General features: G+C 33.8%; 5 protein-coding genes across 5 annotated transcripts; 4 read left to right on the plus strand and 1 right to left on the minus strand.

Annotated features, from left to right (window-relative positions):
• The first annotated feature begins 1,045 nt into the window (after nt 1–1,045).
• Nucleotides 1,046–3,886, plus strand: LOC115957976 (ubiquitin-conjugating enzyme E2 11-like). Its single transcript, XM_031076335.1, has 3 exons — nt 1,046–1,296; nt 1,868–2,127; nt 3,333–3,886. The coding sequence occupies exons 1-3, from the start codon at nt 1,170–1,172 to the stop codon at nt 3,618–3,620; spliced, it is 675 nt and encodes a 224-aa protein (XP_030932195.1). The 5' UTR covers nt 1,046–1,169; the 3' UTR covers nt 3,621–3,886.
• A 1,480-nt stretch (nt 3,887–5,366) lies between these two features.
• Nucleotides 5,367–8,307, plus strand: LOC115956245 (ubiquitin-conjugating enzyme E2 11-like). The gene is made up of 3 exons (XM_031074678.1): nt 5,367–5,493; nt 6,727–6,986; nt 7,810–8,307. Exons 1-3 carry the CDS (start codon nt 5,367–5,369, stop codon nt 8,104–8,106), a joined length of 684 nt encoding a protein of 227 aa, XP_030930538.1. The 3' UTR covers nt 8,107–8,307.
• Nucleotides 8,308–24,759: 16,452 nt separating this feature from the next.
• Nucleotides 24,760–29,293, minus strand: LOC115955085 (small ubiquitin-related modifier 1). The gene is made up of 3 exons (XM_031073136.1): nt 29,067–29,293; nt 25,405–25,554; nt 24,760–25,319 (listed from the first exon to the last, which is right to left on the minus strand). Exons 1-3 carry the CDS (start codon nt 29,145–29,147, stop codon nt 25,254–25,256), a joined length of 297 nt encoding a protein of 98 aa, XP_030928996.1. The 5' UTR covers nt 29,148–29,293; the 3' UTR covers nt 24,760–25,253.
• Nucleotides 29,294–42,925: 13,632 nt separating this feature from the next.
• On the plus strand, nt 42,926–46,310 carry LOC115955084 (glucan endo-1,3-beta-glucosidase 12-like). The gene is made up of 3 exons (XM_031073135.1): nt 42,926–43,049; nt 43,146–44,462; nt 46,045–46,310. The coding sequence occupies exons 1-3, from the start codon at nt 42,959–42,961 to the stop codon at nt 46,077–46,079; spliced, it is 1,443 nt and encodes a 480-aa protein (XP_030928995.1). The 5' UTR covers nt 42,926–42,958; the 3' UTR covers nt 46,080–46,310.
• Nucleotides 46,311–64,844: 18,534 nt separating this feature from the next.
• LOC115958630 (ethylene-responsive transcription factor 3) lies at nt 64,845–67,649 on the plus strand. The gene is made up of 2 exons (XM_031077058.1): nt 64,845–65,936; nt 67,223–67,649. The coding sequence occupies exons 1-2, from the start codon at nt 65,165–65,167 to the stop codon at nt 67,228–67,230; spliced, it is 780 nt and encodes a 259-aa protein (XP_030932918.1). The 5' UTR covers nt 64,845–65,164; the 3' UTR covers nt 67,231–67,649.
• The last annotated feature ends 4,440 nt before the right edge of the window (nt 67,650–72,089 follow it).

The raw sequence follows: 72,089 nt of genomic DNA on the forward strand, positions 1-72,089 counted from the left end.
GTCTCCAATATTTTTATAACAAATTCTAAGTGACAAGTTATTATTATTATTATTATTTTTTTAGAAACCGGAAGTGACAAGTTATTATTAATTGTTATAAGTTGGTAGAAAAATAATTTAAATTACAGATTCAAATTAAAACTAATAATTACTTACCACTTATAATTTATTGTGAAAATATTATAAATATAAATTAATTACCTCATCTCACTCTCCTTACTTCACGACGATGAGTCATATTCCTTCATAAAAGTTTCTCAAAAAAAAAAAAAAAAAAAAAAAAAAAGCCTTCATGCCCTAAATTTGTCTTTACCGTCCCCTTGAGCCAATGAAGCCCTGAGCCTACTGGCACACTCAATACTCCTACGTGAATTATCACCCCCTATAGAGTCTAAGACGTCTCTTCCTATCAATTATGTTTTTTGTCAGTTTTTGGAGAGTACATAAATATGATCTAAATCAATTAAGTAGTATCCCACATGTATATTAATTTTCTTCGAACTTAAAAAAAAAAAAATAAAAAATCAATTGTATTTTTACCAAATAGGTTAATGTAAAATAGATTTTTTTTTTTTATAAAAAAAATTCTTGTAAAATAAAATTGGCCCCCTTTGCCCTTTCCAAACAAGATTGCAAGGACGGTACAAAATTAACTACAACTCTTAACTACGAATATTCAAATAAAAAAAGTGAATTTAAAAAAAATTTATTTTTAAAAATTTATATTTTAATTATTTAAAATTTTTTAGACTACAAAAATAACACAACATAATAAAAATTATATAACATTATTTTATTGGACCAAATAAACACACGATGTTCCACCATAATTTATTTGTCTTTCAAGTTGATTTAGTTAGAGTTTCCTAATAAAAATTCAGTCTTTTTTTTTTTAAGTAAAATTTTAATTCTAAAATTTTTATCCCTAGACTTTAGGGAGCAGTTAGCCTTAAAAATAATACATTTAATTATTTCATCTTTATTATGAAATTAAGATTTTAATATATATATATATATATATATATATAAAGTTCTGATATGATCTGAAACTCTCTTTTTGACTCAAAAGTCAGTCAGTTCGTAAATGCCCACGCCATAAAAACCACCCAATGGTACCAAACGTGCGTGTTCACGAACAAACTTGAGTCCTGAGCTTCTTCTTTCTTCCAATGGCGCCATGTTCATCATGGTCCAATCTACCAAGAGAACTCATCGACCGAATATTCAGAAGGCCAATGGACTCCAAGGATCTTGCAAGATGCACTCTTGTCTGTACTAATTGGCGAAACATTATTGGTATATATATGTTTGTTTCTCGATCTCTAGCCTTTGTGCATGCATGTTTGATTACATTTGATTATTTAGAGAATTACTTGAAGAAAAAATTTCTTTGAATTTTTTTGTGACAGAATTATTATTGATCAACTTAATATCATCTGAGAGTTCTATTTCATTAGTAGTGAAGAGAAATATGTCTGTATTTTTTTTTTTTTAGGTAGTGAAACTCAAATCAATTGAGGTGCTTTAACTCTTCAATCTGTTAATGTTTTCATTTTGATATAATATAGTAGCTTTTCATAAAGGTTTTTCTACATGGGTTTGGCAAGGAACAGTGAAACTTGGTCAAATTTTGCCATTTCCTTAATGATCAATTGGTAGTATCAATTATCTGAGAGTTCAATTGGTACTGCAGATTGAATTGCACTTTTCAAAGTAACAATTTTATTTTAATCTCACCTTTATTTTTTGTATAACTTTTTCATGCAACCTATTTTAAAATAAGAGAATTTAAGAATCTCATCCGTTGTTATTTCCTTTTTTCATTGTTCAATTACTCACCTAGACTGCAAATTTGGTGATATAACAGTTGATATTTGGGGGAAGAAACTATCTTTGTTGAGACCTGCATTTAAAAATCCTAGTAGGAGAATTCTGAGGGAGTATGAGAAGTTCCAGATGGACCCTCCAAAAGGTTGCAAAGCTAGGCTTGTTGAGAGCCTCTTCCATTGGGGGGCAATCATGATTGGACCCCAAAATAGCCTTTATGCTGGTGGAGTTTTCCTCTTAAACATTCATTTCTCTAAGAAATACCCGTTTGAGCCTCCTGAAATCACATTCCAAACCAAGGTAATATTGACAGCCTTCCCTTCTTAAATTATGATTGTTTGATGCATGGAACAAATTTGTAGTTGTATTGATAAAACTGAAAGCCAATATGAATGGCGAAATATGAAAGACAATTGGAGTAATAATAAGCCTAGAATTAAATTTAGAAGAATTTAAGCTAAATAAAAATAAAAGCCGCTTTTGGAGGATCAGTTATGGTTTATGTTATTCCTGATACAGATTATATTTTTTATATTGCAATGAAAGGTGATCCTCCAAAAAGGGCTTTCGTTTTAGTTCCTATGCCTTAATAGAAGGCAGTTGAATTTCATTTCAATATAACAAATATAATCTGTATCGTGAAAAACATTGAACTGCTCTGTGCCTTTCTCTTTTTTATTTCCAAAGGGAAACCAGGGGAGTTTCCATGTCTTTAATCAAATTCTACTGGAATCTTAGCCCTTAGGTATTCAAGTCCATTTATCTGATGGTAAAACATGAACATAATAGGCTCTCTCCTTTCTAGCAGTTAGTGTTCTTTTCATTTTCACTTTCTTGACTGATAAGTAGCATGGGTATTTGATCAAGTAACCATTTTTCTGATTGTTTTTCCTTTGATTTCTGACACGTTCTTGTTTTGCCCGTACCTAGATATCCCATTTTCTATTTTTTCATCTTCCCTCGCTTCTAAAATTTGGTTTCTATTGGAGTGTAAATTGGCAAACTTAAGAAACTGACATGTTTTTCTGTTTTCCTTATTTTCTAATTTTTCATTTCTTATGTATTACCATTGCATATTTAAGATCCCCCCATGGAGTAAGGAATTTTTCAACTGCTAGTTTCAGATCCTTCTATGGAGTGTGTTTTCAAATTGTGACTCATGATGCTTTTTCAAATACGCAATTTTTAATGCAAAATTGTGTTTCTGCAACATAGTTTTTTACAGCAGTAATACTTTTCACAAATTTTTGTGTTTTTAGAAATCTCATTTTCAACATGTCTTTTGAAATAGCTATTTTTTCAAAATGCATATTTTCAAATTGCTAACCCAAACAAACACTAAACGAATTTAGCCCTGTGCCATGTACACAATCTTTTCATTAATATTGATAGTCATGCCACTTCCTAGCCATTTTTGCTTCTTTAAATAATCATTGATAAGTTGATTGACTAGGCTTTGTTTTGATTCAATGATATATCAGTGAGCATGTATGTATGAAATGCAGGTGTATCACCCAAACATTGGCCAAGATGGCTGCTTATGTCTTGAGAGATCATGGTGTGCAGCAATGTCCATTTCAAACATTATCCGAGTAATCTACGCTCTCTTCTCCAACCCTGATCATGAGGACCCCCTTGATTTTGAGATTGCTCACATCTATAGGACTCAGAGAATCCGATATGAACAAAAGGCAAGAACCTGGACCAAGAAATACGCTACTGCAAGACAGAATAGTGCAATAGACTGGTCACAGTTTCTCATGGACCATAAGATTTTGGAACCACAAGAATAGATGGAAAAGAAGAATGAATCAAATTGGTGCCTCTATGGTATGCTGTTTTGGTTTTTGATTGCAGGACATTAAAAAGCTAAACAAAGTCAAGTAGCAGTAGTTCATGTATATATAGAGAAGCCAACAGATGTGTAGGCAAACTAGCAGGACTGTGGGGAACTCATTTGAATCGCGGTTGTTTATTTGACAATGTCCTAGCTTTTGATCTTGTATTTTGATTTCCTTTGGTACTCCTTGTTTTGTTATGATTCCAATTTTAATATAAACTGTGCACTTACATATATTTATATATAATATATATTCCCTTAAAAAAAGTCCAAAAATAACTTGCAAATTAACTCTTTGAAGATTGCAGGGTGCTTTTTAACTGATTAGTCTGCTTAGCAATTATTACCCAATCAATTTGGTGCTTTATACTTTTTTTTTTTTTTTTTTTTTATAGAGAAAGAGAATTTCAACCTATAGTGTCCGCTCTTAATGATAACGTTTTATCATCAAATCAAAACATTAATCAGTTTTTTATGTAGGTGGAGATTAAACCCCATATCTCTAAATTAACTATTAGAGACTTTATCAGTTAGCGCAGTTGAACTAACTGAAACCTATTGGTGCTTTATATTTGTGTCAGATAATTTGATATTAAATATGCTTTCTCTATCTATGTCTTTTCAATTTTATCATAGGGTTAAAAAAGAGCTAAATGAGTTCTTCATATTTAGTTTTAACTTTTTGTTCTTTCTAAAAAAAAAAATTAACTTTTTGTTTTACTTGACTTGTTTATTAATTTATGTTGACGTTGGGCCGTGGCTTGTATTTCCAACCCAAGTTGACCGAAGGCTTGTATTTCCAACCCAAGTTGACCGAATACAAAAGGGAATAGAATTCCCTATATATATATATATATATATAAATCAAGCCTATTGGCTTTTGTAGTAATTTTAGGTTAGTGTTGCGGCAGATCAAGTTTGATTGGTGAGTGCTCCAATAACCTAGCCGCAAGCCATATAGAAAAGAGAAGAATTCCCAAAAAAAAAAAAAAAAAAAAAAAAAAAAAGCAGTGCAGCTGATTTTTGTCGTGAAGATAGGCAGTTGGCTAAACCATGTAAATTCTTGCGTTCTTTGTGCTTACTTGTTATTTAATTTCTGCTTAATTATTGTTATTAATTTGAGTCCTAAGGTACTATTTGCAGAACAATTTATTTGGAGAGAATAGTTGCATGCCAAGTGCCTTAATTTTGCAAAATATTGATGTGTCAAAATTCAAAAGCCTACTTAACATTAATCTATATGAAAAGTACAAATTAGAACACCTTTTAATGTAAGACCAAATTATTTTTTAAGATGAGAATAATATCCCGTCAAAAAAAAAAAAAAAAAAGGATGAGAATAATAGAGTAAGAATTGGGTCTGGTGTCCAATATGATATTGATGTAAAATGTGCTTCCAGCTCATGTCATTTTGGACCTTTCAGCAATATCATGTTACTGCTCTTAGCAATATTCTTCATTATCTATTTAATCAAAATCTTGGTCCAAAAATATTTATAAATAAATCAACATAAAAAGTAACTTCATGGGAATATGCCTCATTGTTATTCACATCACTACTGGACTTTTTGGTAGGAGCTCTGCACTTTCCTAACTTCTCAAAAGTCAGTTTGTAAACAACAACATTGATTATTGATAACTAAAACTTGCCCCCACCAGATTTTGAGTTTGAGAGTTGAGCTTTCTCTATCTTGCTCTAATGGATACCTGTTCATGGTCCAACCTACCCCGAGAACTCACTGATCACATATTTAGACGCAACAATATTAATTCAAAGGATTTTGCGAGATGTAGTCTTGTTTATACCACTTGGAGATTAGTTATTGGTAAATCTTCTCTAACCATTTGTCTACGTTTAGTTGAAGGGTTTTAGGTTTTCTCATTTTGTCACAGATTATTAAAAAAAAAAAAAAAAAACTTTGTTACAGAATTAATGATCAATTATGTTGTTATGTAAGAGTTATATTTTTTAGTAGTATAAAAAAATATTAAAATAAATAAAATAAAAAATAAAGTTCTTTCATGCCCATTCGTAGTTAAACTCTAATAATTTCATTGAAATATGCCTTGACTGACGTCACAACTTAGACTTTAGATGGTAAAGTAATGGGAATGCCTTGAAAATTGAAACTGAAAACTGAAAAATATTGTAGCAAAATAATTTTTAAAAGTGTGAATAGTACCGTAAGACTAATTTTTAATAAAAAAGTGGCTGAAAAGTGAAATTTGTGGGTCCATAAACAATACACGATGTGCACTGATAGACCGAAAAACTTTGAAAAGTCAAAATTTGTGGTTACTGTTCATTAAACAGTACATGAACAGTAACCACAAATCTAAAAAACGCGTGAAATGAAAAAAAAAAAAAAAAAAAAAAAAAAAAAAAAAAAAAAAAAAAAAGCTGAAAAACGCAAACGCGCTGGTTTTCAGCGCAATCCAAACGCAGCTTAAATTGGAGCTCTGCACTTTACTAATTTCCTTCGTACAGAAGTTAATAGTAGCTATCCCTATCCCATTTCTTTAATTCTCTAAAGTCAGTTTCAATGCCACAGAAACTAGCCAATCATATTGAAACCAAATTTTGAGTTGAGATTTGAGCTTCTTCTTCTTTTTCCATGGATTCAAGTTCATGGTCCAAGCTACCACGAGAACTTATGGAACTTATATTTAGACGCTCCATGAACACGAAGGATCTTGGGAGATGTAGTCTTGTTTGTACCACTTGGCGATTACTTATTGGTAAATCTTCTCTAGCCAGTATGTATATCTCTGGTACAGAATTAATGGTCAATTATACTGTTATGTAAGAGTTCTATTTTTTAGTTTCTTAATGGATAGGATGTTAGATTAAAAGCTTGAACACGGCACAGTGAAACACTGAAACTTGGGTCACATTTTTTCATTTTGTTTTATTCTGTTCATTTGTGAGTACAGTATCATAATTCATATTAATAATATCATGTGTAAACTCTTGAAAAAGACACGATCTTTGCAGTTAAAATAATTGTGAAAATGAATCCACTTCTCTCACACCAGTTGTTATTTCCTTGATCTAACAGCTGACATTTGGGGGAAGAATTTCTCTTTGTTGAGAACTGCAAATACAGGAGCTACTAAGAGAATTGTGTGGGACTACAAGAATTTTCAGATAGAGACTTTTAAAGGTTGCAAAGCTGAGCTTGTTGACAGCCTCTTCCACTGGGAGGCCATCATGATTGGTCCCAAAGATACCCCTTATGCTGATGGGGTCTTCCTCTTAAAAATCTATTTGTCTCCTGGTCATTCATTTCAGCACCCAAAGGTCAAATTCCTAACCAAGGTAATATTGACAGCGTTCTCTTTGTTAAATTTTGATTATTTATGATTGAAGCTTGTGAATTAAGCCTTAATCCTAAAATTTTTTGGATCGGCTATGGAAATAACAGATTAGTCATGGTGAATCGAATGTATTCTTTTTTGCCATTAAAACTTGTTCTGCATCTAAACTAAAAAAAAAATAATGGTAAAACTGAAAACCAATGTGGATAACAAAACGTAGAAGACTTGTCTTTGATCAAATTCTACTATAGCCTTTGGTATGCAACTATGCATGTCCATTTATCTGATGGTATATCATAGAAGACATGTTTTTGCTTGTTTTGCCTGGACCTTGATATCCGATGTTATGTTCTTGTCTTCCCTCTCTTCTAAAATTTGAGACTGCTATTCGAGAGTAATATATTGGCATACTATTGAAAAATCCTACACGTTTTTCGTTACTTTTTATAATTTTGTATCGTATCTGTAACCTGTGCTTATTTCAGATCATCCTGTGGAATTCTTAAGCTGGTAGTTTTAGAGATCTCTATGCATGTAGCATAGATCCAAAACCAATACACAATCTTTTCATTAATTGTGAGTAATGTCAGTTCCTAACAATTTTGTGCTTCTTATAGTAATCATTGATAAGTTGATTAACCATGCTTTGGTTTTTTTGTTAAGGATCAAACTTTATTACAGTTTTTTCTTAGGTGTGAAATATTTAAGTTTTCTAATTAAATTCACCCATGTAAGTGTATTGGCCAACACACTAAAATTTGTGTTTTTTTTTTTTTTTTGACAATTAAATTTAACTATATACTCTATTGGCTTGCAAAATGCAGGTTTACCACCCAAACATTGGCCGAGATGGCAGGGTATGTGTTGAGAAATCATGGTGCCCATCACTTACCATCTTCCAACTTCTCCTAGTTATCTATGCTCGCTTCTCCAACCCTGAACCTGATGACCCAATTGATTGTGAGATTGCTCAAATGTATAAGACTCAGAGAATTCAATATGATGAAAATGCAAGAGACTGGACCAAGAAATATGCTACGGCAAGCCAGGAAAGCGCAATAGATTGGTCGCGATTTCTCAAGAACAATAAAATTTTGGAACCAACAAAATTGGTGGACTAACAATCTTGGATGTCTTTATTAAAAACACTAGGAGGTGTTAGTTGAGCTAGAAGACCCTTGGCAAATTGCAAATGAACTCAGTTATGTGGTTGTGTTGCATTTTAATTGGTTTTGCAATTATTACCTAATATGTTTGGTGTTTCAAACAATAGGATGTTCTGACATTAAATGATTAAATATTTATTAGAAGATATTATCCTTTCAATTTTGTTATGGGACTCAGAAGAGACAGCATTGCATCTTCATACCCGAAAATCATTTGTAATCATAATTCTTATATGGATGTATCATGTATGTACTATAATTTACTGCTAAGGAAGATCTTAGGATGGAAGAATGTATCTTGTGCCTCCAATATATACTCTCACAACATATAGAATTCACACAATTGTGAGGTTTATATATTGATTGTCTTTGATGATTCACTCCAATTTTAGGTGCCAATGGACGATAGTTTTTATTGGGTCAGTACGTAGTATCAAAATAAACTACATCACCATACAAATCATAATTTAAAAATTATTTTAGAATCTGTCCAAAATATACTAGTTATTTGAATATCAACATGCAACTGTATTTCATAAAAAATGATGCATTTTCAAATCCTCTCATCTCAAAATAATAATAAAAAGGGTGTATGTTTCTCCCTCTTTCATTTTTCTCATTTGTTTAGATTGTAAATAATTATTGTTGCATTTGTGAGTAAAGTCAAGATTTTTCCGACCTCGAACTTGTTTACTCGTGAACTGAAAAACTAATTTTGAAATTGCTCACATCAACAAGACTCACAGAATTCAATATGAAGAAAAATAAAGATTCTGGACCATGAAATATGCTACCGTAAGCTACATAAGCGCAACTGATTGGTCACAATTTCTTGAGGAGCATAAAATGATAAAATTACGGACCCACAAATGTAAGTGTACAAACCAAAAATTAGAAGAACGAAAATTTGTGCCTAAATGATAAGTTGCAAATTAACTCAATTATATGGTTGCTGTAAGGACACGATTCGTAACGATCCAACACGATACTGGGTTCGCACGTAAATAGGCCCAAACAATATGATTTGTAGAGCGTGGGTGTAAAGAACTAGGTTAACTTTTGTATAAAAAGATTCACTCTCACGTATATTGAAGGCCCAAAGTTGGCATAACGATCGTTTTCTTTGGTGATCGATACAGTTCTTTTTCTCTCTTTTTGTTCTTCTTCCTTTTCTGTGTCTTTCTTTCTTTTTCTTTCTGTTTCCATCCCCCCCTTGCATGTTCTTCTTTCAGTTTATATAACACCCTTTGTGTTCCATCCTCACCGCACACGTATAGGTTGGGTTCGGAGGATTTCTTTCTGTCCCATCTAGCACCTCCTGGAACTTCCTATGGGCAGCTGTAAGGCTGCCTCCTTACTGTTTAGGTATCACCTCCACATTAATGCGGCCAAAGAGTTGGTTGAGAGGTCATTAATGCGGAGGCAGCTGTAGTTATAGATATTTGTTTGCCTTATCTCTTTTACCCTTAGTCAGTTATTCTATCTTTAGTGGTGACATAGTTCTGAGGTCTGGTTGCGACAAAACCACGTCCTGATCGTCCTCGGACGCATACTGCCGAGGAGTATGGCGTCCTCGGACGGATACAGAACTCTACCCTTGTGATATTGATTACCACCCCCCTTCAACAATTGCCTTGTGACCTGACATGGCCTCCTCGGACGGATATGCATCCTCGGATGGGCCACAGGCCCAACAAACCTGACCTTAATGGGTCTGTTGGTTGACAGGCCCCCACAGTTGCGGTGCTTTCTAATTGATTAATCTGCTTGGTAATTATTTACCTAATTAGTTTGGGGTTTTATACAATTAGGCAATTTCACATTAAATATGATTTTTTTTATAGAAGAATTAAATATGTTTTCTATGTGTATGTTGTGGGGATCGTTCGATTAATAGGCCCATAAGATTCAGAATGGGATCAAGATTGTTGGGCCAGAGGCCCATCAGAGACCATATACCCGTCCGAGGACACCATGGTCCTCGGCAGAACTCGTCCAAGGACGATCTCGTCCGAGGACGATCAGGACGTGGCCTCATTGCGATCAGATCTCCGAATTCAGTCATCTCAAAGGGTAGAGTAGCCGACTAAAAATGAAAGAGATAAGGCAAACAAATATCTGAAACTACAGCTACCTCCGCATTAATGACCTCTCAACCAACTCTCTGGCCGCATTAATGTGGAAGTGATACCTGAACAGTGAGGAAGCAGCCTTACAGCTGCCCATAGGAAGTTCCAGGAGGTACCAGATGGGACAGAAAGAAATCCTCCGAACCCAATCTACACGTGTGTGGCGAGGATGGAACGCAAAGGGAAGTATATAAGCTAAAAGAGGAACATGAAAAGGGGAGAGATCGGAAAGAGAAAAGAAAAAAGAAAGAAGACGAAGAAAAGAAAAGAAACGAGAGAGAAAAAAAAAAACAAAGAGGGGAGAGTCATACTAGTCACTGAGGAAAAACGCTCAGGAGACCGATCTAAAACCTAAAACAGACTTGAGGGGAAATCTTGGAGGGGAATACCACAGTTAACCTAGTTCTTTACACCCACACTCTACAAATCATATTGTTTGGGCCTTTTACGTGTGAACCCAATACCGTTAGGTTCGTTACTAAATCGTGTCCTTACATATGTCATTTGAGAATTTTATCATATGCTCAACAGAGCCAATGTGGGGTTTTCATACTAACTCATTTGTAATCATGTTACTCTTTCTTTTGATGTCTCTTAGAATTTTTATAACTTTTACTCTATTTTATTTGGAGAGAGTGGATGCTAAATGCCCCAATTTGGTAAATTTTGATAAACTTGAATTCACAATTATTATTTTTTTTCTCCTTGTAAATTGTAATAAGTAGGAGAAGAAAAATTGAACTCAAGTTCTCCTTGATAAGTGGATAGTCTCATTGAGCCACAAGTGGATAGTCTCATTGAGCCACAAGGCTCTTGATTAAATTACCAACCCTTGATCTTTTTTTCTTTTTTTTTTTTTTTTTTGAGAGACACCAATACTTGATCTTGATGATAGTATGTGCTATGGATGTAGCTCAATCTTGAATGTTCTCCATACCTTTAATTTTGAGCCACTATTTAATTGAGTTCACTTGACTCAAGAGATATCAATGTTTTAATGAAATGGAAGGCTTGACTCATATACGTATATGGTTTGTTAAAAGCTTTCTTACTATTATGATCTTTGTGAATAATACCATCTAACTATTACAAAACTAACTTCTTTTTAAAGAATTACAAAACTAACTTCATTCTAAAGATTGAAAATAGGGAAATTGATGAGAATGGGCTCAAACCCATGCCCTTTTCTTTCTAAGGGGGCCTAGTGTAGCCTTATGATCTTTGCTTTGTTTTATAAGCTAATCTTCATATTCTAATCATACTTTTGATCCAAAAATTTTCAAATAAATTATACCCAAAGAAAAGTAACTTCATGCCTTAAAGTGGTATTTCCAAAAACTATCAAATTGCCACTGGTGTGGCCAATTCGTTTCATGGCCCAAGATTTGGTTAGTTTTCTAGTGGAAACTTGATTTCTAATGGAAACTATGGATTGTCTACATTCTAATACAAATTTTGTGAACGTTGTGCATTTCTCATACGTCATACCCCTATAGTTAGTGCCCTAGAGATGGTTCCTCACGATGCTCTACCTCCATAGCGCCTGCACAAGTTCTACATGCACAAAAGAAATGTGGGCCTAAGATGGATTTGAGTCCAGTAATATTTTGAGCAATACAAGCATCTGAAAAAAATAATAATAATAATAGTCCTTTTTATATAATTTTGTACCTTAGATAAAATGTTTTTATTTATTTGAAATACTTCTGTAAGAACTCAAAAAATTAAGGATATCTTGCAGCTTTATGCCTCGGCATCAGGTCAATGTATCAATTTCATGAAGTCATCCATCTATTTTAGCAGCAATACAGGGGAAGACCAGAAGGTGTGGATAAAAGATTGCTTGGGAGTTAGGGAGGTGGACAAGTTTGAGACTTATTTGGGTTTGCCCACTTTACTTGGTCGTTCTAAATATCAAGCCTTTTCTTTTCTCAAAGATAGGGTTTGGAAAAAATTGCAAGGGTGGAAAGGATCAATGCTATCAAGAGCGGGGAAGGAGGTACTAATTAAAGCAGTGGCCCAATCAATCCCAACCTATACAATGGGTGTGTTCCAATTACCGGTAAAGCTATGTGATGAGCTAAATTCGATGTGTGCAAAATTTTGGTGGGGGCAGGTGGGAAATGAAAGGAAAATACATTGGAAGAGTTGGAGTTTTTTGACTAGACCAAAGAAACAAGGAGGAATGGGCTTTCGTGATATCCGGAGTTTTAATCTTGTAATGTTGGCAAAACAGGGCTGGCGGTTGCTACAATATGAAGATTCCTTGGCTCATAAATGTCTTAAAGCCAAATATTTCCCAAGGTGCAATTTTTTGGATGCAAAGGAGGTTCCTAATAGCTCATATGTGTGGAAAAGTATTTTGGCGGCTCAACCGATACTAAAACAGGGCTGCTGCTGGAGGGTGGGTACCGGGTCAGCTATCCGGGTATTGGAGGACAAATGGATTCCCAACCATCCAACCAACGGAGTACTTCATCCACCATTAGAGGAGGAGTGGGAATGGAGAGTCAATGAGTTGATTGATTGGACTTGTAAAGCTTGGGATCGCCAACTTATTGCTAGAAGTTTTCACAGGGAAGATGCGGAGGCCATTATGCGCATCCCTTTGAGTCATGGCCAATCGACGGATACTTTGTTTTTGTTAGAGATATATATTATTCATATTAGCCCAATGTAATAGGCCCAAACCCATTCCTACTTGTACTAGTAGTCTAGGGTTTAGTCGCCTATATATACTCATGTTAGGGTTCATTGTAACACAGGAAGTTATTGTACTACACTCTCATACAATAAAGATGTAGCCCTTAAGGGATTCCTCCGTGGATGTAGGCCGTCAAGGCTGAACCACGTAACCCTCGTGTTCTCAGTGTTCCTCTGCTATGCTTCCTCTTCCGCATCCATTCTAGCATACACAACATGGTATAACACATCTCAATGCTAATATATTTAACATGGTATCAGAGCCAAACTCCGTTCTTGGCATCAAACAAAACATCTCTAGCAAGCAAAGAAGATTCTCACGTGCATACCACCATCTGAAGTCACACATGTTTCTCTGCTGGATCTAGAATCCATGGCATCTCGCAGCCACCGTAGCGCAGTGCTGTGTCCAAGATCCACAAACTCAAGCAAAGCCGTGACTTAACTTTTCAGATCTGTGCACATCAAGCCTTCGCCTGTCGAAACCGACACCACAGACGTGCTCCTCGGCCTCCCGTGAGGAAAACCTAGAAATCCGGTCACCAGAATCCCTGCCACGCGCCTCCACGCGCCACAGTTGTCTTCGGAAAATCATCCACGCGCCGCCTCAGATTCTGACTTCCGGATCGTGTTCTTGGTACACGCGCCGCCATAACGGCCTCCTCGTCCACCGATCTACAGAACCTGAAATTCTGGGCCTCAATCGAGCTCACACGCGCCGTCACGCGCCTCCCTAGTTTCCGGCTTCTCCTCCACGCGCCGGTATAACACCCACGTGCCTGACACGCGCCGAAGACTTCTGCTGTTGTCATCTGACGTCACCCGATGACGTCACCTATCCACGTCAGCAGCCACGCAAGCATGTCCACGTCAGCCGTAGTCCACGTCAGCGACACGTCATCAGCCACGTCAGCAGTGTCGTCTCGTCAGCACCACGACCCGGACCGACCCGACCCGGACCACCCGGATCTGACCCGTGAGCACTTTGACTGTTGACTTGACTCTGGACCAGTTGACTTTGACTTTGACTTTGACTTTTGCGTTGACTTTTGACCAAAAGTCAAAATTTCCAAAAGGGCCTATCTTGCTCAGTTTTTTGCGTAGATTCCGATTTTGGCCTCCGTTTCTTCATTTGAAGCTCCGAAATTGGACATTTGGCACATTCTTCATTGTGGTTTCTTCAAAGGCATTCTTCAAGGCATCTCCAAGTGATCTTCTCATGCTTATCCAACCTCAAGCCTTCATCGAGCTTCCACCTTGAGTTTGAGGGAGGGTGTTAGAGATATATATTATTCATATTAGCCCAATGTAATAGGCCCAAACCCATTCCTACTTGTACTAGTAGTCTAGGGTTTAGTCGCCTATATATACTCATGTTAGGGTTCATTGTAACACAGGAAGTTATTGTACTACACTCTCATACAATAAAGATGTAGCCCTTAAGGGATTCCTCCGTGGATGTAGGCCGTCAAGGCTGAACCACGTAACCCTCGTGTTCTCAGTGTTCCTCTGCTATGCTTCCTCTTCCGCATCCATTCTAGCATACACAACATGGTATAACACATCTCAATGCTAATATATTTAACAGTTTTGGTTATACAGCAAAAATGGGGAGTACTCTGTTAAGTCAGGCTACCAGACAGCAAGAAAAATTCGAAGTGCAGAGGAGGAGCGTGGGGAATGTTCTATGGCAAGAAGTGATGATGTCCTGTGGAAGTTGTTGTGGAAATTACATATTCCTTCCAAAATAAAAGTCTTTGCTTGGCGTGCTCTGCATGATATCCTTCCTACTCGTGTGAACCTGATGCGCAGGAAAATAATTGATGATGGGACTTGCCAGCTTTGTCAAAGAGAGAATGAAACGGTTCTCCATGTGCTATGGGAGTGTAGTGTGGCAAAGGATGTGTGGGCTGGGTGCTCGAGGGAGTTACAGAAGCATGTGAGTGGCCAGAACGATCTCACTTCCTTGTTCGATGAGTTGCGGCAGAAGCTATCAGTGGAGGTCTTTGAACTTTTTGTGGTGCAATTGTGGTTGATTTGGTCACAACGCAATGCAATCATTCATGGAGGTGTTATGCAGGATCCAACAAAGCTGGGACAAAGAGCCAGAGAGTTTGTGGAGGAATATCGTCAAGCTCAAATCCACTTATCCATTCCAACAACAACGCCAAGCAGCAGCCATACGTGGAACCCACCACCTTGCAGACTTTTCAAACTTAATTTTGATGCCGCGGTTTTTAACGATATTAAGGCATCAGGTATTGGAGCGGTAATTCGAAATGACTTGGGAGAGATTATGGTGTCAATGTCTGCTAAAGGTCCTCAAGTTGCTGACAGTGAAGAAGCCGAAATTCTGGCGTGTCGCAGAGCATTAGAGATGGCTGTCGACTCGGGGTTCTCAGATTTAATAGTTGAAGGAGACAACGCCTCTGTCATGAAGAACATTGCTGGTCCGTGTCCAAGATTTTCTCGCTTTGGCCATTTGTATGAGGATATTCATTGTCTTGTTTCTGGTCTTCACTCCAATTCTATTCAATTTGTACACCGTGAGGCAAATAGGGTGGCACATTCCTTAGCCAGATATGCTAGGAATATAGATGATGACTTAATATGGATGGAGGACATCCCTCCATCTGTATTAGAAGCCTTGTACGTGGACTCTTCTTAATTTAGTCAATATATGAGCAGTTTCATTTTCAAAAAAAAAACAGAAAGCTCCCTTATTACATTTGGCCTATGAAAATTTGACAAGTGTCCCTAATTACATCAGATAAATATAAGTACTGCACTAAGCTACTTGTAATTTTAATAACTGAAATACAATACAGCAAGTCGTATAGCAGAACGAGCACAGTAGATAAACCACAGATTCTAGCTGCAAAGTTGCTCCACTTGATGATCTTGATCAAATCTTCAACATGTCTCAGTTTATCATTATTAATATATTTTTACCCTCTAGGACCATTGGAGTAATGTGGGTATATCGTTTTTCGTTACTTTTTATAATTTTGTATCTTATCTGTAACCTGTGCTTATTTCAGATCATCCTATGGAATTCTTAAGCTGGTAGTTTTAGAGATCTTTATGCATGTAGCATAGATCCAAAACCAATACACAATCTTTTCATTAATTGTGAGTAATGTCAGTTCCTAACAATTTTGTGCTTCTTATAGTAATCATAGATAAGGTATATACATATAATCATTGATAAGTTGATTAACCGTGCTTTGGTTTTTTTGTTAGGGATCAAACTTTATTACAGTTTTTTCTTAGGTGTGAAATATTTAAGTTTTCTAATTAAATTCACCCATGTAAAGTGTATTGGCCAACACACTAAAATTTGTGTGTGTGTGTGTGTTTTTTTTTTTTTTTTTTTCTCGACAATTAAATTTAACTATATACTCTATTGGCATCCAAAATGCAGGTTTACCACCCAAACATTGGCCGAGATGGCAGGGTATGTTTTGAGAAATCAGAGTGCTTACCACTTGACATCTTCCAACTTCTCCTAGTTATCTATGCTCGCTTCTCCAACCCTGAACCTGATGAACCAATTGATTGTGAGATTGCTCAAATGTATAAGACTCAGAGAATTCAATATGATGAAAATGCAAGAGATTGGACCAAGAAATATGCTACTGCAAGCCAGGAAAGCGCAATAGATTGGTCACAATTTCTCAAGAACAATAAAATTTTGGAACCAACAAAATTGGTGGACTAACAATCCTGGATGTCTTTATTGGAAACACTAGGAGGTGTTAGTTGAGCTACAAAACCCTTGGCAAATTGCAAATGAACTCAAGTAAGTGGCTTTGGTGTATTTTAATTGGTTTTGCAATTATTACCTAATATGTTTGGTATTTTAAACTATAGGATGGTTTGACATTAAATGATTAAATATTTATTAGAAGATTGTATCCTTTCAATTTTGTTATGGGACTTAGAAGAGACAGCATTGCATCTTCATATCCGAAAATCATTTGTAATCATAAATCTTATGTGGATGTATTTACTATAATTTACTGCTAAGAAAGATCTTGGGACGGAAGAATGTATCTTGTGCCTCAATATATACTCTCACAATATATAGAATTCACACAATTGTGAGGTTTATATATTGTTTGTCTATGATGATTCACTTCAATTTTAGGTGCCAATGGACAATAGTTTTTATTAGGTTAGTACGTAGTATCAAAATAAACTACATCACCATACAAATCATAATTCAAAAACTATTTTAGGATCTGTCCAAAATATACTAGTTATTTGATCATCAACATGCAACTGTATTTCATAAAAAATGATGCATCTTCAAATCTTCTCATCTCAAAATAATAAAAAAGGGTGTATGTTTCTCCCTCTTTCATTTTTCTCATTTGTTTAGATTGTAAATAATTATTGTTGCATTTGTGAGTAAAGTCAAGATTTTTCCTACCTCGAACTTTTTTACTCGTGAACTGAAAAACTAATTTTGAAATTGCTCACATCTACGAGACTCAAAGAATTCAATATGAAGAAAAAGAAAGAGTCTGGACCAAGAAATATGCTACCGTAAGCTACATAAGCGCAACTGATTAGTCACAATTTCTCGAGGAACATAAAATGATAAAATTAGGGACCCACAAATGTAAGTGTACAAACCAAAAATTAGAAGAACGAAAATTTGTGCCCAAATGGTAAGTTGCAAATTAACTCAGTTATATGGTTGCGGTGCTTTCTAATTGATTAATCCACTTGGCAATTATTTACCTAATTAGTTTGGGGTTTTATATAATCAAGCAATTTCACATTAAATATGATTTTTTTATAGAAGAATTAAATATGTTTTCTGTGTGTATGTCATTTGAGAATTTTATCATATGCTCAACAAAGCCAATGTGGGGTTTTCATACTAACTCATTTGTAATCATGTTACTCTTTCTTTTGATGTCTCTTAGAATTTTTATAACTTTTACTTTATTTTATTTGGAGAGAGTGGATGCTAAATGCCCCAATTTGGTAAATTTTGATAAACTTGAATTCACAATTTTTTTTTCTCCTTGTAAATTGTAATAAGTAGGAGAAGAGAAATTGAACTCAAGTTCTCCTTGATAAGTGGATAGTCTCATTGATCCATAAGGCTCTTGATTAAATTACCAACCCTTGATCTTTTTTTTTTTTGTTCTTTTTTCTTTTTCTTTTTTTTTAAGAAACACCAACACTTGACCTTGATGATAGTATGTGCTATGGATGTAGCTCAATCTTGAATGTTCTCCATACCTTTAATTTTGAACCACTATTTAATTGAGTTCACTCGACTCAAGAGATATCAATGTTTTAATGAAATGGAAGACTTAACTCATATACGTATATGGTTTGTTAAAAGCTTTTTTACTATTATGATCTTTGTGAATAATACCATCTACCTATTACAAAACTAACTTTTTTTTAGAAGAATTACAAAACTAAATTCATTTTGAAGATTGAAAATAGGGAAATTGATGAGAATGGGCTCAAACCCATGCCCTTTTCTTTCTAAGGGGGCCTAGTGTAGCCTTATGATCTTTGCTTTGTTTTATAAGTTAATCTTCATATTCTAATCATACTTTTGATCCAAAAATTTTCTAAATAAATTATACCCAAAGAAAAGTAACTTCATGCCTTAAAGTGGTATTTCCAAAAACTATCAAATTGCCACTAGTGTGGCCAATTCGTTTCATGGCCCAAGATTTGGTTAGTTTTCTAGTGGAAACTTGATTTCTAATGGAAACTATGGATTGTCTACATTCTTATACAAATTTTGTGAACGTTGTGCATTACTCATAAGTCATACCCCTATAGTTAGTGCCCTAGAGAAGGTTCCTCACGATGCTCTACCTCCATAACGCCTGCACAAGTTCTACATGCACAAAAGAAATGTGGGCCTAAGATGGATTTGAGTCCAGTAATATTTTGTGAGCAATACAAGCATTTGAAAATAATAATAATAATAATTTTGTACGTTAGATAAAATGTTTTTATCTATTTGAAATACTTCTGTAAGGACTCAAAAAATAAAGGTCCAAGCCCACTTAGATCAGTAATGCATTGTCATCTTAATCAAGCCCAAACAATAGAATTTGTAGAGAGGGGGAGAATCAAGTCCAAGTGCAATTCTAAACTAAGCCCAAACTTAAGGTCATGGAGCCTAAGTAACAGATTGTTATGAATGAATCAGCAATTGGGAATAAAGTCTACCTCAAGCAAGTCCGAGGGTCAATTATTTGTATTAAATATCATTCAAGTCTACATTAGAATACTCTTAGTTTTTTTTTTCTTCTCTAAGGGTTTTTCAAGATTCATTCCCCTATCTTCTGGGGGGGTTCCCTTTCTTTTATATCCCCTTTCAAGGCATCCCAACTCTCCACTTGTACGTCAAGAGGCATTTCCGTGGATACTTGTCCCATCAATACTCTGTTAAAGGTGTAAAAAGGGCTGCTAGCTGTGAAATTACCGTTCAGAGTTCATTTCCACATTAATGCAGCTGATAAGGTTTATGTAGGGCATTTAATGCAGAGGTGGGACATATATCTTTCAGGAAACTTCCTCCCTCCATCCTTATTCCCATTATTGTCATTTCTCTTCTCCCTGGGCCTTCACAAGATACTAATTATCCTAATTCTATTTCCATCCCAGGGTGGGCGAAATTCTCAAAGCTTATTTACCCCTTCGCGCCTAGGCTATGCAAGTTATTCCTCAGTCTAATCCTCCTCGGTCCTCAGACCCCCTACAACTTCTGTTAGAACTTTTAATTTTAAAAATAAATCTAAGTCATCAACATCATAATAAATACTCTATTTGAAAACAAAAATCAAGATTAAAACAATATTTATATCAAAATTATGATTGAAATTTAAAATAAAATAAAAACTATATATGTGATATATCAAAATTTATTTAATAGAGCTGTACATTTATTTGATTTCGTTTATCACAAAAAATAATTTTTTGGTTAACAATTGAAAAATTATAAACCGAGAAAAAAAAAAAAATATATATATATATATATATTTTTTTTTTGTTGAGAAAGTGGACCACCTCTCTCTATATATAAATAAAGATCGCTAGAAATTAAAAGCGGTACGTGGTACTTGTACCCCATGATAACTTCTTCAAGTCATTTTTTTATTGTAATTCTTATTTTATTTTAACTGAAAACGTAATTTTACTGAAACCCACAATACAACTGTAACTTATATACAAGAAAGAAACAGAATAACAAAATACTAAACTTTAACAGAAAGCTCCCTTATTACATTTGGCTTATGAAAATTTGACAAGTGTCCCTAATTACATCAGATAAATATAAGTACTGCACTAAGCTACTTGTAATTTTAATAACTGAAATACAATACAGCAAGTCGTATAGCAGAACGAGCACAGTAGATAAACCACAGATTCTAGCTGCAAAGTTGCTCCACTTGATCAAATCTTCAACATGTCTCAGTTTATCATTATTAATATATTTTTACCCTCTAGGACCATTGGAGTAATGTGGGTAAATAAACGAAGGAATGTGAACCCTTCAAGACATATCTAGTTTATCGTATGTAATTCCAAATCTTATATAAATGTCTACCATAACTTACTACTAAGAAACATCTTAACATGGGAGAAGGTATATTATGCATCTAATATATCATTTCTTACAACATATGAATCTCATGCAATTGTAAAATTAACATATTGCAAAAGAGATGATACAAATGTTAGATGCAAAATATTAACATAAAGCCTGGATCAAGGTAGAATAATTAATGGGGTCAAAGTTCATCAGACCTTCAAGCATTTAGAAAATCATTTGAAATCTTGGATGAAATCTAGGTGTTAAAGAAAAGTAGCTCCTAAGTCCTATCACATATCAATTCATTCTTTAATTTTGAAGAGGTCATCACAATCCATACTTTCTATCAAAATGACCCTTCAGACTTGTCACTTTATTTTGGCACCTTAACAGCAAAGTGCTAACCTTCATAAGGTTCATGCCTTCATGGACTGAAGGGCTTATCAAGTAATCTAAGTTAAAGTTACTAATTAATTCTAATATTATGTCCAGCATTTCAAAATAAGATTTCAAATCCACTTGAATTTTGTGCCAAATATCCTTCTAATTTTAAACTAATCCAATCATCTTATCAAAATTTATCATTAATTTAAATAAAAACATAAAATGAAATTTGTCTTGTTCTAAGAGACTAGATATGTATTATCAAAATATTTTCATAAAGATAAGAAAATTTTATCATTTTTTCAAGAAAGTAATTGTATCTTTTCAATTAAGTTTCGTAACAATTGAATTTTTAAACTTTTCTGAAACTTTTGATAAATATTAGCATAATTCATGTATTATAATAACAAAATAGAGTATTTTGCATATTATATGGTTATATCAATTGATATTCTAGAAGGTTGTTCTCATAAGTTACAAAAAATTTTAAAAATAAAATGAATAATTGTCATATTAAACTTAAGAAGAGTGCTTCGTCTGTGTGTGTGTGATTTCCTTTTGGTCTTGAGAATCCTTCACAAATTATCTAAAAAAAATGAAGACACGTTTATGGAATCGTCATCCATTTCTCTGACAAAAGCAATAGAGTAAAGCTGAGAACTAACAAGTAACAAATCCAAACAGCATTCGACAAAAATCCAAAATACAAAATATTGTGGACATTCACCTCCAACAAAAGCAAAGAGCATCAAAGTTAATTCTTTTTCTTTTTCTTTTCTTTTTTTGATTGAATTCATTTTCGTTCTCAAGAAAAAAGGTAAAAGAAATCCAGTAAAGTTAAAAATGCAAGGCGTGACATTCACCGACAAAAAATCAAGCTTTCATCCAAAATGGTTCAAAGACCAACAAATGCATCAAAGAGCACAAGCATAATACAAAGAGTTAAACCAACGCCTAAAGGCATTGGTTATGGTTGAATTTTTTTTATTATCATAATCAATCAATTTTTTGGGTGTAGTCACACATTAGTTAGTTAAAGAAGTATATATTTATTTATTTTTATTTCTTTCCAATGTAGTGGGGTTTATTAAATTCCTCCTTAACAAATGCCCGAATGCACCTGTTAACAAAAACCATACAAAAAAGTGCATTTCTCTATCAACATCCAACTTTAAAAGTGATTCAAAAAGCCAATAATGGCTCTCAAGACAATGGAGACCTAAGAGAGAGTTCCAAGAAATAGACTTCTATAAGAAGTGCATTTCTCCAAGAAAGAAGACACTACCATATTTCATGTAGTATCACTATCATCTCTTGCAGCCTTTCTTCTTTCTTTCTCTAAGAGTGGTTTGGACACCACCATATTTCATATAGTATCATCCCCTGTAGCCTTTCTTCTTTCTTTCTCTAAGAGTGGTGCTAGCGGATCTACCGTAGGGTAGGGGCTCTACGGAACTCCTGATCTTGTAATCATAAATTCTCAATCTTCCCATTCCCACTTATATCAAATATCAATAAGATTTACAATTCCAAATTCATTATATGGTCTATTCTAAATTTTAAGCTTTACTTCTTTACATTTTTATAGTTCTATTGTTACTCATTCTTAAATATATAATGCCTATGCAAACTATGCAAAGATTTACAAGCCAGTTTATAGGGATTGATTTTACACACGCAGAAACTAAGCAAGTTACCATACAATTACAACTTACAAGTGAAATTAGTACTTAGTAATAGTATCACTCGAAAATTGTGGTTTCTATCCGAGACTTAGTGGCATACCATCAAAAGTGATTGTCATATTTATCCTTATTTTGAAATAGATCCTCATAAAAGGTCTTCATCCATTCCGCTTAGAGCCAAAGGTAGCTATCACACTCTTGATGCTGAAGAGTGATTGACCACCTTGACAAGATTGCCCACATGACCGATTATGAAAAACAAGCCAGTAATTTTACTCTATTTTTTTAAGAAACGCGTTCCTGTAAAAATAAGCATGTAACTAACTAATTTCGTCAGTTCTGCACACTTCAATTTTTTGATAGTTGTTACTCCTTGAGAAATTGTAACCAGTTTGTAAAGTTTTTATGGCTTAGAATTGTGTTGCTTGAGAAATCTGCTACATAATAATAGTTCGAAAAGAGAAACATTTGCAAAGTTTTGAATGTATTGTGTTCTCAGTAAGATTTTAAGCAGTGCCTTGTTTTTTTTTTTTTTTTTTTTTTGAGAATGAAATACTTCCTTAATATTAAACCGAAGAGGCTAAATCAGCCTGAACTATATGAAGGATGTCTGGTGGTACATTATCCATCCAGACATTTTGATTGGGCGAGTTAATTGCCCTTCTAGCCAAAGCGTGGGCGACACCATTTCCTTGTCTACGGATATGAGAAAAGAGAATACAGGAAAAATAAGAAGCTAACAGTTTAACATCATGTAAAAAATATGACCGAGAAGCGCGAGGGATGGTTCTGTGCTAGACAAATCCTTATACACGATGTCACAGTCTCCTTCCAAAAGTGCAGCGGTGATGCCAAGCTCTACTTAAGCAGTGCCCTTGTTGGATCTTATATAAGAGCATTTGCAGCAGTGGAGCTAAAAAGCTATAATGTTATTTTAACTCCACTAATATACCAAAAAAGGCTTGCAGCAGTGGAGGCAAACTTATAAATTTTAGTTGATTTGCTATAGTGCACATCTATCTATAGATGTGCATTGTAGCAGACATCTAAAAAATAATAATAATTTTTTATTCCAACACCAATTAAAATAATGCAACTCACTATATTTTTTTTCATTTCTTTTATTCTATCTCACCATTCACTCTCATCATCACTCTCCATGCCGTCGCCGTCCCAGCCCACGCCGTCGCCGACCCACGCCATCCCAACCCACGCCGTCGCCGTCTGTCAAGCTCTCATCTCTCTCATCTCCCAACCCACGCCATCGCCGTCCTAGCCCACGCCACCCAATCCTCCCCACTCCGCCGATCCATGCCTCCACCCAGTCCCCCGATCAAACCTATACCATCTCTCTATTCTCTTTGCTATGATTGAGTTTGTTTTTTTTTTTATTTTTTTTTTTTATATTGTGTTTTCATATGGGTTTGGTGGCTGTGGTGGTGGTGGTTGATTTTGACTATGGTAGTGGTGGTGAATGATTTTGACAGTAGGTTTGTGGATTTTGGTTGTGATGACCGGTGACAATGGGGTTGTGATTGTGGTTGTGGTTTTTTTTTTTTTTTTTTTCCTCTTGTGGTTGCCAGTAGAGTGGTGGTTGTGGCCGGTGGTGATGGTGGCAAAGACTGTGACTGATGGTATAAGTGGTTGGTGCTATGTATGTATTTTTTTGTTAGTGAAATATATTATTTTATTGTAGTTTATATATTATTTTATTGTAATATTTATATTATTTTATTGCGTTGATAACTAAAATAGATCTACTGCTGCAGTATGTGTTTTAAGTATAATAGATAAAGTAACTTTTGATGGAGCTAAAAAGCTAAATTTTTAACCCCACTGCTGTGAATGCTCTAAGTGCTGCAACAGAGGCTACATAAAAAGTCTATAAAATAAACAAGATTCCGAGCAATTTACTCTACTCTCCAGGTGGTATGAGCTTTGTAAAGGATAGTAGTCGTTCTCTTTACTAAAGAAACCAATTTCGTTCACCATCTTTGCAATTCTGCATCTGGCAACTTCAATAGACCGACTAATATTTCAACCTCACCCGAGGTTGAATATGGATCCCCATCTGGTTCATGCTATGCAATTCAGGTTTTAAATGTTGAAGGAAAAAAAAAGTATGTCTTTTAACCACCACTTATTTAGTAAGACTATAAATAGGGTTGACAACAGAGTCAAAGATACATGCAAGCATAAAACCAAATGTACATGGAAAAGCCATGAGAAATACCATATTCTAGCATGTTTCACCAACTTCTGATTTCACCATTAGCAGCATCGTCTGATTTGATGATCTCTTTAGGGGGAGAGATGCAGCGTACTTGGTTGACTAAATGCGTTAGCATCTCCCTTTCTTGGATTTCAATCTATAAACTGAATCCTTCTGAACCCCATGAAGCCATTAAAATTCAATCTAAAATAAAACAACACATAATGCCATGGAAATAACAGAATACCAAACTCTTTCGAAATTATCGAGGCATATATCCCAGAATCATTCAGAAAAGGCTAATCTTTTAGTAGATAACATCGAAACAGTTCCAAACATTGTCTTTTAGATATTCACCAATCTATTTATAGATCTCTCCTGCCAGAGAAACAACCTGCAAAACCCATTTATGCAGTGGCACCTCCCGTTTGGTGCAGCATGGCGTCAATCTCATCTCCATCCTCCATTTCCAGCTGCAGCAACGAATATTAAAAGTAAGAAACTAAGCTCAAACAATGGCATTCACACACATGCACACAATGTCAGTGGGGGAGATACCTCATCTGGAGTCTGCTCTGCTCGGAGACGACGGCCATCAAACAAGAATGCAATTGAGCTGATATCCACTGACTGCCGATCACAATAAGCATTCATAAGTTTCTTCAGTTGAGTGCTCCTCTTAATCCTGAAAAATACTTCATTTCCATCCTAAAAGAACAAAGCCAAATTAGTATTTAGAACTTCACACTGATTGCATGTCTCCATGCCCTACCATTGAACCATAGATGCAATGTAAATAAACAAAAAGTGCACAAAACAGAAATTTGCATAGTAAAGATAATAAATAGTTTAACCCTTTCTAGAGCACATTGATTGCCTTGCCAATCCATTAAAATTTACATCATCTAAGAATATTAAAGTATTTTCAGGGGCAGTATTGAAAATATATATATAGAGAGAGAGAGAGAGATACCCTGTGCTTTCATTGAACGTCTTATGGTGCTTATATCAAATATTGAAGACCATAACTGTAAAAATGCACATGCAAGCTGCCAAGAGCCTTGTAGGACAACTAGCATCTCTTGATGTTTCCAATAAAGACATCCATGGTCCAAATCCCCCTCTCCCCCAACTATCAAATTATCAAAAAAATGCATATGCAAGCTTATGTGATACGTCCTAGCTGACAAGGTGTTAGGAGCATAATGTGTTGCTGATGATGGCATGAGGAATGAGGGGGCTTGGACAGCATTGGGTCAATCACTTGGCTTCATGTTTTCTCAACACACTCATGACTCCTCATGCCTAACTAGTGATGCTCCTCAGGGCTCTTTGAGGGGGACCTGCCAATCTCCCTACTCGAGTTGGATCAATGAGCAATGATAAGGGGCAGCATATGGAGGCACCTTGCTCCACATGATGCCCCAAGGCCATGGCAGAAGAGGGTCATGGTGGGCAGAGATGGTTGTGATGATGAGCAGCAGCAGCAGGTGGTGCTGACTCTATGTGATAGTGCATGGCATTGGTGGCTTAGTTGTTGGTTCCTTATGTGTGAGCTTGGTGGCTTGAGTGCAAGGTAGGGCTGGGCTGCTGTGATGATTAAATGTTGTGTGCAAGGCATTGGGCTAGTGGGGGCTGGCTGAATGCATGGACAAGTGCCAGTGGGCTGATGGCAGTTACTTTGTGTGCTGCAAGTGAGCATGCTGTGTGGGCTGTAGTGCTAATGGGAGGCATTGAGCATGGGCCAAGCCTCTCCAAAACGTGTGGGAACATGTTGTGTGGATTGCTAGAGAATGAGCAAAGGCCCCATGGTCTACTGAGACATGGGCAATGCATGTGCAATGGTAGTTATTAAGTAGTTACCAAGCAATTCCTAGCATTCCTGATGATCAGACTTGCTGTGTAGGAGCTGAAAACGTGAAGAGCAAGCCAAGGCAGCATCGGTTGAAGGTGCCCTAAGTCAGAAAACAAGTGGCAGATTGTCCAAGACCCAAGCAGTTACTAGGCAGTAACTGCCATAGCAGTTAATTTTGTGTATTTAACCCTAAGACTGTTGGGGTGTCAATAGCAGAGTGTATTTGGACTTGGGAAAATTCTGTGTAATTCTCTAGGATTGTAAAAGGGTTTCCTTTGTACTTGAGATTAAGTAATAAAGGTTGGGTGGGGTGTGGGGTGGGTTCCCTGTAAATATTGTGTGTGCTGCGTGTTTAAACGTCCCTATATAATCTGTTCTAAGTGTTATTGCAATAAGTGTGTGGTGTTGGCTGAGACTAAGTCAGGGACTTAGGGTCATCACAGGCAGAAAATTTGAGTGAAAAATTGACCTGGTGACAAAAAGCTACCATAGGTTTGCTCAATATGTACAAAGCCAAACATGGAATGGTCTGCAATACTAATGTCTCACTAACTTCTCACTTCCGAGCAATTATAGTGCAGTATGCATATGATAAAGATCTACAATGTCCAAGACATACTTCCAACAACCATCCTCTACTAAATAATTGGATTTAAAAAAAATAAAACAAATGCATGAAACAAAGTTCATAAACTTATTGAACTAGCAAGAGCATCAAGATCAACCATTATACAAGCATATTTAATTCACACAAGTAAGAAATATAAGACCTCAATGCATGTTTCCTATTTTTTAAAAGTTTCTACATGAGGAAGAAAACAACTTTTACTGAAAACATTGAGATTATTTCAACGAATTTATTACCAACATAAATAAACATACAAAAGCAAACAGTAACATGCAAAAATGTGCATTTTTATAGGAGTGCAGCGCACAATAATGTACTTTGATTTATTAATCTAAAAGAGGAGTACATTATGGCTCAATTAATTGTTTAAGATGCATGAAGACAAATATGGTAGACCAACTAAAAGAAAATTAAGCCCTTGTGAAGAGAAACTCATCAAATCACAAGTTCACAAATAGTAGTTCCAGTAACTTGTAAGACAAATATAACAAGAACCAAAATATACTAACATCATAAATTAAGCAACAATAAATCAGTAAGAAAGCAGAACAAAACAAATTAGAATAGTCAAGTCATAGCACGACAAGCTTCCAAGACACTATGTGCCCATTTGGGAAGGTAACGTAAAACTGCATTTTTTTCAAAGTATATACTTTTTAACACCCCACTTTCTAGGTAAAGCTTTTCAAATGGCCCATTTCCGAAAAAGACTGAAAATAAGTTGTACCAAACGGGCAATAAGTACACACTCAGCTAAAGTACTTTAAATGAATGTTTCTGGAAATAAATGTGTAGTTTATACCCAAGCATGTTTGATTGAAGTAATGATTACCAAATCACGACAATAGAAAGTTTATCTTCCACTTTCTGGCATTAACTTGGAACCACGTGCATTTAAAGCACCTTCCCGGAGTTAATTTTCCAGTCCACTTGAGAAATTACCCATTCCTAAAAGTACGGATTACTATATACCGAACAAACCAATGATTATTCATGAGTCCATAATGGAATCAAATAAAATACATTGAGAATTCATATTCGTCATTTGTCTGTTAAAACAGTTACGAAGCTACATATCAATCAATTTCAATGCTGCCATACATTCTCTAAACAAATGAACATTACCCATTAACTTTGAAGGCACATAACAAAGGTCCAAAAGGCAAACATGCATTCATAATGAGCTCTAGCTTAAATGACACCTCCGAAAATCAACAACAATCAACTACGAATGCAATAAAATGTTAATGTGACAAAAATTTAACTAAACCAACAAATTTTACATCAAGAAAAAACTGTTATTGCTGTTACAATTAAAAACCCCAAAATATGATTACACAAACTATGATATAAAACAGCAACACTACCAAAACCCCATGTCACAAGCATAAGTTTATTGGGTTCTATGGCATTGAAACCTCCGTAATATGGGACCCACTATGATCAGAATAGTTTAATTCAAGCACAAAAATATACACAGTGACGATCATATCCCATTACCCTAAAAATAGCACAAATATTCAAAAACATAAAACTAAAAATATTTTTTCAAAAAAAAATAAAAACCCTTTTTAAGTTCACAGATGACAAACCCTATAAACTAAAAAAATAATAATAATAAATGTAACATACAGATCTAAAACTCCATAATAAATTGCAATAATACCTAATTATCAACAAAAAAAAAAACACAGAGAAATGAAAAATAGAGAGAGAGAGAGAGAGAGAGAGAGAGACCTGGCCCTTGACTTTGAGATTGATGTGTGCCGATTGATCAGTGGGCTTCTTGTCTTCTTCCTGGTTCGTCACTCCCGACATTCTTCTTCGCTGTTTCGGGTTTCGGATCTTCCGATTTCTCTCTCTACAGACCGAGTTGAGAGCGTGTGTGTGTGTGTCCTAGAGAAAGAGAGAGAGAGAGAGTGAAGGGTTTTCTACTTTCCTTTTTTCTCTCTGCCGACTACTTTTTATCGAAAAGTTAAGAGAGTGGGTTTTTTTGGGACGAAATTGACGGCTCAGATGTGTTAGGTGGGATTCATCCGACGGACTCACGTTATTCACCGAGTCGCTTTTGTTTCTGGGCCTGGGTAGTGTTTCAACTTTTTACGTTGTTAGGATTTAGGACCAAGATTTTGAGCCCAAGCTTAGTTAGCCCAAATGAAGCATGGGTTAGTACTTAGTGGTACTTGTACCTCTAATTTTTCAAGGATGAGCTTGAGCTAGCCCAAGCTAATATTTTCGGACCTTATCCATGATACACTAATGGGCTGGCCCAAATTAATACCTTATACTGGGTATAGTATAAAATTTTTGAAGGTGAGTGAACACTGATTAGTGTTTTTTTTTTTTTTTTTTTACGTGTGTGGGAAATTTACACTTAAGTACCTTGAGTTATAAGGAAATCATAGTGATCCTAAAGTTTCACAAAAATGACAATTCCTTCCTTGAGTTCGTGATGAAGTTAATAAATATAATGAAGTCCTATTTTAAACTTGAGTTACCATATTTTGTGGACTAAGTGTGCGTTTGTTTCAACTTTAGAGAGCGCTTTTAGCACTTTTTGCTACTGAAAATCCAAACTGCGTGTTTGGTGTAGTTTTGGAAACGTGCTTTAATAAAAAGTCCAATATTGCAAAAAGCTGAGGAAGCCACCAATTGCAAAAAGTTATGAAGCGCATTTCATATGTTACCATTGGAAGTTCAGGGAATTTCCCAAATTGCCCATAGTTTTTCCTAAAAATCCAATTTTATCCCTTTGTTTAAAACACAAATTTACACAATGAGAAGTGAGAACTGATGGTGTTACAAAAAACACCAACTCTTGAGCTCGTCCATATGGCTTGTCCAATGAAAGACCAACTAGGGCGAACCAAGCGCATGTAGTGATCGTCCTAGGCGTCCTTAATGACCTCGTTCATCCATAAAAGCGTTTAGACGGACGAGCTTCCTTAAAAAGCTCATCCATCCTTAGAAACGTTTGGACGGACGAGCTCTACACTTAATAAAGGAAATTAGGCCTCTGTGTGATGAATCGTTTCCAACGACAGTTATAGAAACGATAGTCAAAGAAACATAACTCTCACGGCAGTTACAGGAGTTGACTCCAAATCCTACGGACTCCTTAATAATAGGGGGAGTTATGAGATGAATAACCACTTACATCGACCTATATAAACACTTCTACTCCTATGAAGAAGGGTAAGTTCATTCTAGACAATATTCCTAGAATCTTGAAATTTGAGATCTCCTGAAGAAAGAAACTAACTTCATCATCGGAGGATTTGTGGCCGGTTACCCCGATCTCCTCTGACTTTTGTCAATTCTTTTTTAGGTCCGACACATTATCTTAATATGCATCATCCAACCTACTGATTTTCCGAGAACCATCAAGAACAATGGATCACAGATTCACAAATCTTAGAGGTGGCAATTCGTGTTCGCGGGTCAGGTTCGTGTCGTGTTGAGTCATGAGTATTCAGCTATATGAGTTGACTCGAACCCGACTTGTTTACTAAACATGTCAGGAATCCTCAACCTATACACGACCTGTTTATTAAACAAGTCAACCCGACCCGACATATTTAACTTGTTTAATTAACAAGTTATGTAAAAGTCAATACAAATTACTCATTTTATAATCTATTTAATTAATAAGTCATACTTAACCAATATAATCTTTATCAATTCTCATGCATATAAAATTAAAATACAATTACAACTATAAATATAGTAATAAACATATAAAAACAACCATAAATTAAGTAATAATATCAAAATAACTAATAACTTTATAAGCTAAACAGGTTAGACAGGTTCGCATGTTGAACACGAACTCGTCCCGTTTATTAGACGGGTTAGCCATGTCAACCCGAATATGACCCGAACCCGTTTAGCCTCAATCCATAACTTATTTATAAATGGGTTAGTCGTGTCGGGTTCGCGGATCATGTCAGATTTTGCCACCTCTAACAAATCTAAAGTGCAACAACAGCCTCAAATTCACAAATAATTATGACACTAAAAAAAACTAAACACAAACATTATTAAAATAATACCAATAATATGTTTTATTATTATTATTAGTAAGTAGTTTTTTTTTTTTTAGTAAGTATTATTAAGAAGTTGATTTAAGTATGAACTAAACTCCCTTATATATACATTGTCCATTTTGGTAATTTATAACTCAAACTGTCAATTTTATAAGTGATAGCTAAATACTCATTTTTTTCAAAAAGTACTTTTTAACATAGTTTTCAGAACCAGACCAGACCGGGAGGTTGGACTGTGAAAACCGGTTTTTTAAGCTTAAAGAACCGGATTTTTTGTTAATTCCGTGAACCGCTAAAACCGGGGTTGGACCGCACGAACCGGTGAGAACCGTGCGGTCCAACCCCTTAGCAATTTTTTTTTTTTTTTTTACAATTTTATTCTACTTAATTAAATTATCCATCTCTTACAAGGAATAAAAAAAATTATAATTAAAATCCTTCAAAGATATTCAAATTTACTTCAAAAATTAATCATAAATTTTAATGTTTTCATGGTTATTATTTTATTTTATTAACTTTCTTATTTAATTATTAAATATATGCTTGAAAATCATTAAATTTCCCTCACATATATAGATATATTGTCAATTTTGCTAGTTTTATAAATTTAATATCTATATTTAGGCTTTAATTAATTATTAAATTAATTATGATGTCATCACGGTTCGACTCCGGTTCAACCTCGGTTCGACCTCAAAAATCTTGAACCTCTCCCTTTTACGGTTCAATGAACGGTCCGGGTCTGAAAACCTTACTTTTTAACAGCTTTTCAAAAAAACTCAATTTCATACCGTACTTTTTAAAACCCCCACTTTTTCAAAAAGCACAGCATCAAAAAGCTGAACTAAACTCACCCTAACTTGCCTTTGGTTAACTGATAATTTCCCTAATTTGTCATTAGTTTATCGATTAGATCCTTATTTGGCCTTCAGTTGTCTCATTAGCGCTTGCAAAGGGTTGTCTCAGACTACATTAAATCCAAAAGAAAGTAGAAATTATTTTTATCCCAAAAACAAATTCCAATAAGACGTAATCCAAATATAAAAATTTCTATTAAAAAATATGTTGGCAACGGCATTCTCAGTTAAGATAACATGATTAAGGCTTGCTTATGTGTACATTCTTGTTATAAGTAGCTGGAGATATGAAGGTGAGTGAGGAACCGCCTAACCCTTGAGTAGATGTAGATGTAGATGTGAGGGTGACTAAGTTAAGGTATTATTGGCTGAACTAATAAGCATGTTATTTTGTAAAAGAATAATGATAGCATTGAAACATTGGGAACTTAACTAACAACAAAAACAATGACCCAACCCAAGAGCATAGCATGATATAGCATGATCCCTTTTACACAAAATGTCTTTGGCAAAATCAATGTCCCTTTTGACTATTTAATAAGTTGTGCAATGTCTTCCATTCCCACAGAAAATAATTATAGCAAGGCCGAAATTGATATATATTGGTCTTCCATTCCCATCTGAAAATGTGTAAATCAATAAGAAGTCCCAACATGTTGCCGCATATGTTGAAAAAACAGAACAAATGAGAGCGATATATATCATATATGATAGTATATAGTCCATCATCGTCAAAGTTCATCAGTTACAACTTACAATCCCATTTTCACCTACTTCTTTAACTCTGTTTGCCTATTTTTTTAAAATTAGACCTTTGCTTAGCTAAAATTAACAACCCCATGAGCCTACAACAAACTATTAGACTAATAAAGGAACCAAAAAACAAAATGGCCAGTGAACTACGCCCCCTCTACCACCTAAATGCCCACAAATTTCTTAGTGGAGAAGGTAAGAAAGGCCCAAAGGAAGTTTCCTACACCAAAATGTCTCAGCTTCTCATTACAACAAATCTGTACCAAATTGCCACAGTGCATGACATATTACTACACGTGCATGCAGTGTTATATATAAATCCTTGACAGTGAAATGTCGACGTGAGCAACAATCTCTTCCTACTTATAATACTTTTTTGGTGAGCAGAACTGTGCCGACCTGGTTACACAATGATGTAGTATTGATCATTATTACGCATCCTGAAGCCGAATATGTTTGGACCAGATATTCCTTCATTCAAATTTGCTTCTTTAAAGTTTCAAAAAAAAAAAAAAAAAAAAAAATTGCTTCTTTAACTTTATTCCGCAACTACCCAATAAAGTATATATCTACTATATTATGATAATTAAAGTAAAAGGGTAAGATCACAAGGTTTTGTTGGTTGTATCCCACGTGAATTTGTCACATGCACGCTTCATAAAACAAGTCAAAGAATTGGGCTTATCTTCCTTGAAAAGAATCCATGGTACATTTCTACACAGCATCATAAAATTCCCAACTGAACTTACCGACTTCTGAAGTATAATATTGGATCAATAATAACAAAGAGTTTTGAGTTTGGACATTCTTATTATAGATTGAATAATTTTACGCGTTTTGAGTGAAGTTTAAGTCTCTCTAAGGGTGGGTTCAAGTGGGTGACCCTAATGAGAACTCTCATCATGATGCACTATAGAAAAGAAAATGAACTTACATAAAACGCAAAGTAGAAGTTTCTACTGAACGTGCCTTTGCAATTAATGTCATTTATCATGCTTAACTACAAAAGGATTAATGGAAGCATCAACGTTTTTTTTTTTTTTTTTTTTGAGAATGGAAGCATCAATGTTTTTTTTTTTTGGGGGGGAAGCATCAATGTTGATTGCATGAGAAAAACAAAAATTGCATTTTCATTATGATCTTATAGAGACAATTACTTATATTGCTACAAAAGTCAACATGTCTAACTTTTATTACAATTAGTTTAAATGTGTTTGGATAACATCCTTTATTAATTAATTGGATATAGCCTCAATTATTCCCCTGGCCGGCTAATTTATTAACTATAGAAATATTTTAGTTGATGATCATATAGTATCAATTTTAAATTAAATAGATATATCAAGCTTGGTGTATCAATGTTTCTATTTCAATTATTTTATATTCACTACTTTCTTTAGACAATTAACAATCAAAACCATTTGCCGAACACCTTATAGTTCAAATCAATTAACATTTTTTTGGTGTTTGTAACGGGAACATTTGCTATTCAAATTCCTCCGCCTCTACCTCAATTATTAATGCATTAAAAAAACAATCAAAACCATTTGAATCCATGCAATTTTGTGACTTAGCACATTCAAGCTTGGCAGTCAAAAATATCCATACACTGTATATTTGGACTCGTCTTTTTATTTTTTCTCTTATTTTTTTAAAGTAAATTTGCTCTCGTCTTTTGGGAGTATTGGTGCTCAATTATTTTTGATCAAGTTGACACTGCCGCGGTAGCCAAGATATTAATGTGAAATGCAGAGTAAGTAATACAATGACTATGAAATATGAATAAGACCAAACGTAACACAAAACTGAAAGCTCCAAATTATTTAATTCTTAAAAGTAATTTTTATTCTTTAATTTTTATTTTTATTTTTCCAAATCAGCGGTTGAAATTGATGACCTCATTGATTCCTCCATTCCTTGTCTCTATCCATAGCCGCTATCTAAATGGTGCAGACTGGTGATAGTCGTGGGGATTGTCAGTTTTCATCTAAAATAGTATAAGATGACTCGGAAGAGTAACCACAAAAAAAAAATTGATAAAATAAATAATATTTTAATAAAATATAGTGTAAAATAGATAACTTAATGTTGGTATTTTTAAAAAGTAGTTATGTAAAATATAAAGGGTCATGCTAACGAGTGCCCGGTCACTCGTTAACAATCCATTTTAAGAAAGTTTTGACATTATTTTTATGGAAAATAAAAAAAGCTGTCAAAACATTAATTTTTTTTTCTTTTCCCATAAAAACTTTCTTTAACTAGATTTTTAACCAGTGCCCTAAGGACACTCGTTAGCATTTTCCAAATATAAAAGGTATAAATGTACTTTCAGTTCTTATATTTTAAACTTTTTTCATTTTGGTCCCTACATTTTGTTTTTACACTTTTTAGTTCTTAAATCAATTAACGCCGGACATATAGATCATTTCCATCACCCAACTAACAGCAAAAGTTGACGTGGCTGATGGTGGAATAAAAAAATAATATAATCACACAAAATATAATGCCACGTCAGCATATAAATTTAAAAAATTAATTTATTAATTTTAACTAAATAAAAAAATAGAATTAAAACCAAAAATCACTAAAATTAAGATCTAAAAAGTATCTTGATTCAATGATCACTTCTGGGAAGAAATCACAAAAATGGGTTCAAATTATTTTCTCTTCCTTCTCACTTTATTAAATTAGTTTCTCTCTCTCTCTCTCTCTCTCTCTCTCTCTCTCTCTCTCTCTCTCTCTCGTGGTAACTAGTGATGCAGTGGCTCGTGGTGGCTATGGTGGGTGGTGGTTGGGGTGGATGGGTTGAGATCGGGGTGGGGTGGGTTGAGGTTGGTCTGGGGTGAGTGGGTTAAGACCGACTGTGGTAGCTGGGGTTGAGTTTGGGGTGGCTGGCTTTGAGGTTAGGTTGGGGTGGGTGGGTTGTGAACTAGATGGGGTGGGTAGAGGTCGGGTTGGGTTTAGGTCAGGCTGGGGTGGGTGGGTTGAAATCGACTGGGGTGGCTTGAGTTAGGGTGGCTAGGGTTGAGGTTGGGTTAGGGTGGGTGGGTTATGAGCCGACTGGGGTGGATAGAGATCGGGGTGGCTAGGGTTGAGACCGAGTTGGGTTTGGTTGTGGCAATTAGGATGGTGGGTTGTGGCAGCTATGATGGTGGGTAGTGGTTGTTTGATCAGTGGAGGTAGTGGCTAGATTTTTCTATGTTTGGGTAGAAAGAAAATTTATGGGTTTGGGTTTGAGTGGAAAGAAAATTTATGGGTTTGTGTTTATGTTTGTTGGTTGGGTTTGAATATTCTATGTTTAGGTTTATGTTCTTAAGTTCTTTGTTTTGGGTTTGAGTTTTTGTTTTCTTCATATTCTTCCCAAAAACTAATGAGTTTTTTTTTTTTTTCAATATTTGTTTTTAATTTAATTAATTAAGGTGTGATTATTTTTTTTTTCCATCGTCAACCACGTCAATTTTTGCTGTTAGTTAGGTGACAGAAAGGACCTAAATGTCATACATTAATAGGGTTAGGAACTAAAAGTGGTAAAAACAAAATGTAAGGACCAAAATGGAAAAAGTGCAAAATGTAGGGACTAAAAGTGCATTTATGCCAAATATAAAAAATATGTTCTTATACTAAAATAAACAAACAAAAATTTGCACAAACTAATGTGAAATATGGATACCATACATATTGATTCATTTGAGATTTGGGACAGATGCAAAATTTTGTTTATTCCACGTCATGGTTTTCTCTTTTATAAATAAGTAGATTTGGCAAACGGATTAAGTTAAATTGGGTATTTAGGTTCAAGATGAGTTGTCTTAAATGGTATGTGAGCAAATTGGGTTAATCAGGTTATGGATTAAACTGTATTTTCTCACATGAAAAGTAAATAATAATAATAATAATAATAATAATAATAATAATAATTGTGGGGGCCAGTTAATCAATAGTTATTATTAAAGCAGTGTTAACTGGGCCTGTGGCCCTATCCGAGGATATTAGACCATTCGAGAAGGCCCACATAAGGTTATAAGGGGAATCGAATGAAAAGAGGAGTAGATACCACTTAAGATGGGCCCAATATTCGTCCAAGGACAAAATCCTTCTCGGCAACATGTGTCCGAGGCCGACCTGAACGCCGTATCATCACAGACTTACTTCGAAGCTACATTACCACTAAGGTGGGGACATTAGGCCAAGGGTAAGAAAGGAAAGATAAACAAATATCTTCAACAGCTACTGCCTCCGCATTAATTACCTCTCAACCAACTCTCTGACCGCATTAATGTGGAGGTGATGCCTGAACAATGATGAAGCAGCATTACAGCTACTGGTTGAAAGTTTTAGGAAGTGTTGGATGAGACAGGAAGGAATCCCCCGAATCCAATCTACATGTGTGTGGTGAGGATGACACCAGGATGACAATATATAACACGGAAGAATGCATTGAGAGAAAGGATTGGAACTCCTGTACAATATTACTTTTAAGGAAAATCAGATGAAACAAAGAATGGAAGCTTTAGCAAAGGGAGATTGTTGATAGTACTTGCATCAAACCGTCTTAGAACGTTAAACTTAATCATTTTTCTTCTAAGATAAATCTAGTTCTTCCGCCCACTCTCTAAAAATTTATTATTCAGGCCATTAACGTTTGAGCCCAAAAACGTTTTGGGTCCAAAACATTTTCAGTCCTTACAATAATAATAATAATAATATTATTATTATTATTATTATATTGTTTTGCTTCCTTACAAAACAAGTAAGAGAACATATAACAAAATACTTAAAAATAAAATTTAAATAATATATAAACAATTAAGTTTGCAAAATCCATAATTCACATATGATATAATCACCAATGTCATGGACCTTGTCAAATTATCAATATCCTTAAGTGCACATATTCCTATTACTTTTAAAATAATAATAAAATTAAATGACCTAGTCCTTAGCATTAGAAATATTCATACATGAGAATCAAACTTCAAGTTAGTAAATAATTTCATCAATATTTTCAACTAAGACTACAAAAAAAAAAAAAAAAATTAATATAACTTAAGCATACAATGAAAGCGAGTTAATAAAGAATTAAAATTTTATAACTATGACTATTCTATAAATAAATCAAATTACTTTCAAATTCATATAACCAACTAAAAAAAAATTTACATGAAAGTTAAACTTTTTTTTTTTTTTGAAAAGGAAATTTAAACATATTGGATATAGATCAACTTGCGTTTGCTCGAAATCAAAAAATATCGAATGGGGTTGGTGGATTTTGATCGGGTTAACAGGTCCAAATCCAATTTTCCCATGTCCATAAATATGTTTAATTACACAACAAATTTGTCTTTTTACAAAAAAATTTAACTCTTTTTTTTAAGTGTTAAAATGGCATGTTGTTTGTTGCATGATAATAAATATATGTCGTAAAAGTAAATGAATGCATTGTTACTCTACCATTGCCACGTTAACAAGTTGTGGCAAAAAGTTTCCCCAAAAATTACATTTTATTTATAAAAACTAAAGAAACTTAAGTCTAACTAAATGAATGAATTTGGATCCAACTATATTATATTTATCACATACTTACTCTTATCATTATTATACAATGTATGACTTCACTCACACATTTATCCCAAACTTAAATTTCACCACACCTAATAAAAACTAAAGAAACTGAAGTCCAACTATATTATATTTATCACTTAAGTCCTTCTCAAAAAAAAAAAAAAGTGAATGAGTTTGGATTTAGCTATATTACATTCTTTCTTTAAAAAAAAAAAAAAAGAACTATATTATATTTATCACTTACTCTTATCATTATTATACAATGTATGACTTCATTCACACATGTATCCTAAGCTCAAATCTTGGCACACCTAACTCGTTCGTTCCCTTAGATTAGTTCATCAGCTCAACAAATAAAGTCTCTTGTCGTAGAATGACTTAAATAAGAGATCTAACGCTCAAACCCCACCTATACAAAAAACAAATTAGTGTCTTAACTTGATAATAATAAAAAAATCAACATGAAGTGAACACTGTAAGTTTAAATTCTACTATATCTATAAAAAAATAAATAAATAAAAAAGATTGGTTCATTAGTGATGTTGTGGAAGCCTGAAGAAAGCACACACGATACTCTCTTTGATGGACGGAAACTAAACTATTAGTTCCTAGATAGTAAACCTCAAATCCATTAGGAATTCCTTGAATCCACAAGGTAATAAAATTGGAATTCACCAGAGAAGAAAATTGACAAAAATCTGTGTTTATTGATAATAGTCTAATTTGCCTCTGACGGTTACAAAACATACAAATACTGAGAAAAACGTCTAAGGTCTTAATTCATACTAATTACGCGATTAGATGACAAAATATCGAAATTTACCAAAAGTGGCAAAATTGAGTTAAATGCAGAATTATAAACTACTAACCTTAAGTGTCGTCCCAAAACAAGTGGGGCCTTACTCTGACTTTTGAGTAAAAAGTTATTAAGAAAAGAAAAAAAAAAAAAAAAAAACAGCAAAATCACAATTTTCAGAGCCTAAATGGAGGAATTCGCCGTTTTCAAAAGTACCATGTGGCTTAAGCCACGATTATTGCTTAGAAGGCCATTTTTCTTCAACTAACCAAATTTCATGTGATTTCGACTCTATCACCCAAATGATTTCTGCTAGTGTCTTTTTTGCCTTGCACGATTTTAGGCGCACTTGGGACTCCAAAAAGGCCATGACGGTCTGTTCTACATCAATTAGTGAGTAAGTATTATTATAATCACATTAAGCTTTTTATGACTAACCACTCCTTCCTATTAATTTTTTTTTTTTTTTTGATAATTTGATAGTTACAGTGGGATTAGGATTGTGGAAGATTGGAACTCTAAATATCTCTGTTAAAAAAACTAGAAAGTTTCAATTGAGTTATAAAACTTTTAGCACTATTAATCTTAATAACTAAGTGCACGTTTGGTAGACTATAAAAAAACACTGTAATGTAATAGTTATTCTTATGGTTTAGCTATTCAATAGTTTGATTATGTTTTCATTACAAGGAATAGCCATTCCTTATGAATAGCTATTCTTTAAAATGAGGAATAACTATTCCTCCCCTAAAAGGGTTGTAATAATTTCTAACATTAATACATTTCCAAATAAATAAACTTTCTATATCCATCTAACAATTATAGAAATAAAAAATCATCAAAAAATAACTTATCTTTCTAAAATTTTAAATATATTATTTTATAGAAAATATAATTGTATGAATAAGATATTTCCTAAAATAGATAATAAGTTTTATTCTAATGTGTTGTAATTGAATAAGTTTAGTTATTAAATTACAACACATTTTATTCCCGGTAATTAAGTCGGCTTATTGCATGATATAATAAATAAGTAAAATTCCTAGTTAATCTAAACTGGCCGAAAGGACCCAACTAATATGTATGGATTGTCTTCTCAAAAAAAAATGTGTGGATTGAATTGATCCAAATATTGAAAAAGTAATATGGTTATTCCCTTGCCTTTTAACCGTACGAAAACGCCATGCTAACTACACAATAGAAAAACAGTAAAAAATTATTCTCGCCCAGCTTTTGGATGCCAGAAAAGCCACGAAGACTACACGGTAGAACTAAAAAATTAGTTAGAACGTTGCATCATTACCCTTTGAGTCTCTCAAACCATGCCAAATTGTTTGAATAATTAGCATATATCAGTATCAGACTTTTCTTTAATAATTTTTACCTCACCATTTTAATATTTACTAGCAGTCAGCATCTGTTGTTTATCAAATTATTTTTTACCACATTCATTCAGCTAAATTTTTTATTATTATGTCAAAATACTCACAAACAATATATATATATATATATATATATGTGAAGATACAGCAGTCGAAAATCATCGATAGGTTTAAATATTTTATTATCAACATTTATGTCATATATAGAACTGACTAAACAAAACAATGTGGGCAGTTTTGTAACATCAAAATTCAAAACATGCACTGATTATGTTTGATGAAATTACACAATCACACACATCATATCATGAATCTTCAATTATTACTATCAATCCAGCTCAGCTGGCAATCCAACGTTCGAATTTAGGTGAAAAAACACTGCAACATTATTTTTACCTTCTCCTTAACAATGATTGCAAAGTAAAAAGACAAACTCAACAACGTTATGCACCAACGAGCTTACTTTCACCATCAACAAATTCCTTTATTGGCCAGTTCATATTAGGCCACCAACTGATCACTTATCAAATCTAACTCAATTTGATCTTTATCAAATTAGAGACGTGTAAGACCAAAAAAATGGGACAGATATATGAAAAATAAATTGAGATAATGAATTAATAAAGAGAATAAATTATGTTTACATTGCAAAAAAAAAATGTACAATATTTATCACCTTTTGTAAATGTGTACACATTTGTCACTTTTTGTGTCTATAATGTAATTTTATATTGCAAATACACTGTAAATATAAAGTTTTAGAGAACTGTAATTTTATTTTATTTTTTGGGTAAACATAGTAAAATTTTCAAAATCTAACATCAACTAAACATTTCAACAACAGTATATATACTATGGAGTAACGGTCAAGTTATGTGGGTTCCGCAGTTTCAGACCGTTGCCCAATGTGGTGGCATGCATGAACTGTTGTCTTTGGTAAATACCAAATAGAGAGATTCTTTCTTATCAAAAAAAAAACAAAAACAAAAAATAGAGAGATTCTCATTTTCAAAATATTACAATATTTTTAACTTTTTTTTAAGAATAATATTTTTAATGTATTAATTTATATATTTTAAACATTTTTTAAGAATAATTATTTTTAATTTATTGATTTGCATTGGGTTTATCGACACACGCTACTATCTTTGTAATAATGAGTGTCTGAGTCATCCCCTGAATTAGTCACGAGTGCCACTCTTAATAATAACCTCCCTCAACCCTTTTGAAAGGCTTTTCAAACCCGTCGTAGGTTTCTCTCCACCCTCAAAAGTACTCTTCAATGTCTTTATAGTGAGTATCGTGTCGACACAAATTTAACTCGGATTAATCCAAATCTGATTTCCTTTAGCGTTTACCATTAGATCTTAGGAATGGGTTGTCAAAACCAATTGTCTCCTCCTGGCATACTACTTGGTTTCCCCTAATTGATTTTGGAGTCTTGGAGATGGGTTAGATTGTATTACTCTTCTTGGAGATTCAAGGAATTGTTGGTCAGCTTGAATTTTCTTTTCTTGTCAGATCTTTATTTAGGTTTGGTTATATTTTTTCTGAAAAGGGTTCTCCCATAATATACTTTTGTGTATATATATATACTATTTCTTTTGTATTAAGTAATGTTGCAATAAAATTGTTGATTTATCTCCAAAAAAATTTAAAAGAGAGAGAGAGAGATTTGTATCGGTTTAAAAAAAAAAAAAAAAAAAACCCTTCACAACTATTTTAAAAATAGTAGTAATAATAGTAATAACAATAGTAAAAACTTTCGCAATTTTTCTTGATGACTTGTTAGGGTTGTAAATTGTTCTCTTTTTTTTCCTTTTTTTTTTTTTTTTTTTTCCGAGAATCAATAAATTGTTCTTCTTTATTACTGTAAAAGATAGAAAGATTGCTATTAATTCACTTTTATTTTCAATTATCTATATTTTTTTAAAAAAAATATAGATTTATTCTGACATATTTTTATTGTTGTCTTGTAACTTATCCAATTATTTATCAGTTATCACGTTTTTTTTTTTTTTTTTTTTTGATAAACAATTATTTATCATGTTAATAAATTTTAAAAATAAATAAAAAATCGTGTTTAGATCTCACTTCGAAACCCTACCACTCCACCTCTCTCGTTCCCACTAAGCCCATTCCCACTAAGCCCAGTCTGTTTTTCTTCTATAAATAAGTTCACAACTGCTCCGACCTTTAACCAAATCTCTCTCTCTCTCTCTCTCTCTCTCTCATGTTCTGGTTCTCTAGTAAGAATCAGACCATGGCAACCCACATCAGCTTCGCATGCTTTCTTTTACTCCTCACAATCTCAACTGTTGCAGGTCTTTCTCTCATCAATCACTCTCTTATTTCCTTCAAAAACTATACGTGTTTGTAACATTCTAACTTTTTTATGCTTTTTTTGTTTGTGATTGCAGAGTCCGGTTCAATAGGAATCAACTATGGCCGACTCGCCAACAACCTGCCCACACCAACCCAAGTGGTGCGGCTTCTCAAAACACAAGGACTCAACCGAGTCAAGCTCTATGACACCAACTCGGACGTTCTCACTGCCCTAGCCAACTCGAACATATCAGTAGTTGTTGCTCTCCCAAACGAACTCCTCTCTTCCACAGCGAAAGACCAATCATTCGCTGACAATTGGGTTCAAGCCAATATCTCAAAATTCTACCCCGCCACAAAAATCGAAGCCATTGCCGTAGGCAACGAGGTCTTCGTAGACCCAAACAACACCACACAATTCCTCGTAGCCGCCATGAAAAACATTCACTCCTCGTTAGTCAAGTACAAACTCGACTCCGCCGTTAAAGTCTCGTCCCCTATAGCCCTCACTGCCCTCCAAAGCTCGTACCCATCTTCATCCGGGTCGTTCAAACCCGAACTGATCGAACCCGTTATCAAACCCATGTTGGATCTCATTCGCTCAACTGGGTCCTACTTCATGGTTAACGTGTACCCATTCTTCGCTTACAAAGACAACTCGGATCAAATCTCTTTGGACTACACGCTGTTCAAGACAAACCCGGGTGTCGTGGATTCGGGTAACGGGTTGCGTTATAACAACTTGTTTGACGCTCAACTCGACGCCGTTTTCGCCGCCATGTCAGCAATCAAATACGACGACGTTAAGGTCGTCGTCACCGAAACTGGCTGGCCCTCACTGGGTGACAGTAACGAAGTCGGTGCGAGCCAAGCCAATGCGGCGTCGTATAATGGGAACTTAGTGCGTAGAGTACTCACTGGTGGTGGGACCCCACTGAGACCCAAGGACACGCTCGACGTTTTCGTGTTCGCTTTGTTCAACGAGAATCAGAAAACGGGTCCCACATCGGAGAGGAATTATGGGCTGTTTTATCCCAGCGAGGCGAAAGTGTACGATATTCCGCTGACAGTGGCTGAGCTTGCGACTGTGCAGACAAAGCCGCCGGCCAACGAGAGCAAGGCCCAAGCTCCGACGACTGGAGATATGTCCACGTCGGCTGTCGGGTCGGGTCAGACCTGGTGTGTGGCCAATGGGAATGTCGGTTCGGAGAAGTTGCAAGCTGGGCTTGATTATGCTTGTGGTGAAGGTGGGGCTGATTGCCGTCCGATTCAAGGTGGTGCCACGTGTTTCGATCCTGACACCCTCGTGGCCCACGCCTCGTACGCTTTTAATAGTTACTATCAGAAGAAAAGTCGTGGGGCTGGCACGTGTGACTTTGGTGGTGCGGCTTATGTGGTCACTCAAGCTCCTAGTAAGTATTCAATCACAAATAATTATCTTTTTTTTTTCTGCATAATTATTTTTATAGTGATATTAGGTTTAAGTTACAACCTTACTCAATCAAATAAACATTATTATATATTTTGAAAATATAATTATTGAATTGTATGTTTTTTATACTCTTAACACACATGTCAAATTTTATGTTAATCGGATATTATTTACTATATATTATAAGCTTATATTTTATGCATAATTTTAAATTACAAAAACTTGCAATTTAAACAATTTATTGATGACATAATTATTAATCTTTAATTTTCTTGAAATTTTGCAAGTATAGAATAAGATGTAATCTAATGGTGAATTTGTCAAAATTCATCTTCAATAAAAAGATATTGAATAATAGTGTAGTGTAAGGCTACAATCAATCTTATAACTAAATTTTGTCCTACAAAAATTGAAGATTTGATTAATATTATTATAAAAAACTAATAATAAATACTTGTTTTTTTTTCAAAAGTTGTACTCATTCGTATATAGTAAAATATTACTGTATTTAGTATCACTTTATATGTAGGTTTCAAAATCAATAATGATATATATTCAAATAACTTTTTTTATTACAAAATGTCATACTGATACATTGTTACATAATTCTAAATGAAAGGGACCTAATGATTATACTAATGACTTAATGCTTTATTAAGACAAGATTTTTGTTTTAATAGTTGACGCGGTTTACCTGACAATGTTGACAATGAAGTGATGGAGAATATTATATTTTTTCAATGTTGCAAAAATTAAAAGTATATGTTCTAATGCATCTTCTTATATTGAATACTACAATTACAAATTTTTTTATAATATTTTTACAAATTATTAATGTAGCAAATTCTTATTGATTCTCATTTGAGTTCATTACTTACATCATTTTTTTATTATTAATAATCTTTCATTAGTTAATAATATATAAATAAGTTTATAACTCTAATATTTTCATGATATTTATCTCCTGGCAGTTATATCCTCGTATCGGTCTCATATGAATCCAAAATTATTAATAACCTGTGGTTTACACCACAGCCAAGAAATTATTGAAGTCACTTAGATTGAGAGTATAATCATATCTAAAGTTGAACAAAGTTTGGCTAAAGTTCTAGTCCTATTGATCCCAATATGCTTTTCGATGTTGTGACAAACGTGCGGTGCCTATTCATGTATTTTAGTTCACTCTTACTTGATACATTATGCTCATAATTTTGATCTCTTTTACAATTAATGGAATCATCATCAGAAACTGTCCATTTAGACTTGGTGAAAGTTAATGAATTTTGCAGAATACTGGCCATGATAATTCAAAAACAGTAATAATGTAATATGTCAATTCAATGGGCCATATCTAGGGCTGAAAATTGATGTAAATTTTGGAACTTTGTCCTCCCATTTATACATGATCAAGTAACAGGTTCGTTGTAACAAAATTTCTAAGTTTTCATTGACAACAAAAAGTGACCAAAACCACAAAATTTCTCTGATTTTGTCTTCATTTCAAACCTATAGTCATTACTGCATTTGACTTTCGGCTAAAAAGTGTGTTTCTTGTGTTGCAGAGTTTGGAACCTGTACGTTCCCTACAGGGTACTGAAGACATTGCAAAAAAGACCTGGGGAGTTTGGTGAAGTTTAGCTATGCATTTGTTGGGCTTAGCTTATTTTTTTCTAGCTAGCTTTGGGGACCGAATAGGAGATTTATTTTATTTTTCCTATGTATTTATTGCTTATTATATGATGTGTTGGTGTAGTGGTTATCAAATTCCTTGACTATTTTGTCTATCATCATCTTCCTATTAATATATACATTTTAATTTTTGAATGGAGGATTACGTACGTCTCAGGTATGTGTTTATTTTTATTTTTATTTTCTTTGTGGTTATATAGGTTAAGATTATGAGGTGGAAGAAAAAGACTTTTGTGTCTTCTAATTGATTACAACGGTCCTTGGTCCTTTCTTGTTTGTCTCTTTTCCTGATGGATCCTCTGGATAATATTTTGTATTCTTTTTCTTTCAAAAGTATTACCTCTGATACACGAATAATTCGTTTAGTTTCTCACTTTAGCAGCCCCTAAACAAGTTGAGGCTTTAATAATTCTTCATGAACTTAGTAGATTCTGCAAGAAAAGGCCTTTATATAAGTATAACTGATAGTACAAGAAACAAATATACAAGAGTGCACAGAATTGGACAGCATATAAGCCAAAAATCTTGTATCTTAATTAACTCTTTCGATTTTTGCAAACAAACTTTCTTCCAAATGTGGATTAAGACACACCTATTTAAGACTGGGGAAGTAATGGCCATTGGCCAATGATTTTACTGGTCTAATGTTTGAACACAAAACAAATTTCAAAGCTTCTTGTGAGAAATGAGGGCCAAAATGGCCAAATACCACTGATTTTCAAAATTTTCAGTAAAATAGCATTATTTGTGAACTATGTAACATAATATTATCATCCTTTTGGAACTTGATTTTTTGGCTTTTTGAGTTCCAGGCATAAAAAATGCCACATGATGTGGCTTTTCTCAAAAAATATACCACGTGGAACTTGATATTTATAAAATCGAGTTCTCTGTAATTTTTTTTTGGAACTGAGTTCTCAGTGAAATTGAGTTCTATACAAAATTTGATTTTCATAAAATTGAGTTCCAAAAGGATGGTATTTTCCTACATAGTTTGTGAACAGTACTATTTTGCCGTAAATTTTGGCCATTTTGGCCAAGTAATGAGCATTGGTAGCAACTTTGTAAACTATGAATTATCAAAAGATTCTAAAGTAGGAATAAGTTGCTTCTCTAACCAAACAGAGCAGATTGGTTCGGTAATGACTCCCCAAATTGCTGCCTCTGGCTGATTATTTTTCAAATTCTAGTTCTCTTTTTGAAAGAAGAACAAAAGAGAAAGAGGAAAGTCAAACTATTAATCAAGATGTGCACAACATTATTGATTTATTATATACAACAAACAAACTCTCCCATCGTCATGTCTTTGATTATGCTAGTGAAGGCTGTTATGGAATAATTTCCCTTGGTCCCGTAGAGGCCTGTTGATCAAATAGGTTATATATGGGAAGGTAATCTCTCTTCCCTACAATGTCTAATTTTTTTGGTTATAGATGATGGAAGCCAAAATCAAATCTTTTGCAGAATAATGTAATTCTTACTAATTCAACAGGCTTTAACTAACATCTAAGAATCACACTTTATAGACATTCCAAAATCTTCAACATGTCCATGTCAAACATGGAAGCATTTAGGACACTCTATATGCGTGTACTTAGCGTGTTAGAAGGGAATGAAATAAAAAGGAATTTTAATTTTTCATTTAAAACAAATTACTTTAATTTTAGATATATTTTTAAAGATTGTGATTTTTATTTATTTTGAAAAACTAAAACAAACCTAAAATATGTCTAAAACTGAATAAAATATACGCATGTATATTAATTAATTATTGGTGTTGTGTCTTAATTTTTCAAGAATTTTAATATCGTCTTGTCTTGTAACATATCTCACTGGACTTGCAAAACCACAGTCCATAAGAACGAGTTAAGCCTCATAATCACACAAAAATGTAAGCTCATTGGGCCGAAAAAGAAAGTAAGAAACTTTCTGTGATCCCAAAAGGCCGAAACTAGCACGGACTTCTTTCTTTCTACGAATAGGTTGTGGATTGGTAACCAAAGTGATCTTTGGTAGCTCCAGTATGTGGGTGCTATTGCCGAAACCCATTAAAACTTTGCAGAAAATGTCAAGCCCAAGCAAGGGAGCAATTAATTTTGTGTTCAATTTCATGGCTTCGGCCCTATACAAGTGAATCGGGCAACACAAGCTCGTTTGCACGCCTTAAGACCAGTCCAGGGGCCCAAAAAATAAAAGAAGAAAAAACCAGTAGCTTAATTCTAACGTGTTTTTTTTTTTTTTTTTTTTTTTGGAAGGCCTTACAAGCTTCATTAAAAAAAAAAAAAAAACCCCATTACAAAATACGGTTCAAAGCATCCTTCCTGATCACATTCACAAGCTAATCAAGTAAGGATGATTCATTAAGTGCACATTTGGCATAATTAATTTTGCTTGTTTATTTTACTATTCAGCTTATTTTTGCTATTATTCATGAGTCTTACTGCACTTTTTGGTACTGTTCATGAGTCACACTATACTATTTTAGTTAACTTTTACATTTATCTACAGTACTTTCAACAAAAAATTTTCAGTTTCAGTAAAATAAGCGGATCCCAAACAAACTTTAATAAGACCCCATTTGGCACAGTCCATACACACTCATTTTTTAAATTATGTTTTTAAGACATTATTTCAGTTAAAATCGTGAATATCGTGAAATTGGAGCTTGTTAAGCACATTTAACATAGTTGGTTCAAAGCAACTTTCTTATTGGCAACAAGGCCCACAACAAAGTAGCAATAGTTCAATAAGCAGAGCGAGATATGTGTATAAAGGACCTTAACACATTAGCAAAAACATTTTAATTGTTGAACAACCACATTAAAACAGCAACCCATGGAAGAGCTAAAGCTAGTTGCAATATTATGAAAAATTGATTAAAAGTACTCAACATTCACAGATCACAAACTCTTTTCTCTTAACAGAATTTTACAAAAAAAAAGCAAAAACTTGAGTCTCTCCCTCTTGATCTAGAGTTGTTGGATTTCAGCTTTCTTCTTCTAACAGAGACAGTCCAGCCCACTGTCTGCATCTCCCTGGAAAGGGAAAAAAAAAATTAGAACAAGTATAAACAACCAAATCTATTGTAATACCCCGATTTTATCCTCATTATTAATTATTATTTTAGCTTTGAGAGGTGATGTGGATAAGCACGTGGGGTCATGATAGGATTGTTTATATAATTAGTTTGGATATGCTACTTCAACTGGTGTGAGGTGTAATTATGTGGCCAAACAAAGAATGCTACCCAAAGTTAAGAGATGAAACAATAACCTACACAAATAGGATACTGTATACATTCCATGCATATGTATAAAACGTGTAGTCCTCGTTTATTTTTGTTTCAGTTATAGAAAGATAAGGAAATTAAAACTTTTAGTATCCTTATCATTTAAGGAAAAAGATTAGAGAATAAAAACCTATTTGGATAAGAAGTCTAAGAGTTATTGAAATCTCTTGGAGTTCCATCTTATCTAAATAGGTCAGTAGTTAATAACATTTTAAATTGAGGTTAATTGGAATTAAATTCTCGGAAAGCATATTTAAGCTATTGGATCTCTTCTTTATATGAGTGATTACAAAAAAAGAAAAGGTTAGAGAAAGAGAAAGAGAAAGACGTTGGATGCTAGAGGCTACGGCAAAAGGATTAGAGGCAAATTTTGTTTATAGCAAGGTAATTTGTATCTCACTCAGAATTCTCTACGGGTTTTTATTTAATATTAAGCGTTGATCACCACTTGTGGCCGGGATTATATATACAACTAGGCCTGTTCATAGTATATATGTTGAAGTAACATGGATTACTGGTAGCGTACAATTTAAAAGTATTGATGTTGGGTTTTAAACTATTATGAATCTGGCTATTACTTATGTATACCTATTAATTGGTGAACTTGGATCAATTATAGATTCTAAACCGCAACATGTATGAGCAACTTAATTATTCTATGATTGGTTGAACACCTAAATATCAAGTGGTGGCCTAGAATATCAATTGTGGTTATAGAAGTTCGTTTGAACTCTAGTGTTACAGATTAGTTTTTGGGGAAATATGTTGCGGTGGGGACTTTGATAAGGAATATTAAATTGCTTAATTCAATGGTACACACGAAAGTAGTTTCCATACCTGAGTTTTGTAGGAAATTAGGAAAGAAAAGGTTTTTAATGAGTAGATTTCATGCTTACTGATTAAAGCATTCTTTTGTTTAGAGCCTATAGAAGATTAAAGTGTTCAGTTGTGTTAAGAAATATTAGCAAGAGAGGTAAGTAATTATGCATAATATGCACAAGTTTTGTTCGTTAGGTTTTTAGAAGTCAAAGATTTTCTCAAGATACATGTTTAAGCATAAGTTTTCTAAAGTTTATCAAAAGCATTTTTATAATGTTTTGAAGATAAATTTCGAATTTTAATTTTTAAAATAATATTTTGAACGTTTGAATCTCATTTAAAATGTGATTTATAAACTAAACTATTTTTTAGAAAAGAATTGAGTTTCAAGATAAGTTTTCTAAAAAGGTTCTTGTTTTTTAAATTTGTTTAAAACCAAGTCATTGCAAAGTCATATTCATATAAGTCATATTCATATTTTCCAAATGATATTTAAAATGTTTCTTTTAGCAAATTAAATTTTCAGACATACTCAAGAATTGTAAAAATATTTATATAAACTCTTTAGTTCCTATTCGTTCCCTAAGAGAGTCAAGCATCCTTTAATTTATGTTTCAATTTGATATTGTGATCTTTGATATGCCTCTGTATTTGGAATAATTGTTAATATTAAGTAAATTATTCAATTTTGTATAAAATTTGCTTTTGTGATATGTGACTCGAAATAATTTTTTTTTTTTTAAATTTGATTAGATATATGTGTAAGCCCGCTCACAGGGTTGTATGTGAGAATAAGTATTGATCAAAATACTATATTTGTGAAAACTATATTTGATATCATTGAATGAATTTGTGAAATCAAAATACTTGTACTTTGCTTGACTCTATTTTGTTGTGTATTATGTATAATTGCTTACTAAATGTGTGGCTCACCCCATCAATTACAATTTTTAGATTAAAATTTAGTTGGGAAACATAACCTTTGGATCACTTCATAAGGTGCAAGGTAGAGCGTGAGAGTTTTTAGGCGACTTCAATAATGCTTGAAACCTTATAGGATTTTTAGTTATTTTTATTTCGCTTAAGATTTTATAGTATTTGGAGATTATTTCTAAATTCTGGATTTTAGATATTGTAAGGGGTTTATTAAGAGCATTGTTTATTTGTAGTTTTATTTAATTTTGGAATTTATTATGTTTATTGAGTTATACAAGATCAGCAAGTTAGTCATGCATCTAAATCCATGTTCCATGAATTTAGCTCGTGACATCTATGAATTAAAAACATATTCAAAATCTTTGAAACACAAATAACGTAGCTCTGCACCACTGGATGAGGTATCTCATCTGTATGATTGAACGCTTGAATAACATAGTTCTAAAGTATTTGGCCTACGCCTTCATTGGTAAATACACAGAGGTAGATGGTCGAATTTCTGACCAAATATAGAGACGCAAACAGGTTATAAAAACTATGGGCATTAGCTATATGGACCTATAATGAGGGCATGTATGATTGAACGCTTGAATAGCATAGTTTTAAAGTATTTGGCCTACACCTTCATTTGTAAATACACAGAGGTAGATGGTCGAATTTTTGACCAAATATAGAGACGCAAACAGGTTATAAAAACTATAGGCATTAGATATATGGACTTATAATGAGGGCAGGACAAGTGTAGTTGAAAGGTGCAAAACCGGGTCACACAACATTAGCTTGAACATCAATATCCATTGTATATGGATTGATTAAGACATTAGTATGAGCGAGTTTCATATCCAATACCTGAAACCATAATAAAAATCTATAGGATTCACTGAAAAATCTAAAAATTAAGTTTGGGTTTTCAGCATCATGGACCTGTTTTGGATATCATGGTAGAGAAGAAGTGGGTGTACACCTAAGAGAAGATTTGGATAGCTGAACTGGCCTGGAAACAACTCTTGGTGGAGTGGAGGGGCGAGATGGGGAAAATGTTGGGGAAAATCTTCCATGTCTCTGGCAGATTTGCTTTGCGCTTTATCTAAGAAAATTTCACTAAATCTTGTTCTTTGGCCATATCATAAGAGTTTTCTATAAAACACAAAGCTTCCCAAGGAAAAAAGATAAGTTTTTCTCCTTTCAAAACTTTGTTAATAGCATATATCTCCTTCAATTACTACTTTTCTCAAATTTAGATCTTAACTCAACAAAATTGCCCATCTAAATCATTTTGCCTCAATAGCACACACTGTAGTGTTGCCTTCCACCCTTGTGCCAGTAACAATTACTCTATCCTTCCAATCTCTTACCACAACAGCAATACATATACATTTATTTGCTACTGCAGCATCACAGTTGATTTTGAAGATCCCATCAGTGAGGGCCTGCCATTGAGGTATTTGCCTAACTAGGAAGTACGAGTGTGGATTCGGGTTCAGGTGCGGGTGTAGGTGCGATGAGGCGACTCGATAATTTTTGAAAAAGTAGGGTGCAGGTGCGATAGGATACGTTTATTAATAAATTATGAAATATGTTTTTATTTATATTTTCTATATATTGCTAAGCATATTTTTTCATAAAATGGTAAACATATACCAATTTAAGTGTAATAGTAGATAATAAAGTGACAAAATTTAGGGTTTGAAATGAGTTTAGGGTTTTTTCTTTAAACTAGTATGTCAAAATTGTGTGTTTTGACAAAAAATTTTAGCTCTTTTTTTTTAACACTTATTTCGGCCCATATCGGACCAATTCGGGCCTTGTTTCGGACCAAATTGACCCGAATTGGACCGTATCAAGCCAAATCGAAAAAAAAAAAAAAAAAAAATTGGTCACGAACGTGCGTGCAGCCGTGTCCCTGGACGCACGTGTAGCCGCATGATGCATCCATGCATATTAGACTCGGGTGTGATGACCCAATCGGCGTACCTGTGCTTTCCAAAATTTAGTTCCTCCTCTAGCTTTGAATGTTTTTGAAACTTCCTCTCATTTTATTCAACATAAAGTTGATGTTTACTTGTCCATTTTGGAATCTGAATTTATTTCTCAAATGCCATACTTGTTCCCATATTATTGCTGCCATGATTTGCAAATGAGATTCCGGAATCTTACTTGGCACCACTGTGGTAGGAGGCTTTATCACTTGTTGCACTAGTTCAAAACTTGACAAAGTATTCCAATTATCTATCCTCAAGTTCCACCTACTACGATACCACAAAACTCTGACCACCTCACATTCTTTGAATAAGTGTAGGCATGTCTCTTCTCCCACCTTGCATAGTGGACAACTCACATCCTGGATTAGTCTCGTTTCCTAATTCTATCGAGTAATGAAAGAGAGATAACATATTTCATTTTTTGTTGAGGAAATAAGTTGTAATTGACTAGACACGTCTACCATTAATCTATTTTTATTTCATCTTAATTATAACATGACATCTCAATAATTATTATTAAAAAAAAAAAAAAAAAGTTATTATTTTTTTTCCATACATCGCTAGACTTAGGAAATTAACATTTAAGGGGCCATTTTTTGGAATAAAAACTGAATCTATCATTAAGAAGGCTTAATACTAATAGTGAGCCTAAATACAGAGCTTCCATTGTAGGGGAGGGGAGTTTTTAATCCAAATAACCTCATCTACTACGTTCCTAGCATATTTAGCTAGCGAATTCGCTATAGAGTTAGCACTACACCAAATACATATCAAGGACAATGTGACCCAATCTAGATACATGAGACCCATAATCAGTAATGGTCTTCATGACATTAGAGTTATCTCCTTCAATGACCAGATTTGTAAAGCCAGCTTCTGTAGCAAATTCAATGGCCTTGCGACGAGCTAAAATCTCCAATAATCTCCTGATTATTGCTCCAAATCCATTTAAAGGAGTTAAGTTATCGTGACTCAATGCAAACCAAACATATTTATGGGCTACTTGACCTAAAGCCTAAGCCCAAACTACATGAAACAAGGTTAGGTTTACGAATAAAGATTATTTTGTTTTTAATATGTAAACCTTTAAGATCATAGTGATTGTGTAAGTTAGCCAACATGGTTCTCTCTCTCTCTCTCTCTCTCTCTCTCTCTCTCAGCCAAACTTAAAATACAACAAATGGTCCATACTTGTCAGTTTACCTCAAAAATGAAAGAGACTACACGATTAAATTTTGTGAGTCCCATGACTTAATCCAAAAGCCAAAAAAAAAAAAAAAAAAAAAAAAAAAACCATTAAAAAAAGCAAAAAAGAAAAAGAAAAGCATTAGGTTTGGAGTAAATAGGCCTAGGCCTTTTGCAGAAGGGGTACCCAGTTTAGGTTGAGTTAGTTCTTATGGGCCCCGAGTAGATCTCAATTCCTTTATGCCTAAAAAGCACTATCAACCATTAAGCAAAAAAAATATCAGTAGGCCCACCCACCAGCACCACCACCAAGCAACCGAGTGATGCCACGATACATTTATAAAAATAAATAAAAAAATACATCAAACTATGCTCGTGACCTATGTTCCCTATAAACATAACATTATATTATATTATATGAATATATTCCTTTTTTTTAAAAATAATTTTTGAGATAGATATTAATGAAATATATTGAATTACCAAAGTATCCATAATGACCCATTCGACTAATATATCCCTTGGATTCATGTATGACTAATAATATCATAGCGCACCGAGTCTTATTGAAAAAGAAATTGCGTTTGTGTGAACACGTTATTGATGATGATCACAATCGCAATAGCCAAAACAAAAAACGAAAGGAAAGGCAAAGCCGTGTGTGAATTTGTATGCACTGTCACTTTGAGACTGCGTTTCCCGGAGCTAGCGTGTGCCTTTACGTGAGAAAGTGGCTGTCAATGAATGTGAATGTAGTATTGTCTTGTCGTATGCTATGTATGCTATGCTATGCACACCACGCACCACCACCACTAAATCACTAAGCGTGATATTTAAGAAACTTCTAACCTACTTCTTTGATTATTTTGGCAGTGTGACACTCTTATTGTGTTGCTACTTGCTACCACCCCCATCAATTTAATGCTAGGTGAGCCCTGCTCATGTATTTGTATATGTGGGAATTGATGACTGAGTTCGAGATATGAATAATTGTGGAGAAATAAGGAGTAAGGACCACCAATGTTGTAATGTCCCTTCTGTCTGTGACAAAGTTTGTTTCGCATTTCAGAAAAATAATGGCAATTTGCAGGAATGATTAAATCCAAAGATTGTAAATAGGCTTGTTGTCTATCCCTAACCCCCTTCCATGTTCCTTTATTTGGAGAAGGTATAATGTTTTTGTGAAAGAAATTTGATATATCACCGGGATATAAAATAAAAACTACTTAGGGTAAGACCCATTTTTAATGGGTTTAGGTCTTTATTAGGCCATGAGTTTTCTAATGGGGTAATGTTAATGTAGATTTTGTTTTCATATTAAAAATGTTGTCATATCATCTAAAAAGTTGCGTCATTACTCCATTGATCATATAAATAAAGAGACTAATAATAACTAATATAAGAACAAATAACGTTTACTTAGACTTCAAAATTAAAAATTCTTATTTATTAAACTTTAGAGACAAATCGTAAATTTTTTATTTCGGGATAATAAACCAAAATTTATTAAAAATAACTAAATTGAAACCGTATAACCCAGAACTCAGAGCATCTTCATGATCACTGATCACATATAGCAACCAACAAGTAAGGCCACAAAATTAACAAAACCATTACAGGTGTTATCTTTTTCTTTTTTTGATAATCCATTCCAATGGTTAACTAATCTAAGCACCACTTAGCAGTTAGCAAGCACATTAGCCGCTTGATTTTACCTCTCTTCTAACGCAATTGAAGCTTTCAAAACCGTGTATTTTGGCCTATTAATAATAATGATAAAAATATGCCACTTGTATTTCTTTTTTTTTGTTTTTTTAATTTCCCTTGGGACGAAACAAATTGTATGTCATGAAAAACTTGTATAATTAGGGGGGTATATCAAATTTGAGTAGGAAAATTACTTATAAAAAGACATAATGTTTGATAATAACGATCAAATTCGTAACCATACTTTTTCTTTTTGACCTTTCCTGTTTTTTCTAGATTATTCCAAGGTTCAATATAATTCTCTTATATATTTTCTTAATAAATAAAACATACTAAAATTTTAAATTTTAAAAATGAGTAAATTACTTTATCAAAAAGACTAAAAAATGAATAAAAAGAAAGTAAATATGAGTATGACCGATTCAATATATAAGATTTTTCTTCCTACTGATTACCAAAAAAAAAAAAAGTTCCTACCCAAGCAATAAACAAAAGAAAAAGTAAAAAATTCGAGGTCCCCAACATCTGAACAGTTGATTGTCTGGTAAGCTTATCTTCATCTTCTTCCAAAGTTGGCAACTAAACCTGTTTAGATGGTGAGATGGCGAGGCCTTAGTGGTCAACTGGTAAGCTTATCCTGACCTCACCGGACATGAGCCAGACTCATCAATGTGGACCCACATGGCACCCACCCCGCACCCTTCCTTTTCTCTCTCTATTCCCATATAGCCACCAACACCAAAACCCCCAATTGTAAAATTTATAATAATAAAATAATAAATCTTAATAAAAAAATAGTAAAAAGACAAATATAACCTTGAAGTAAACTAGTCAAAGGTCCAACTCCAAGGACCATTTATTTATTTAATAAAAATATAAATATTGGTCCAAATCACTTACACGTGTCAGTGATCTATCAATTGACGCCGTCTAAAAGACAACGCAGCCTCGAGTTACGCAAGAGTTTGGGTGACCGGCCCAGGGATCCTGCAATTTGTCTCAAAAACCGACCACCCGGTAAAAAGGGTGACAGTGTTACCGGTAGATGCCGGTCAAAAATTGAATGCCTTTGGGTGGCAAAGACTGTCAAAACCAGTGGACTAATGACAAGTGGCTGACGTGCCTATATGAGTGGGTGGAGCCCACAGTATATATGAATTCTTTTTTCCTCCTTCCTTTTTTTCTAATCGAAGGCCACAAAACCAGTTTTGACCAATTTTCTCTTCTCAGTTTTTTTTGAGAAAAATTGAAAAAACTGTTAAATTTTTTGACAATTTTTTCGGCTTTTTATAAAATAATTTTTAATATATAATCTAAAAACATATATAGTAAAATTCGTCTTTTTAACCGGTACACGGTGAATTAGGAAGAGTTTCCTCTAAATCTATTTGAAAAATGGTTTGAAATTTATAGGCCATGCTCTATAGTCTAGTTGGGGTTGGGCAAAGTTGGAGAGGCAGTGGGTGTGAGTCTATGTGGGTTTGGTGGGGTCAAGGTCTTGAAGGGACTAAGGATGGTGGGTCAAGGTGTGTAGGGCCCACACACAGCAGGTCAAGAGGACTCAAGAAGATCTGGGATATGATTTGAGGGGCAATGGATTTGGGGCTCGTGACATTTGAGTCCTTTAGGTGCACCCTCTCTCTTCTTCTTTTTTTTTTTATGATTTTTGGACCATCACAATCCAAAAAGAGGCTACTGCTTAGTGCTTACCCCAAAAAATAGAGTACAACTATCATTTGATGGTTAATCCTCACTTGAAGGGTAAAAAAAATGTATTGTTAATTTACAATTATTAATGGCATGTGAAGTATAAACCAAATAGCATGTACCTGTCTTTCCCTATGAATATGAGGCATGACAGATTAAAGTTTAACAAATAAAAAGATATAGGGTAGAGTTTTTGGAAAATACTTAATTTATAAATTATGCGTGGTTCAAATTGTTTTGCAAAAAAAAAAAAAAAAAAAAAAAAAAAAAAAAAAAAAAAAAAAATTACTATTATAAGGCTTAGTTATCCACCCAACTTTTCCCAATAATAAGATAAAGATCTTTCTACTGGGCATGATAATTAGAGTTCAGAGACAATTAGGCGGAATTTGGATCCTTCTATTGACAACTTTATCTACTAGTGACCTAGATATCTCACTTTTGGTGGATCACACAAATACATGTATCAAACTAAAAATAGAAAATGTGAACACGGATATTAAGAAAAGAATCCATGTCCCATTTTTCCTGTTCATGGGCTTAATCATTAGATGCCACAATTTGGAATTTGATTGACGAGGGGCTGTGGAGTGTGGAGGACATCAAAATTGGTACTAGTTGGACAGGCTGACCTGAAATTCTCATACATTGCATTATTGTTTATGCATTCCACACAGATCCAATGTACCTAGAACATTTATAATAGCAATTATGAGTTTCCACCTAAGTGATCAATCTTACTACTTTCTTCCTACATTTGGCTATGTGTTGGACGAGATATAATATTGACACGTTATAATTCGGATTTATACTATGTCTGCAATTTACTACTTTTTCCCTACATTTGTCTCTGTGTAGGATGGGATATAACATCGGCATGTGATATTTTGGATACGTGTTATGTTCGAAACTTACTACTTTCTTTCTACATTTGGCTTTGTGTTGGACGATATATAATATTAACACATAATATTTTGGATACATGTTATGTCTAAAAGCATATCGACACATGATCATTTTGAATACGTATTATATTTGTGTCGTTTATAGTATAATGAGATACATGATCGACATGTGATCATTTTGGATATGTGTTATGTCCATATTGTTTATAGTATAATGTGATATAAAATCGACACGTGATCATTTTAGATATGTGTTATGTTTGTGTTGTTTATAGTATAATGAGATACAATATCAATACATGATCATTTTGGATGTGTCATATCTATGTCGTTTATAGTATAATGAGATACAAGATTGAAATGTGGTCATTTTGGATACGTGTTATTTCCGTATCGTCTGTAATATAATGTGATACAAGATTGACATGTATTCATTTTGAATACATGTTATGTCCATGTTGTTTATAGTGTAATGAGATACAAGATTAACATATGCTTATTTTGGATATTTGTTACTTCCGTATTGTTTATAATAAAATGTGATACAAGATTGACATGTATTCATTTTGGATACATGATATATATGTGTTGTTTATAATATAACGAGATTCAAGATTGACACGTTATCATTTTGAATACGAGTTACGTCTGTCTTATTTATAATATAATGAGATACAAGATTGACATGTGATTATTTTGAATACGAGTTTTTGTGACTGTCTCGCTTAAAGTATAACTAAATACTGGAAATAAGTCAAATATATTTAAATGTGATTATCTTGTGTCCGAACCTCCTCTTCTTTTTTCTTTTTAGAATCATTTTGTGTCCCAATCTAATTATAATTCAGTCCCTGCCAATTGCTTTTCTACCAGAATAGTCATTCTTTTTCCGTTTTAGAATCATTTTGTGTCCCAATCTGATTATAAGTCAGTCCATACCAAGTGCTTTTCTTCCAGAATGGTACAGCCCTAAAGCAAGCGATAAAACACTGCCTTACCTTTCATCTCCGATGTTCAATTAGCTTCTATTTAAGCATCTTACAGCTGTAATACATTTCGTTCTTTAGTTAGCACCAAAAAATCATGGGTTTGCTGAAAATTATTGTCAAAGTCTGCCTAGAAAATCAATAGTTAGTACTCAGAACCAGGAAAGTAAGGAAAAGAAAAATGTTTTTGGGTGAGAGTGAACCTTTTTTTAAATAAAAAATAAAAAAAACCTCTCCTCTCTAGCTAGCAGATTAATAAATTGTTCGTTCATTAAAAAATTTGTTATTTGAAAGCATATTCAATTCTTTGGCCGATATCTCAACTTATACTATGTCAAGTTCACCCAATTTTCGCAAGCAATAGTTGTGTATACATATAAACAAAGAACTTCTTGGCAATCACATGCCTGCTTTTTTTGACATTAGCTAGCTATTGTTGTCAAAATGATCAATCTAGTAGATCAAGAGAATGAGGAATTCTACTTTATGTACCATGCTTGTGGACACAAGCTGTTGATTTATGAATAAGCATGAACAATATATATTTTGGTCTTCTGAACTTGAAGATTTTTATTAAATTCAATAAAGGCTATGAGATATTTTCTTCAGCAAAAAAAAGAAAAAGTAAAAGAAGCTTCTGAGACCTTTTGTTGGATTGAAGGGTTCCAAATCAGGATTATATAATAGTTGCTCATCTTTTAAGTAGTGTTTGCCTTTGCCCAATTTTAATTTTATGCTAAAAAATCTATTTTTGTATTTTTAAGTAATTATTCATTCAAAGTTAATCGCTTTTTTATAAGGTAAAATTGTTAATGGGAACAAGTCAACAACCCAAATTACTTCTGGGTTTGTGAATGATATGATAGAGACGACAAAACTTTGAGCTTTAATTCATTTAGATATACATACTTGATTTTCACAATAAACAACGTAGCTATGGAACATCAAACATTAGCTTTGGTCTAAAGGGTAAGGGTTGGTATTGTGCTTGAAGCCAAACTTTAGTCTTTAGTGCCCATCTAACGAAGTAGGTGAAAATCTTTAGATTTTTAGGTTCGCAAAATCATTACAAATAAATTCTTTTCAGTAAAAGAATGGGTCCAGTGAATTGCAATTCATGAATTGAGAAAACAAATGATAATTGTTATTGGATCTATTTAATCTATGGCTGGGACTACTTACACTTGATCCATTCAAAATTCACGATCAGCTAGCTCAAGACTATTTTGAATAAATGATTGTAAATGGTGGGCAATAAGTTCCTTTTCAACGAGATGTGAAGAAAAATAAAATAAAAAGTAAGTTGGTGGTACATATTCATTATGATGTTTTTTTTTTAATTTTATTTTTGTTGGCTCTTTCAAGGGTCAATAGTAAAAGTACTTAAATCCTTCGGTCTCCCACTCTTTTTCTTTTTTCTCCTCCTTTAATCAAATTTTCAATAAGTTACAAAATAATTTAAGGGGTCTAAGAAGTAGGAATATCATTATCGAGTTTTTTAAATTATTTATGGATAGTTGGTCATAGCGGCAATGACTTTTTAAGGCTTATAAATAAAATGTAAATAAGAATATCAACCATTGATTATGTTTTAAAATTGTTGCATAAAGTCCCTCCCACAGCGTCTCCACTCCATCAGATCCCAGGAAAATTGTTGCATAAAGTATAATTTGGTTTATTGATTATGGATGATCAAACTAGAAGGAGCTAACTGTTCTGTTTGATCATGTAAAAATGTAAATTAATGTAAAAAAATATATAGTTTGGTACTTTAACAACTTGAAAATAAAAATTGTAGATCATAAAGTGATTTAAAAACTCTAGTAGCCAAGTTGCCAATTATCGATTTCTTTTTTTGGCCAAAACAAAAATTTAGTGATCCTCCCAAAAATAAAAATTGAGTAAAATTACCATGTACTCTTAGCATGATGGTCATTTTATAAATGTAAATGGTTGTGGCATGGAGGGAGGGATAAGAGTCGAGATTCAAGTTTCTAAAGAGAAGTTTCATATATATATACACTTAAATTAAGTTAAAAGTAAAATTTATATTTGAATAAAAAAAAAAAATAGTATAAACAGTAAGGAAAAATGGCCTCTTTTTTCTTTTCTTAACGGGAAAGGTTGAAATTTTGCCCTCAATATTTGTATTATTATTTCTCTATGTTCGAGTGGTTTTATGGAATTCGCAATGGATTTGGCTAACTTCGCAAGTGGTTATGTACGTGGGACTAGAGAGCACACAAATGCTTTGCTTAAGGCATCAACTTTTCCTTCTTGAATTATTTCACTTTGGTCAATTGACTTATCGTAAATAGCGTGGCTTTAATATTCTAAAAGTATCATCTACTGAGTATACCGTATTCATCAGGATCATTATTGATGTAACTTGCAAGTAACTCTACTAACTTTCTATACCATGGTTTCTTAATTCTGCAAGACACTCGGTGTCGTAAGTTTAATAGACTTGAAGAATATGTCATAAACTAAAAGATTTCAAGTGTCGCCTCCGTAATTTAAGTTCTGGATTTTTTTTATTCTTTTATCTGGAAAGAGAATTAGAATATAAATTCTTTTTGATGTAAAAAATCAAACAATAACACAAAAACATAAAGCTATGAATATTATTTACGGAGGTATTAGTTTTCAATGTATAGCGAAAGCAAACATAATTATTGAAGGTATTGATAGAGAAGGTATTACAAATTTGCTAGACTCTAGTAGAAAAATTCTCTTAATAATATCTTTTTGTTGGTGAGGAGATTTGGGATTTTTTTTAAGGGAGTGAAAAGGATCACTCAGGGTTTGTTTGGAAATCATTTATTTTGTAAAAAATGAAAATTTTTTACTAAAAATATATAAAAAAAAAAACGCTAAAAGCTGATTTTTGGAACAATGAGACCTAGTTAAGAGTGCAATGAAATCTACTTTAAGAGCAAAAACAAGTCAATTTTTTCTCAAATTCCAAACGCAACCTCAATAATTTCTTTGCAGTAGATCTAAGTGAGACAAAGAAGGAAAGAGCTCTCAATAAAATATTGCAACCCAAACTTTGTATTTCCTTGCTACACTTAAAGAAGGATATTTTATATTTATATCATATTATCATCCATTCCAAACTATTTATGCCAACAGCATTTTAGGCAAATTAGGTGCCATCTTTTTCTATTTTATAAGGAGGTCATGCGTGCAACTCATTATTAATAGAAGTTTCTCAGATTAATTCAAAATATCTAACTTATCTGTTTGTAGTCAAACAGGCTGGTAAACTTGATAACCTGAAGTAGCTTGGATTAAGGCTTTTAAAATGTGAGTGATTTGATTGATCTTGATCAACTTTTTTTTTTTTTTTTTGGAAATAAAACGATAATGAATTTTATTTATTGAATATCATGTTGTATAATTAGAAAGAGAAAAGATGTGCATTCTTTTATCCAAACAATGACCTCCTCAACTTGATCTTGATTCATTATTCAATATCGATTTGTTATATTTTTATCAAACAAACTCAAGCTTAGGTGAAATCTTATCTTAAAACCCATACAAGCTTTAACCTTTTTATTATTATTTTTATATATAAGTTATAAATAAAAGTAAAATGTTACGTATTACTTATTGAACATAATTTGTTGCTTCATCTTACATCTTGAATAAATACCCTTTAAATACATTTTAATATCAACAAATGCAAATGTAACTAAGCCCTATAATATGGAGTAATGTTTAACTTCACTCTAAAAGCAAGACAGAGTAAAAGTTTATTTTTATTCTAAAAAAAAAAAAGAGAATTTATTTTTTGGCTAGAGAAAAATGGTTAGGAGGGGGAGAAAAGAGTAAAAGTCTATTTATCCTCAATTTGATGATTTTATTTAGCGAGTCTAGGTCCTTTGGATGAGCTAATCATGAGTTGAATTAAAACAAATTGGATTCTTTTATATTTAGCCTCTGCTTGCTTTCTTTCTTTCATTATTTGATTAAATATTCTTATGTATAAATTGGCGCCAGATAAAAGGTTTTTAATTTTTTTTTATCCCATTAATTCTCAAAAGAATTAGCAAAATGAGTTGTTGAGTAATGTAGATAATTATCAAAAAAAGGCGAAAAAAAAAACCAAACAATAATTTTTCCCCCCAAAAGGTGAAAAGAAAACGTGCATAATTCGAGTGAGTTCCATGTCAAGTTTGGCCTGGCCAACATCCTTGAAATAAAAAATAATAATAATAATAATAAAATCTTATATATGATAAAAATATCTATCCAAATCCAATAGTTTTCCATATAAGACTAAGCCAATAAGGCAATAATATGCACATCTCAGCCGCCTATTATTACATCACCAAATCAAAATCCAAAATCATATTTTCACCACACAAAAAATATTAAAGATACAATCTTTAACAATATGTACACAAAAAATATTAAAGACACAAAATTTTTAACACTATACTATGATGACAAGTTTTAATTAAAATAAAATCACTCGCACAAAACACATGATCTTCTCCATTTTAAGATTAAAATTTTTAATTTTCACATCTATCAATATATTCGATGACACAAGACACAACTACACATTTAATTTTAATTTATAATATTTATATTTTAATTATAAAATTGATTCATAGAAATTGAGATGATCAATTTTCCTTTTTCCATTGTCACATGGATATACACTATTAATAGTTTAATACCATTTTTTTATTATTTTTATTACTTATTGATCTTAAACTCACTTTTTTTTTTTTTTTGACGTGATCTTAAACTCACATTGGTACATGTGATTCGTTATGGAAAAATCTATACCCCAAAGCTTTTTCGCTTAGTGATATTTTCTCTCAAAAAATAAAAACTTTGTTTCACCCAAAACCCTATACATGGCCACGTACACCCCCACAAAAGAATGAAAGGGACGTGACCTAAAAAGCAAGAAGCATTTCTCAGCAAAAAAAAATTGAATAGTAGTGGACAATCTTAAATATGGCAACAAGGACCCTCCGGTCATTTCACTCATCCCTTATTTTTTTATTTTTTAAAGTTAATAAAAAAATGATTAAAAAAAATACTAGTATATAGATAAAGCAGCAGCAAGCAATTGAGTCCGGGTCGGTTGTGGGGGCGAGAGAAGGTAGGGAAATCGAGAAAGCAAAAGAAAAAAAAGAAAAGAAAAAAAAAGGCATTACCAGCCAGAGAAACCCACACACCCCCAAAAAAAAAAAAAAGAAAACCAAAAACCAAATTTTTTTTTTTATTAATATTAATATTTTATTTTATTTTGTGTGTAGAAGAGAAGAGAAGGTGCTCCTTGTGTTTGTGCCATCCATCCATCCCATCCCATCTCCACATCCAGTTCTTTCTCTCCCACCATATCCCTCACCTTCTCTCTCCATCAACTCATTTCATTTCTCAAAACACACTTTGTTTCTTTCTTTGTTTCTTTGTGTTTTTTTTTTTTTTTTTTTTTTGGTTTTTCATAAACTATGAAGAGGGGGAGAGGAGCCGCGGCTAATAAAACACCGGCACCGGCGGCGGTGGCGGCGGCACCCACGGCCGAGAAAGAACAGAGATATAGAGGAGTAAGGAAGAGACCGTGGGGAAGATTCGCTGCCGAGATCAGAGACCCGTGGAAAAAAACGCGAGTCTGGCTCGGCACTTTCGATTCAGCCGAAGACGCCGCTCGCGCCTACGACGCCGCGGCTCGTAGACTCCGCGGCCCTAAGGCCAAGACTAATTTCCCTCTCTCCTCTTCCTCCTCCCCTAATATTCATCACCAACAACAACAACAACAGCAACACCTTAACCGCACCGCCAACTACGGTGGTCCGCCGTTTTTAGATCATCATCGGTTTTATGATAACGATGATGGAAATGATGAGCAGCATCAGAGGATGGTGATTGATCCGCAGAGGCCGACGTGTAGCGGTATGAGCAGTACAGTGGAGTCGTTTAGCGGGCCCAGGCCAACTCCGCAAAAGGCGCCGCGGCCCATGGAAACCGTTATGGATCGCCGGAAACGGCACCATCCGAGGACTCCTCCTGTCGTTCCAGAAGATTGCCACAGCGACTGCGACTCGTCGTCCTCGGTGATCGATGGCAACAACAACAACAACATCAACGGCAACAACGGCAACGACAACGACGACAATGATATCGCGTCGTCGTCTTATTCTAATTTGTTGTGCCGGAAAACTCCGCTGCCTTTCGATCTCAATCTGCCGCCGTTGGATTTGGATCACGACGTTGACTTTGTTGGTGATGATCTCAACTGCACCACCGCTTTGTGTCTCTAATTTATTCTCCATGATTATTATGATTATAATTATGATGATCAATGATTTTTCTTTTTTCTTTTTTTAATTTTGTTGTATCTCTTTCTTTTTTTTATTAAATCCAAAAAAAAAAAAAAGAAATTTATGAGATAAAGATTATTATAAATTGATGATCTTAAATTTTAGGATAACGGTTATGCTCACTTTGGGTTTGTTTGATTATGTTTTTTTTGGGTAAAAATAGGTAGTCTACGTGGTGCTAAAACTTGGTTAAAATTTCTATTTATAACTGATATTTTATTTTTGTTTTGTTTTTTCCTTATATTTTGGGTATGTTTTATTTGCTTCAATATTGGGATGGTTGGTTTAGATCTAGAGTGATCATATAATGTGAGATCGTTAACAATGAAATCCATATTATCTTCTTTTTTTTAATGGAAATGTAAAGAGAATTCAAATGGGAAGTGATAAAATTTTGTGTTAATTGTTTGAGAAAAATAAACATCCATTTAGTTTGTAATATCATTTATTTTATAGATATATAGGATTTGAATTTATGTATTATTCTTTGCTCTTAAGACAAGATTTATGAATAGATGCAATTTGATTTAGGTGCCAGTAATTTTAACACGAGGAACATTAATCTTAATTTTTGAAATGTTTCATACCATATATAAGTTTGGTTTTTTGGGTTTATTTTTGTTTTAATAACTGGGTGGTTGTTGTGGCCCTCTAATGTGAAGCCATGTGTGTTTGCTTGAGTTCAACGAATTGAGGGTGTGGTGTGAGTTCACCTATCACTTCACTTCCCTCTTGCTGTTGCACATTTTTGAACTTAGAACTTGAACTTGGACTAATAGCAATAGGAAGAAGACCCAGATGGACTTTCATGGCATTTTCCTTTCTTGTACTTTGCTGAGTGTGTTACTCGCCCATGGAGATTCTTTTTGTTTGTTATTCTTTTTTCTTCCTTCTTTACAGCTTTGGCTGCTGGCTAGAAATTATAAATATGATGGTTCAAGGAGAGTTCCTGGAAGGAAATATGCACATTCTTTTTTCTTTTTCTTTTTTTTTTTGCTTCTCAAAATATGTCTTATGTGGGGTCTGTTCGACGTTGTATTCAGGCAATGCTTAATGGTGAAAGGAATAGTTATTAGGTATCTAATTAAACAAAAACTGAGTAGTTAAATCTTTATTGGTGGTTGTGTTTTAATGGCTTTGTAGCGAATCCATTGTAATGCTTCATAGAGATTACTTCTCTCTCTACAGGCCTTTGACTTGGATAGCATTATCCTTCCATCAAGGATTCGAGGGGAAGTCATTGGCCACCTGACACTATTCAGGTGGGGAGCCACTGGATAATCAAGCCAGCATAAAACCAAATAAAGATTTTTTTTTTTTTTTTTTAATATTTTTGGAATTGGATGTAATAAGTTCACGAATGTATTGAGCCGCCTTCGTGGAAACAAGAAAAAAGGTCTGGGAAAGCAAGAGAAAATAGAGTTTTTGAATTAAAATTCGGAAAATAACTAAAATATAGAATCTGAATCACAATATTTGATCTATTGGATCATGCACACTAGGGTGACAACTCTCATTGGTGGGTTGTACTGTGAAATATAACTATTGGATCACAATTTTCCACCTATTTTTAATTATTGAAATCAGGGGAAGAAAACCCTGGTTCATATGTAATGATTACAAGGGTGCAATTTGGTTTTTGCGGATTTTGTTAAAAGCTATTTGACTATACAACAACCACACGGTACACATGTATTATTAAGGATTGTAATTTGCATTTGCCACTATGTGTAGGAACTTGTATTGCCAGATTGTGTTAAAAGGGTATATGACTCTACAACTTTATGTAATGTCAAGGGTAATAATTTGTGCTGCCCAATTGTGTTAAAGGGCATATGACCATAAACAACTTTCAATTCGACTAACACAACACAAAAGTGACTTGTTTTTTTCTTTGTTAATGGCCACTTCCATGTTATTACTTTCGTGTTTGTCACAAATCCAAGAAAGTGTAAAATCAGTAAATCGCATTCGTGTTATGTGACTAAACTCTAATTTGACTAGACAAGTATAATTAAGGTTCATTGTAATTATTTAAATAATCCAAATTGACCTCATACATGATCAATGTTGGTCTCAAGTCTCAACAAATGTTTGTTTAATCCACACTCATATCCGATTTAATACCAATAAATTCAATGTGGTGTATTATAATTTCCTCCACTTAAAAAAAGTTACATGCCACTACTCATTTGGTAACTTTGATTTGGAATTATTGGTCACAACTACTAAAAATAACAAAAAGTGGAAATTGTATCTACGATATATCCTAAACAGGTTAGTCAAATTATAATTAGGAGTCTTCATAGTTGTTTATATATTTCAAATCTACCTAGCAAACACTAGATTTGGAAGTCAACACATGCACACGCACTACACATATTAATACAATCAAATCCTCTAGGCTATTACAATATTTTCCTTACAATGTGTTTGAATAGAGGGAGAGGAGAGGGAAGAAGAGGTGAAAATGAGGATGAGACTTTAATGAACCTTATTTTGGTGTTATTTAAAGTGGGAGGAGGGGGGTTCCAGTTATAATAAAAATAAATAAATTTTCAATTTTTTCCTTTATGATTTTAATTTATATTTATTTCTTTAAAATTAGCAAAGTAGGGGCATATTTGTCAATTTATATGATTATTTCCCTCCCACTCTTCTCTTCCCACTTAATTTAAAACGTCTAATTAGTTTATATGAATATCTATTCTTCTTCTCCCTACTTAATCTTTCAAATATTCATATAAAGATAATCAGCGTAAAGTGGTGGGCTGTGCTAGTGGTGTTGGGCTGCTTCCTGCGGCACTAGGCTCAAGTTTTCTTGATAAGGGAGTTGGGATTGGTCTAGCTGCAATTCAAGTTGGTTTGACTTGTGCGCAAACTAGGCCAGGTTTGCCAAAAACATGCTTGCAGCAGGCAGAGCTGTTTTAGACAAGTTGTGGTAGACAGACATAATAATAATAAAATAGATAAAATATCTGGCCACTCAGCAGGAAATGACCAAACAACTCTTAAACACAATTACAGCAATAATAATCACTTTTACAGAAGAAAAATAACAGAACGAAAGTGAACAAGTATTAGTATGTATGGGTTAATCAGAATTTTAGGAAATCAACTAAAGTCCAGTCTGTAGGAGCAAAGCCAGAGAGGAAAGAACGTTCCTTCTCAACGTAATTAATCTCTCAGGAAAAGTCCTGCCATGGAGATTAACTGCCCTGAGAAAAATGGACTTGAGTGGTTTATGCATAGAGGCTCCTTGTGGTTTTCACAAAGAGCAGGATTTCGTGAGGGAAAAAGATAATCGATCTACCGGTGCATGTCTGCCGTTCTAATTCTCACTTTATTTTTCTTTCGGGTTGTTTTCTTTCTTTCTTTCCCACTTGTTTCTTTTTTCTATTTCCTGGTTTCTCTTTTCAAATTCCTATTTCTTAGTTAAGGTTCTCATTGTTGCTCTGTCTTTCTATTCACGACAAGATCCTCTTTTTATAGCGCCTGCCGTGACTGGATTTTACTGTTTTAGCTCTTAACCTACTTTGTTTGGTTTAGGTGTACTGGCCGACCATCATTGTTCCGTCTGTGTGCCACCCCCCATCACCAGACAAAAAAGGGTATTTTGTTTGCTTGTCTGCCGTGGCACTCTTCCTGTTACAGTCTAGGCTCTTTCTCTCTCCCTATCCCTCATGGCATGCACCTAGTGGCTCCAGCTTAGCTTACTTTTTTTGGGTAGTAAGTCATCACAGCAGGACACTTCCCCAAAAGAGCCTGAGCCGAAACCTCAAAAATAGATTTTTCCCCTCTCCCCACCACCAAACCATGCCTTCTGAATCTCTAACCCCCGGCCTCACCATGCTCTGTATTGGCTGGGTACAGGCTGGTAGTGCTTGGGCCTTGCGCGTGCCTTCCTTTCATATATGTCCAAAATCTGTCTGCTGCCCATTCGTCTGCCGTGGTCTGGAGGCTTGCCTATATAGCCTGCCGTCCGTTTTTTTTGACCTTTTTATGTGGGCTGCTTTTCGATTTCCCACTCCTCTTAGAAGCTGGGCCTTATTTGATGATGGACCTTATATTTCTTTGGCCTACTTCTTGATTTCCCTCGTTTCTTGCTATATTGTTCTGTTATTCCTGTTGTAATGACTCAATCCTGCTGGGCCTTCTTTAAGCTAGCCGTTTACTATTTCCCCCAGTGGCTTGGTATGGCCACTAGTTTTCTTACTTATGGGCTCCTGTGTCCCTTTTATCTTTCTCTTGGGCATCCTTGGCATACTTGCTTTCTTTGGGCTTCCTTGACCTTTTTACTAACTCTGCATTCCTATGAGTTTTTACTAACTTCATTGGACTTCCTTAACCCAATTACCTTATTCTCATCCTTGGGGTTCTTAGGCCTGCCATAAATCCCTTACTTTCTTTCTTTACATTACTTTGGGCTTGCGGCGGCCCTTTCTCACTTTTCTACATCATATACTGTCCATGAGATGTTATTTCTTTCTTTCCAGACTTCTTGAAGCCCACTTGCCTCTTTAAGGCCCATTTGTTTACTTCATTGGCCTGTGATCCATTATTCCTGCCGCTTGAGCCTAATAGTTTTGCTATCTGCTTGCCAATTATTTGCCGCCCTTGTTATTGGGCTTTTCTTCTTTCTACCTAAATTCTCCCAAATGACCCTCAACAATCGGTAACTATTATCCTCTCCTCCCCTCCCCTCTCCTTCCCTCCATCCCCCTTTCCCCACCCATTGCTTGATAAAATTTGGGTGAAAACTTTGAGAGAGATTCTTATCACATTGAATTGAAATAAGATACTCTGTTTATATATATGCCAATTATATAAACAGAGTTTCAAACGTATTATATATAAACAGAGTTTCAAACGTATTATTAGTGTTTTGTATTAAAAAAATAATTCTTCTAAAAAATTTAGAAAAGCATATAAATCAGGACTAAATACATAACTGCACAACCATTTAGAAATTATTAAGACAATGAAATGAGTTCGAAGAAGTTCAATCGTATATTGGAGAGAGGTATCATTTATAGTGTTATGTAGGACAGATGGGTCAAATTATGATAAATAGGTCAGAATAGCATGAACGTTGATAAGGTGAATTTGAATCATTACGAGTTAAGTGAGTTAGTTCGAATTCAACTTTGGTAAAAAAAAAAAAATAGTTCGAATTCAACTAGTTTGCTCAGAATGTCTTAAAAATGTGTACTTTTTTTTTAGAAAGAAAATGTGTACTTGTTTTGTCCACAAAACTATATCACAAAAAGCAAACCAATTATATCTTTGAAAAAAAAAAATGCAAACCTTCGTGGGTCGTTTCCAACATTACTCCTGCCCTTAAATGTTGTATCTCATCTTTTCGATTTAATTATTATTTATTTTTTAGAACCATTGCATCTTTTAGTTAAATGGGTTATTGTAACATATTTTTAAAAATTGTTATTAAAAATAGAGGTGGAGTCAAGAATTTTTGTTTGGAGGGACCAAGTTGCAGCACTAATATATTTATCAAAACAATTCCACACACACATTTACACTCCAAAAAAAAAAAAAAACTAGTATTTTTAATCAAAATTATGTTTGATGGCGATATTTTATAAAATAAAATTCATATTTACTATTTTTATAGTAAAATTCTTTAAAAGTTTCATTTTTGATATAGATTATCAAATTTTATACCAAAGTAAGTAAAAAAATTTTCAATTGAACTAATGAAATTTTTAAAAACATGAATGATCCAAAACTTAGAGGAATAAGTTAGGCTCCAAATGTATTTGAAGCTATCTTGCTCAAACCCATTATGTGACAACTAAAGAGACATTTCATGTATAGTTTTAATAACAATATTTTTTTAATGAGTCAATGACTTGTTAATTGCCACAAAATGAGTTGAAAAAGATATAGATTTAAACATATTTGGTGCCCAACTTTATTAAATATTTAACAAATATATAAAAACATTTTACAATATAAAAAATATAATTGCGAAAAATAAAGTCATGTCTCTATAATTATTAGACCAATTATTTTTTTTTAAGAGTATCATTCGACT

The sequence above is a fragment of the Quercus lobata genome, chromosome 8 (genome assembly GCF_001633185.2).
Source record: "Quercus lobata isolate SW786 chromosome 8, ValleyOak3.0 Primary Assembly, whole genome shotgun sequence".
NCBI classification, from domain to species: Eukaryota; Viridiplantae; Streptophyta; class Magnoliopsida; order Fagales; family Fagaceae; genus Quercus; species Quercus lobata.

Bases quoted from the DNA above. Each gene is read 5' to 3' on its own strand.
- LOC115957976 (XM_031076335.1), top strand. From the start codon at position 1,170: ATGGCGCCATGTTCATCATGGTCCAATCTACCAAGAGAACTCATCGAC. The intron at 1,297-1,867 runs GTATATATATGT...GTGATATAACAG, and splicing joins TAATTGGCGAAACATTATTG to TTGATATTTGGGGGAAGAAA. The intron at 2,128-3,332 runs GTAATATTGACA...TATGAAATGCAG, and splicing joins AAATCACATTCCAAACCAAG to GTGTATCACCCAAACATTGG.
- LOC115955084 (XM_031073135.1), top strand. From the start codon at position 42,959: ATGTTCTGGTTCTCTAGTAAGAATCAGACCATGGCAACCCACATCAGC. The intron at 43,050-43,145 runs GTCTTTCTCTCA...TTGTGATTGCAG, and splicing joins CACAATCTCAACTGTTGCAG to AGTCCGGTTCAATAGGAATC. The intron at 44,463-46,044 runs GTAAGTATTCAA...CTTGTGTTGCAG, and splicing joins TGTGGTCACTCAAGCTCCTA to AGTTTGGAACCTGTACGTTC.
- LOC115958630 (XM_031077058.1), top strand. From the start codon at position 65,165: ATGAAGAGGGGGAGAGGAGCCGCGGCTAATAAAACACCGGCACCGGCG.
- LOC115955085 (XM_031073136.1), bottom strand. From the start codon at position 29,147: ATGTCGGGAGTGACGAACCAGGAAGAAGACAAGAAGCCCACTGATCAA. The intron at 25,555-29,066 runs GTCTCTCTCTCT...TTGTTCTTTTAG, and splicing joins ATCTCAAAGTCAAGGGCCAG to GATGGAAATGAAGTATTTTT. The intron at 25,320-25,404 runs GTATCTCCCCCA...TCGTTGCTGCAG, and splicing joins CAGAGCAGACTCCAGATGAG to CTGGAAATGGAGGATGGAGA.
- LOC115956245 (XM_031074678.1), top strand. From the start codon at position 5,367: ATGGATACCTGTTCATGGTCCAACCTACCCCGAGAACTCACTGATCAC. The intron at 5,494-6,726 runs GTAAATCTTCTC...TTGATCTAACAG, and splicing joins CACTTGGAGATTAGTTATTG to CTGACATTTGGGGGAAGAAT. The intron at 6,987-7,809 runs GTAATATTGACA...TGCAAAATGCAG, and splicing joins AGGTCAAATTCCTAACCAAG to GTTTACCACCCAAACATTGG.